The following is a 72,089-nucleotide window of genomic DNA, read 5'->3' as shown; positions in this document are numbered from 1 at the left end:
CAATATTGAATGTAAATTATAATTGAAAAATACAAAAAATGAAAAAGAATAATGCTGTGGCTTTCTAAGAAATCAGAGGTAGGGAGAAAGTCTCTCAGACACTATTTTCTTTTTTGCTAAGATGGTGCATTCAAACTGGCAGGAGATGTGACTTCCTCAATAAGTGTGCTCAAGTAGCCTTGAATCACTCCATTAAGAAGCATGGCAGGAAGAGATCCCACGGGCTCAGTTTTGTGCCTCTCTGACATCCGTTCAGAGACTTGAAATCTGTTGGTTTTCAGGGCAGTGGGTGATACTACCCACAGTCCCCTACAGATCTTCAATAGGTTGACATTTCACATCATTTGAATAAATCAAAGTGACAGAGGTGCATTAAGTTGCTGAGTTGGGAAGATGATAATAGAGAATTGAAAAAGACATTTTCACTTTCTTGCTGATAAGTGAGATAAGTAAATCTTGAAAAGGAAGTGGGATGCTTTGAGGGAGGAACCTTCTCAAAGAAAGAGCTGCAGTGGTACCTCTGTGTTGGCCAGTAACACACTGGTGAGGAAATGAACCCTAAAAACCCAATATGTAGAATCCAAAACAAGAGAGCCCTGACTTAGTAAGTCCTTACCCTGAAATAAAAACTCAGTGTTACATGGAAAATTGGATCCAGTTTCCTTTGAATGGAACTTAAGCCTTGGTTCACCATAGCTGTTGATCTTTGTTTTTTCCTATAAAAGGAAAAAGTACTTTTTCTACCACTGTTGAAAACACAAGCTTAGATAGGTGCTCTTCTATCTATTGTGTATATAAACAGCCTAACACTGCTTTCAAGCTACTTTGTTCAAAATGAGTTTCAAGAATTTTGTGGATAAAAACAAAAAGCAAGCAAGCAAAAAAACCAAAACCCTAAATTGTTTTGCAATTTGGGTCAGAAGTTGAAAAACACAATTGTGAGGCCTCATTCAGGAAGAAAGATCTTTTTCATGCTAATCAAGTACTAATTATAAAATCAGTGATAGATGGCACTGTGTGGAACTAAAAGAAGGGGGTGGGGTGGTGCTACTTCATAATTTAGTCACCCTTGATTGTAAAGTGGGCGTTTAGGATTTGGCACCAAACCCCAGCTACTCACTCTGTAGTATAGATTTCTCTCACTTTGGGTTTTCAGTTTGGACACAGAAAGAGCAAGCCAAAAGTTAAAGCCAGAAAGGATGATTTTTAAAAGGTCAAGCTGCAAAGAAGAGTGGGTTTCAGGCTCCTTTGTAACTTCTAAGATCCTGGGCATAAATGGAAGTCCTGATTGGGGGAACTAAAGCCATTCTAAGACAAAGTCATAACATTGCCATTGTCAACTGCCCAGAACCAAGTAGGGGAAAGTATATTTGGTGTTTAGGAAGTAAACGTAAAGCAAGTGGTCTCAATTTTGCCTGCATATTAGAATTATGTAAAGAACTTTAAAAACTCTTAATGTCCAGGCTGCACCCCAAATGGATGAAATCAGAATCTCTAGGAATGAGACCTAGGAATCAGTATTTGAAAATTAAAACCACAGTGAGATACCACTTCACAGAAGCCAGAATGGCCATCATAATCAACAAACAACAAGCGCTGAAGGGGTTGTGGAGAAAAGGGAACTCTAGTACACTATTGGTGGGAATGCAGACTGGTGCAGTCACTGTGGAAAACAGCATGGAATTTCTTCAGAAAAACTAAAAATGGAACTGCCTTTTTACCCAGAAATTCCACTGCTGGGATTATACCCTAAGAATCCCAAAACACCAATTCAAAAGAACCTATGCACCCCAATGTTCATAAAAGTGCAATTTACAATAGCCAAGTGCTAGAAGCAACCTAGGTGCCCATCAATAAATGAGTGGATCAAAAAACTGTGATGCATTTACACAATGGAATACTACACAGCAGAAAGAAAGAAGAGCTACTATCCTTCATGACAGCATGTCTGGAAATGGAGCACACTATTCTAAGCTAAATAAGCAAGGCAGAGAAAGACAAATACCATATGATCTCACCTATAAGTGGAACCTAATCAACAAAAGAAACAAGCAAGGGGAATATAAACAGCAACATTGAAAGACAAACAAATGGACAGTAACGAGAGGGGAGGAGGAAGTGGGTAACAGGGAAAAGAAGGGGGAGGGTCAAATCAAGGGACATGTATAAAGGACCCATGGACACAGCCAAAGTGGGGAAGGATTGAGAGTGGGAGACAGGGGTGGGTGGGGCAGGAAATTGGAGATAAATGTATTTGAACAATAAAAAATAATTAAAAAATAAAAGGCAAGAAGGATGTCAAAAAATAATAAAATAAAATTTATTTATTTAATTTAAGTAGCTTTTTGATTGATTGATTTACTTACTTACAGGTATCAGTATTTTTAAACAACCTAGGTGATTGCAATGTACAGCCAATTGGGTGAAAATCATGAATCAAACAGCAATAAAGCATTTCTAAAATACTAAAGTATTCTAATGGTTATATAATCTTATGTTTCTTTAAATGGTGCTTAAATGGTGCTTTCTTTTATAGCTGGCAGGCAATATGGACAATTAGTGTTGGTATGTTATTTAATTTAATTTATTTTTTATTATATGTTTCATGTGTACAAAATTATAATTTGACATCTTATACACTACAAAATGATCATCCCCAAAGCCTTGTTACTATCCATAACCATACAATTGACCCCTTTCACCCCTTTTGCCCACCTTCCCTCCTTCCCCACTGGTAACCACCAATCTGTTTTCTGTATCTATGAGTTTGTTTTTGTTTTATTTTGCTCATTAGTTTATTTTGTTAGCTTCCACATTTAAGTGAGACCATATGGTAGTTGACTTTCTCTGACTTATTTCAGTTAGCATTATGTCCTCACAGTCTATCCATGTTATCACAAATGGAAAGATTTTATTCTTTTTTCATGCTTGAGTAGTATTCCATTTTATATGACATTTCATTTTAGTATTGAAATATATTTAAAGTGAATACCTAATCAGGGGGCCAAATGGAGCCTGATATTGAGCAGACAGTAAACCAGCAAGGTTGATGCCCTTTTCAGAGAGATGAGCTCCTGAGAGCTTGTAGGCTTGGCACTTGGTATGGTTTGCCAATCATTTGCTATCAAGTAATTGAGGTGCAGCCAAAGTATGAGAGCCAGACGGGTCCATAGGAACCAGTCAGAGCAGGAAGGATGTATTTGGGAATGAAGTTTGAGACAGTGTGGAGAGGCATAAAACATAGAAGCCCCAGAGATGGGACAGACCATTGGAACATGCTCAGGTGGGAGGGTGCTTCAATCTTTACCACACTGCAGTCCTTTATTCAGGTGCAGGTAGTGGCCACCCTTATCTTTAGCAGGGTTTTTGGAGTTTTAGGAGAAGGATCTGCTAAGGAATCTTCATGCTAGGTTCTAGTTTGATTTATGTTCAGCACGTTCTAGTCAAGAGCCACCTATCTGATTGAGGACAAAGTTCTGAGGTGTCTAAGATTCTTCTGGCTAGGGAAGCTGTTTGTTGGTTTGGTTGGGCCAAGTGTATCAGGCCCTTTCTCCATGTTGGAAGTCCTTACTTACTCTGGTTCCATTGCTTTCAGGGTCTGATTGTTAATATGGCACACAGTAGTAGGACTGGAAGGCAAAGGACAGTTTTGAGAGATGCTTAGGATGTTAAATTGGCAAGACATGGATGATTGATTAGCTGCATGGACTAAGGCAAAGGGAGGAATCAAGAATGACTCCCAAAGAAATTAAACAATCATACATTGTTGGTAGGGTTGTAAAATGGTATATTCATTTTGGAAAATAGTTTGGCAGATCCTCAAAAGCTTAAGCATAGATTACCATATGACCTAGAAATTCTACTTCTAGAGAACTGAAAACATGTATCTGCATAAAAACTTATATCTGAATGTTCAAGGCAGCATAATTTATAAAATCCAAAACTGGAAACAACCCCAATATCCACCAACTGATAAATGGATAAGTAAAATGTGGTATATTTGTACAACGGAATATTATTCAGACATAAAACAAAGTGAAGTTCCTATATATGCTACAACGTGGGCATACCTTGCAAACATTATGCTAAGTGAAAAAACCCAGCCACAAATATGATCCCATTTATATGAAATATCCAGAACAGGCAAAATCCACAGGGAGAGAAAGTAAATTGGTTATTTCTAAGGGTGGGAGGAATGACTGCTAATGGATATGAGAGATCTTTTGGGGGGCAATAAAATGTTCTAAAACTAGATTGTGGAGCTGGTTGCACAACTCTGTGAATTTACTAAAAAGCAACAAATTGTACACTTTAAAAAAGTGAATATATGAATTATATCTCAATAAAAAAAGAACAACTCTGAAGCTTTTACTTTGGCTGGCTGAGTTAATGATAGTGTCATTTAAACAATATCAAGAAAATAGGTGGCAGAACACATTTAAGAGGGACTGGTGCCTGTGGGATATCTAGGTATCAATGTCCAACAGACAGGTGGGTGATGAGTCTCGAGCTTCTGGGAGAAGTCTTGGTGGTAAATGGAGATTTTGGAGTAATCATTTTGGCCATCAATGGTACTTGATGTTGTGGGAAAGGATGTAATCACTTAGGAAGGGAGTGTAGTATATAATAGCTATAGGCCAAAGAAAGATCCCTGGGAAACACAAACATTTAGAGGATGATGGAGAAAGAAGAGCTCATGAAGGAGCCAAAAAGGGAGACTTGGGGGAGGTTTGAGGAGGTGCGGCAGAGTGGGAAGAGAAATTATCATGGGATCCCAGAGCACTAAGACAGAGAGAAGATCTTTTTCAAATACTATGAAATAATTCTTTGTCCACATCCTCAGTGCCAGCCCACACTGACCCTGTTTTGCAGATACAGATAAGATGAACTTTGTCCAAAGATAAATTCTCTATAATTTAAAAATTCTTCTTAATGAGGTAATTTTTCAATAAAATCATTTTTAATTCTTTTGCTTCCCTTTTGCTGCAAAATTCACTTATTTCCAGCCAGATAACATTCTCCAACTGCATATATGGGTACATATTATAAGGTTCTTCTTTGATAAATGTCCTGTTAACAAGATCCACTTCTAATTATTAAAATATATACCAAACATATTTGTCTCTTAAAATAAAATTTAATTAAACTGCTAATGTATAAGCCACAAATCTCTGATCATTGACATGAGTGGTGTGTGATTCCTCACTGATGAGTCCAGAGCAATATTGACATAATCAACCTCAACGATGTTGTGTTTAATAAGAACATTTTAAAATTCTACTTTACAAGTATTTGTTCCTCTGACAATTTATCCCTTACCCCTGCACCTAGAAAGGCAGAGGACACCTCTCTGGGGTAGATTTTGTTCCTCCACTTTCTGTTGCCTGTTACTTCTAAGATACTCTTGGAGACAAGAGGAAAAGGAATGATGCCTAGAAGACAGAAAAATGAGCTGTCAGAAAGTTGACTGCCTCATGTGTTGACAATGATATTAAGAGCTAATGTTTATTAAGTGTTTACTATGTGACTGGCATAAGCATTTACTCATTTAGTCCTCAAAATAACCTTATAAGTTCAGTACTGTTATTCTTCCCATTTAAAAGATGGGAAACACAAAGCAAGGAGAACCAAAGTAATTTGCATGGCACTGTATATAGTTGGAAAGTGGCTGGGCCCTAGGAGCGCTTGGCCTCGACCACTACTTACCTCTCAGTAAGCAGCACAAAGCAGTGTGGTGCAACAGTTATGGAAATGGATTTGAAGTCAGACAGTTAAGTCCAAGCGTTGTAACCTAATAGCTAGCTGCATTACATACCATAATTCATGCAACCTATATTAGGTTCATTCCTAAGGTATATAATGAGGATATTAACATTTGTTCTGCATATCTCACAGGTTTGTTGTGATAACTAAATGAGATATGTAGTAAGTGAATGCTTAGAATGATCAAGCTCTGTGCAAATGAAAATAGGTGGCATTATTGTCTTCCCAGAACCTGACTAGGAAGCTGACACAGAGTAGGAGCTCAGTGCTGCTGACTGAGGGAACACACATATCCTGCTCCATGCTTTCTTGTGAAACTAACTGCACTTCATTGTAATTCTCTGTTTGGAAAACTGATTTCCCCATTACACTGAGTTTGTCAAGAACACAGAACAGAATTTGTTGCCTCTGTCTCCACGTCACCTAGTTCAGTACCTGGCACTGAAAGGGCACTTGATACATGGTACTAGTTTGTGGTAGTAATAATGGTAGTAGCAATGCAAGGAGAACTCCCAGCAGCAGCACTTTGAATGAGTCACTTTTTTGGCTACTCTAGCACCAACCTGCGGCCAGGAGAGAACAGAAGAGAGACCACCTCCTTCTCTGCCCCCAACCCCAGCAAGCACAGCCCTGTCTCCATGCAAGCCTCTGTAACTGGGCCAGGTCTCCTTTCATCTCTAACCTTGCACAGCATTTGGCCTCTCTCCAAAGGGGTGGAAATCACACTCAGTTTGACTAAAATGTTTCCCCGAACCTAAGCAGTTTGCAAATTTTGGCCTGAAACTAGGGCAACAGGAGCAGTTTTAGTCACCAAGGCTATTTCCAATGTTAACTAAGCTGCAGCATCCATGAGGTCTGAAACTCCCCAAGGAAGGACAGCACTTACCCCTTCCATCACACAGAACTCAATGCATTTAACAAAATGCCCTATTGAATTTGGAAAGAATTCCTGGCTTTAGAAGACTGAGAACTGGAGACTTCTGTTTTGTTTTGTTTTTTTTTTTTAACTAGTGTTTTCAAAGGTCCTTTAGAGAGAACTGCCTATCTACATATTATTTTGATCTTCAACAGTTAAGTAGAGAACCATGTGAAAGCCCCACAAGTCCAGGTGAGGAGTCGTTAAGTGATTAAATGGATAGCAATTATTTTAGCTAGGAACCGGAGGGAGGGCCCAGCGTATTGGTGGAGTAGCCTGCCTGCTTGTAATAACTGATGGGCCAACATTATTTTTTCCATTTGACACCAAAGGCAGCTGAAACTAATGGCTTTTCAAGAGGAGGAAAAATCTTTCTCTTTATTTATATGGTTTTAAAAAGATTTCATTTTAATAACCTTAATTACTCTACAGAAGTTGAGCATAGGAGTTAAGAGTATGGTCTTTGGAGTCAGATGGAACCAGACTTGAATCTCACAGTTCTACAACTTACTAGATGCAGGGGCTGGGCCACTTACTTCATTGCTCCAAGCTTTAATTTCCTTATCTGTAAAATAGCAACACTAATTCTTGCTTTGAAGGGTTATTGTGAAGATTCAATGAGATGATGCATCTAAAGCACTTAGCCCAGAGCATGCTATGGGATAAGAGCTCAGTAAATCATAGCCCTTATAACTCAAATATTGTAAGAATTCTAAACATATAAGCAATTATGAATTCACCTTGAGGATAGTCAGTAGTAATGATAAGATGCTCAAAACAAGCCCTGTTCAAGAAATGAGGCTTCAGAGGTGAGGTAATTGCCCAAAGTTAGTCAGAAAATACTAAAGATGTACCTTATGCCCTATCTGAAGATGTATCTTATGCCGTATCTGAAGCCAGAAGCCATACTCCTGATTGCAAGAACTAAGCCTCCCTGGTCAACTTTATTCTTGAAAGGCAATCTACTCTTCCCTCCAGTCTTAGATCTCTCAGAGTACTAGTATAAGACTGTTCCCTCCTCAAGGTCTGTCAATTAGCCCACTGCTCTAACTGAGGATGGCTCACAGGAAGCCAAGTGATTTGTGTAAGCTCACAGAGTTAGCTGAACAAGGGATCCTGGAGAAGAGTGGTAAATCTATTATTCCATAGCCTTGTACTTCTTGAACATAGAGTATAATTAATATTCCATATATTCAATCATTCATAAACATGGCACTAGGATTCAGTGATGATCAGGGCAGATGTAGCTCACAGTCTAGTAGAGAAGACAGGTAAGGAAATAGCCAACTAGGATCAATATGTGTGATTAGTACTGTAATAGAGAAGCCCAGGAAGCCATGGGAGCTCAGAGGAAGGCAGCTGATCTGGTCTTGGGTAAAGATCCAGGAAAGATCTGTAAAGTTTATTTGTTCTATTTGTTGGGCAAGAGTAATATAAATTGGTCAGTGGCACAAGATTATTCATTTACTTATTAAAAATTTACTGAATGACATCCCTGTGCCAGGCACTAAGGTAGGCAGAGATGACTCAGACATGGGTATTGCCCTTCCAAAAGTTCACTCTTTCCTTTAGGAAGTGGGTGGCAATGATGCTTTTTAGTTTATTTAGAATTATCAACTTCATCAGCTTCAGGTGACAGGTAGCATAACTAAGTCTGAGGAACTCACTGGTTCGGTTTTAGCCTGGTTAAAACATCCATTGATTGTTCTTTTTGTGTCACAAAATGTGTTGATTAATGAGCAGGAAAGTGTACCTGAATTTCAGAAACCTCCTGTCATGGTTATATATTACGGTATTAGTTGATAGAGACTTGAAGACTTACCTTCAGCTTTTGAGGAAGAAATTCAATTCAGTGTCTGCGATATGAGCAGACATGTCAACACTGAGATTTACCTCACCTACCATGGTGCAGAGGATGTATTAAATTACTTTGATTGACAGTTGAAACAAAATCCTACATGTGCTTCTTGGAAATGTTCAAATGGTGTGTTTATTGTTGATCCCAGAATGTCCCTCCATGATACCTCTTAAGAATAGGTTTCTACGCTCTTGCATTAGTTTGGAAATCATTGCTACTTCTTCCTGATATGTCCTCTCTTTACTTGTTTTCATGTACTTCTTTTGCTATTTCTGCCCAGATGGCTTCTGAAAGTTCAGTCCTGGAGCTTCCAACCTTGCATTTCCTCCTGAGACTTTGAACCTATAATAGGATCCAGGCCTTATGAACTTTAAAGATCAGAAAACAGTCATGATTCTGATTTTCCAATGCAATACAGCAGTGCTCCCTCCTAGGCCTTTCTGGGTCATTTGGGAAAAATAACAATAATTAGTTCAAACTGCGACTGTGATTCTGCATTTCTACTCTTGGTCTGACCATCCTGCTTGGTAGGTTATTTAGAAAATGTTGTCAGAGAAAATTCTTTCAGCCTTCTTGGAATTTTGTCCTTTGCTAATGAATTTAATAGGTCCTAGGGATTAGCTCTTCTGCCCCAGGAGAACTCTGCAAAGCTTATCCCCTTTGGAAGACTTTAATGGACACCTTGCATGGAACCATAGTTTTCAGCTCTGGGCCAAGAAAATTATCTTAATTACCACTTCCCCCAATTGTCTTGAAATCCCTCTGTTGTTCTCTGGGCAAGTTAAAGAGTATAGCTTCTAAAAGCAGGATTTCAGTAATTAAATCCCGATTGACTGAGGTCACCTGTCTCTTTCAGCTGTCTACAGCTGCAGTGGGTTAGAAAGAATGTTTAGTTTGGAGTCAGTCCAACCAGGACTAGAGTCCAGACTTCACTATTTCCTAGCTGTGTGTCCTGAGACGACTAACTTAACCCCTCTGAGCCTACATTTTATCATTAGTAAAATGAAAGTACTAATAGAACCTCCCTGATAGGGTTACTGTGAACGTTAATGAGATAATGCATGAAAAGTAACTAAGGGTGACCAATTGTCCTGGTTTGCCTGGGAATGAGGTGTTTCTTGGGACACCGGACTTTCAGTGCTAAAACCAGGGCAGTCCTGGGCAAACCTATGTTTAGTCACCCCAGATGAGTATGAGTAGGGTGTTTCCTTTCTTTGTTGTTATCGCTAAATAGCCACCATTTCCAGGTCAGGAGATTCTCTTTCCCCATGAATTTCTCATCCACATCCCCTGTCTGATCCAGGCCAGCTTCTCCAAGTACATCAAAGTCAGGGATTAAGACCCTCAAACTGTAAATTGCTGTAAGTGTTTAAATTATTACTCATATTATGTATATATAATGTCATATTCTAATAATTACAGGTTCAATAGTAGGATATCCAAAGCCAATAAAAAATATTCAACATTTACTGAGTGACTATTCTTTGAAAATACTATGCTAAACATTAGAGAAGAATAATGTACTAGAGAAAATTGAATAATAAAATTATAACTTCTCTTTTTTGATAAACTTTTAAAATGAGTTTGATGTTTTTTTTTTTATTTTTCCAGTTTTGTTGAAGTATAATTGACAAATAAAAATATATTTAGAGACTTCTGGCCAAGATGGAGGCGTAGGTAGATACACTTTGCCTCCTCGCACAACCAAAAGGACTACAACAAATTCGAAAACAAAAACAACCAGAAATGCCTGAAAATTGAACTGTATGGAAGTCCAACAACCAAAGAGAAACATTCATCCAGATGAGTAAGAAGGGTGGTGAAGGACAGCCAGAGTGGACAGGATGCATGTGGCAAGACAGTGGCTGGAGGACCTGCAGGTGAGGTGGTGGCTGGCAGACCAGGTGGTTCCATATTTACATGTGAATAAACCAGGAGGCACATCTGGGGAGTAAGACAGACCATGCAACCCAGAGTTCCAATGGAGGAAAAGAAAGCCTCAAAACCTCTTGCTATAAAAACCTGTAGGAGATGCGGCAGTGGTAGAAACTCCCAGCCTCACAGGAGAGTTTGTTGGAGAGACCCACAGGGTCCTAGAACGTACATAATCCCACCCTAGTAGGAATCAGCACTAGAATTGCCCAATTTGCTTGTGGGTAGTGGGGGGAGTGACTGAAAGTTGGCCAAGAGCCGAAAAAGCTACATTGTTCCCTCTCTGACCCCTCCCTCACATACAGCACCACCATGCAGCTAAGTGTGTTGCCCACCCTGGCAAATTCCTAAGGCTCTGCCCCTTCCAATTTGACAGGCACACTGAGAAAAAGAAATGTGGCCTAAATGAAAGAACAGATCAAAGCTCCAAAAATAGAACTAAGTGAGACGAAGAGATAGCTAACCTATCAGATGCACAGTTCAAAACACTAGTAAACAGGATGTTCACAGAAATGGTTGAGTTTGGTCACAAAATGGAGGAAAAAGTGAAGGCTATGCAAAGTGAAATAAAGAAAAATATACAGGGAACCAACAGTAAAGGGAAGGAAACCAGGACTCAGATCAATGATTGGGAGCAGAAAGGAGAGAAAAACATTCAACCAGAACAGAATGAAGAAACAAGAATTCAAAAAAAAAAAAATTAGGAGAGGCTTGGGAACCTCTGGGACAACTTTGAACTTTCCAACATCCGAATCATAGGGGTACCAGAAGGATAAGAGGAAGAGCAAGAAATTGAAAACTTATCTGAAAAAATAATGAAGGAGAACTTCCCCAATCTGGCCAAGGAAATAGACTCCCAGGAGATCCAGGAAGCTCAGAGAGTTTCAAAGAAGTTGGAGCCTAGGAAGCACAAACAAAACCACATCATAATTAAATTACCCATGATTCAAGGTAAGGAGAGAATCTTAAAAGCATCAAGGAAAAAGAAGACAGTTACCTACAAAGGACTTCCCATGAGACTATCAGCTGATTTCTCAAAAGAAACTTTGCAGGCTAGAAGGTACTGGCAAGAAGTATTCAAAGTCATGAAAGGCAAGGACCTACATCCAAGATGACTGTACCCAGAAAAGCTATCATTTAGAATGGCAAATAAAGTGCTTCCCAGATAAGGTCAAGTTAAAGGAGTTCATCATCACCAAGCCCTTATTATAGGAAAGGTTAAAGGGACAATCTAAGGAAAAGAAGAAGATCAAAAACTATGAACAGTAAAATGACAACAAACACAACTATCAACAGTGGAGCCTAAAAAAAAAAAAAGCACACGAACTAAGCAAACAACTAGAACAGGAACAGGATCACAGAAATGGAGATCATAGGGGAGGGGGGTATAATGGGGGAAAAGGTACAGGGAATAAACAGCATAAATAGCAGGTACAATATAGACAGTGGGAAGTTAAGAATAATATAGAAAACAGAGGAGCCAAAGAACTTATATGTACGACCCATGGGCATGAACAAAGCGGGTGGGGAATGCTGGTGGGAGGGGTGTGCAGGGCAGAGGGGAATAAAGGGGAGAAAAAAAATGGGACAACAGTAATAGCATAATCAATTATATATATATAAATACATTTAGAATGTACAACATGATGATTTGACATATGCATACATTGCCAAATGTAATCACTATCAAGTTAATTAATACATCCATCACCACTTTTGTGTATGTGTGTGGTGAGGATACTTAAGATCTACTCATCAATTTCAAGTATATAATACTGTAGTGATAACTATAGTCACCAAGCTGTGTATTATATCCTCAAAATTTATTCACCTTATAACTGACCAACACTTCCCCATTCCCCAACTCCTTAATGCCTGACAACCACCATTATACTCTGATTCTGAGGGTTCAGTTTTTTTAGATTCCACTTAAAAGTGAGATCATACATTATCTATCTTACCGTGTCTGGCTTATTTCCTTTAGCATAATATCCACCAAGTTCATACACACTGTTGCAAATGGCAGGATTTTCCTCTTTTTACGGCTGAGTAATATTTCAGTGTGTGTGTGTGTGTGTGTGTGTGTGTGTGTGTGTGTGTATCACATCATTTTTATCCATTTGTCTACCAATACCAATGGACGCTTTGGTTGTTTCCATATTTTGAATATTGTGAATAATGCTGCAGTGAACATGGAGCTGCAGATATCTCTTCAAGATACTGATTTCATATCCTTTGGATATATACCCAGAAGTACGATTTCTGGATCATATGGTAATTCTATTTTTTAATTTAAAGGAACCTCCGTTGTGTTTTCCTTAGTGACTGTAACAATTTACAGTCACTAATAGTGACTGTGCAAATTCTCACCAAGAGTGCAAAAGTGTTCCCTTGTCTCCATATCCTAACCAACACTTGTTATCTCTTGGCCTTTTGATGATGGACTTTCTAACAGGTGTGAGGTGATATTTAATTGTGGTTTTAATTTACATTTCCTTTTTTATTTATTTATTTTTTTAATTTTAATTTTTTTTAATTTATTTACTTTTAAAATACATTTGTCTCTGCCTCCCCCCCACCTCTTTCCCTTGCCCCCTCCCACCTTCCCTCCCTCAGCTCTTCCCCTTTGGTTTTGTCCATGAGTCCTTGCTATATGTCCCTTGACTTTCCCCTTCCCTTCCCTTTCCCTGTCCTGATTATTACTGATGTTGAGCATCTTTTCATATACTTATTGGTCATTTGTACATCTTCTTTGGAGAAACATCTATCCAAGTCCTTTGCCCATTTTTTAATCTGGTTATCTGGGTTTTTTATTATTATTATTTTTTATTGTTCCAATACACTTGTCTCCAATTACCCGCCACCACCTCCCGGTGTCCCACCTACCCCCAACTCCCCCCTTCAATCCTTCCCCACCTTAGCTTCATCTATGCATCCTTCACACCTGTTCCTTGATCTGACCCTTCCGCTTCCCTTACGCACTATCCCCCTCCCTCTGTCCCTCATGTCCATGTAGGTTTCTTCTTTCTTTCAATGTTGCTGGTCATATTTTCCTTACCTGCTTGCTTTCCTGATTAGGTTCCACTTATAGGTGAGATCATATGGTGTTTGTCTTTCACCATCTGGCTTATTTCACTTAGCATAATTCTCTCCAATTCCTTCCATGCTGTAGCAAAGGGTAGTAGCTCTTTCTTTCTTTCTGCTGTGTAGTATTCCACTGTGTAAATGTACCATAGTTTTTTGATCCACTTATTTGCTGATGGGCACTTAGGCTGCTTCCAGCATTTGGTTATTGTAAATTGTGCTGCTATGAACATTGGGGTGCATAGGTTCTTTTGAATTGGTGTTTTGGGATTCTTAGGGTATAATCCCAGCAGTGGAATCACTGGGTCAAAAGGCAGTTCCATTTTTAGCTTTTTGAGGAAATACCACAATGTTTTCCACAGTGACTGCACCAGTCTGCATTCCCACCAACAGTATACTAGGGTTTCCTCTCCTCCACAACCACACCGACACCTATTGTGTTTTGATTTATTTATGATGGCCATTCTGTCCAGTGTGAACTGGTACCTCATTGTGGTCTTAATTTGCATTTCTCTGATGGCTAGTGAAGCTGAAAATCCTTTCATATGTCTCTGGGCCCTGTAAATGTCCTCCTTGGAGAAGTGTCTCTTCAGGTCCTTTGTCCATTTTTTAATTGGATTGTTTGTCTTCCTGGAGTGGAGTTGTGTGAGTTCTTTATATATTTTGGAGATCAAACGACTGTGTGAGGTATCACTGGCAAATATATTTTCCCATACAGTTGGCTCCCTTTTCATTTTGCTGATGTTTTCTTTAGCCATGCAGAAGTTTCTTATTTTGATGAAGTCCCATTTGTTTATTCTTTCCTTTATGTCCCTTGCTATGGGGGACATATCAGTGAAAATATTGCTGTGTGGGATATCTGAGAGTTTCCTGCCTATGTTCTCCTCTAGGAGTTTTATGGTGTCACAACTTATATTTAAGTCTTTGATCCATCTTGAGTTTATTTTTGTGTATGGTGTCAGTTGGTGGTCAAATTTCTATTTTTAGCATGTAGCTGTCCAGCTCTCCCAACACCATTTGTTCATGAGGCTACTTTTACTCCATTTTATGCTTCTACACCCTTTTTCAAATATTAATTAACCATAGAGACATGGGTTTATTTCTGGGCTCTCTATTCTGTTCCGTTGATCTCTGTGTCTGTTCTTATGCCACTACCAGACTGTTTTGATTACAGTGGCCTTGTAATATTGTTTAATGTCTGGTATTGTGATCCCTCCTACTTTGTTTTTCTTTCTCAAATTTGCTGCAGCTATTTGGGGTTGTTTATGGTTCCATATAAATTTTTTAAACGTTTGTTCTATGTGAAATTCATTATTGGTCTTTGTGTTGAATGTATAAATTGCTTTGGTAGTACGAACATTTTGATGATGTTAATTATTTCAATCCATGAACACGGTATATGCTTCCATTTATTTGTGACTTCCTTCATTTCTTTCCTCGGTGTTGTATAGTTTTCTGCATACAGGTCTTTTATCTCCTTGGTTAAGTTTATTCCTAGGTACTTCATTTTTCTTGTTGCTATAGCAAAGGGGATCTTTTTCCTGAGTTCTGATTCTGATATTTCAGTTTGGGTATACAAAAATGCCTTCAATTTCTAAATATTGACTTTTTCATGCTGTTTTGCCAAATTCACTTATTAGGTAGAGTAGTTTTTTGGTGGAGTCTCTAGGGATTTCTATGTACACTATTATGTCATCTGCAAACAATGATAATTTTACTTCATCCTTTCCAATTTGGATGCCTTTTATTTCTTTTTCTTTTCTGATCACTGTGGCTAGAACTTCTAATACTATATTGAATAGAAGTGGTGAAAGTGGACATACTAGTCTTGTTCCCAATCTTAGTGGGAAAGCTTTTAGTTTTTGCCCGTTGAGTATGAGTTGGCTGTAGGTTTTTCATATACGGTCTTTATTATGTTGAAGTTTCACCCTTTATTCCCTCTCTGATGAGTGTTTTGATCATAAATAGCAGCTGTACCTTATCAAATGCTTTTCCCTCATCTGTTGATATGATCATGTGATTTTTGCTTTTCCTGTTGTTTATGTGATGTATTACATTTATTGATTTGTGAATACTGAACCATCCTTGCATCCCTGGGATGAATCCCACTTGATCATAGTGGATGATGTTTTTAATGTATTGCTGGATACGGTTTGCCAATATTTTGTTGAGGATTTTAGTGTCTCTATTCATCAGCAATATTAGCCTGTAGTTTTCTTTCCTGGTTGAATCTTTATCTGGTTTTGGGATTAGAATGATGCTGACCTCATACAAAGAGTTTGAGAGTCTTCCCTCTTCTTGGATTTTTTGGTATAGTCTGAGAAGGACCATGGTTAGTTCTTCCTTAAATGTTCTGTAAAATTCTACTGTGAAACTGTCCAGTCCAGGGTTTTCATGTGCTGGAAGTTTTTTGATTACTGCTTTGATTTCCCCAGCTGTTAGTCTGTTCAGGCTTTCTGCTTCTTCTTAATTCAGTGTTGGAAGGTTATATTTTTTCTAGAAATTTGTCCATTTCATCGAGATTTTCCAATTTCTTGGCATATAATTGTTCATAGTAATTTCTAACAATCCTTTGTATTTCTGAGTTAACAGTTGTAGTTTCTCCTCTATCATTTCTGATATTATTTATTTTTGTCCTCTCCTTTTTTTTTTTAATGAGTCTGCTTAAAATCCTGTTGATTTTGTTTATCTTTTCAAAGAACAAGCTACTGAATTGGTTGATCCTTTGAATTGTTCTAGTCTCTATGCCATTCAGTTCTGCTCTGATCTTGATTATTTCCTTCCTTTAACTTGCTCTGGGCTTTCTTTGTTGCTGTTTCTCCAGTTCTTGAAGCTGGAGGATTAGGTCATTTTTTGAAATGTTTCTATCATTTTGTTAAATTTTACTATATTTTTTATTTTTATTCTTATTTTTTTAACTTATAAATCACATTTATTCTATTACAGTTGTCTCAGTTTTAACCCATTTACTCCCCTCCACCCATCACACCCCACCCCACCCCCCACTTCGACAGGCTATTCCCACTCTGCTATCCATGTCCATGGGTCATTAATACATGTTCTTTGTCTAGTCCATTCCTCTTATTTCCACCATTGTCCTCTTTTCCAGTCTCCTCTGGTCCCTTTCAGTCTGCTCCATGTTTCCATGCCTGTGGTTTATTTTGTTCATTAGTGTATTTTGTTGACTAGGGTCCACTTATAGGTGAGATCATATGACATTTCTCTTTAATCAACTGGCTTATTTCACATAGCTTAATATACTCCACTTCCATCCATGTTGTCACAAAAAGTAGGAGTTCCATCTCTCTCCCTCTTTCTTTCTTAAATGCAGATTGATTTTTATTTACTTTTTAGATGTCAAAGTTACTTATGAAATATTTTAAGAACTTAAAACCATTATAAAATCTCAGCAATTAAACAAACATGACATCAGCAAAGAAAAAAATCAAGTAGATCAATGAAATATAGTGATCATTCTAGAGACAAATGTATATATCTGTCCAATATGATGAAATTGGTATTTCAAATCAATGGGGAAAATAAGGATTATTCAACAAATAAGGTGCATGGACCACTATTACTAGAAATAAAACAAATATAAAGCCTATTTCACACATTATACAAGAAATATTCAGGTGAGTTAAAAATCAATATGTAGAATCTAAGGAGTCTTAGAAGAAACTAGAACTAATATTTTTCATGACCTGAAGTAAAATATTCAACCCCAGAAGCCATAAAGTAAATATTGACAATATGACTATATTGAATATTTAACTATATAGCAATATACATATAAAAAAAGTTAAAAGACACAGAATAGAATAGAAAAGTATTTGCAACATATCTAAAACATGGTTAAAAGGTTGTTTTTTTTTTCTTTTTAGGGAAAAAAGTTCTACAAACCTTTAATCCATAAATGGATAAAGAATATGAAAAAGTCATGTAAAGATTTTTTTTAAATAATAGAAATAGGCAAGAAATATACTAAAACAGGTTTAGTTTCAACAAATAATAAAGGAACAATTAAAATGACATCAATGTCACAATCAGATTAATGAGTATTAAAAATATTGGTAATAACAAGTATTGGCAACTTTGAAAGGAACTGGATATTCATAGAAACATTTTCTTCATCTTAAAGCAGTCCCTTTAGCATATTTGGCAGTGCTGGTTTGGTGGAGGTGTATTCTTTTAGCCTTCTCTTCTCTGGGAAATTCCTTATTTCGCCTTCCATTTTAATTGAGAGCCTTGCTAGGTAGAGCAGTCACGGATGCAGGCCTTTGGTTTTCATGACTTGGACTATTTCTTACCATTCCCTTCTGGCTTGCAGGGTTTCTGTTGAGAAGTCAGATGCTAGACGTATTGGGGCTCCCTTATATGTTACTACCTCTTTCTCCCTTGCTTGCTTTAGGATTCTCTGTTTGTCTTTGATATTTGCCATTTTAATGATGATGTGTCTTGGAGTGGGCCTCATTAGGTTCCTCTAGAATAGGACCCTCTGTGCTTCCTGGACCTGTGTGACTTTTTCTCTCCTCCAATGAGGGAAGTTTTCCATCATTATTTTTTCAAATAGGTTCTCTATCCCTTGCTCCTCTTGTTCATCTTCTGGTATCCCTATAATACAGATATTATTACGTTTCAGGTTTTCCTGCATTTCTCTAAATGCCTCTTCATTCTTTTTGAGTCTTTTTTCATTTTCTTGCTCTTTCTGGGAGCTTTTTCCTACCTTGTCCTCCAGCTCACTGATTTGGTCCTCAGCTTCATCTAGTCTTCTTTGGATTCCTTCTACTGTGTTCTTCAATTCAGAAATTGTATTCTTCATTTCCTCTTGTCTCTTAGTGATAGTTTCTATGTCCTTTTTCATGCTGATATAGTTTGCAGTAAGTTCCTCCTAGTTTCCCTGTAGTTTTTGGTAATTCTCTCTGAGCTCACTGAGCTCATTGAGCTTCCTTAGAACCTTTCTTTTGAACTCAAAATCTGATACTTTACTTTCCACTATTTCATTTAGTTCTCTGTGGGGATTCCTCCTTTCCCTTAGAGTGGGGCATATTTCTTTGTCTTCCCATTATTTGTGATTCCCCTCTTTTGCTTCTGCTTCTTAAGTTGATCTGTCTTGATTTCCTGACTCTGCGGTGTGAACTTCTATGGTTGGAGACCGCTGTTTTTACTTTCTGGATCTGTCTCTGATGATGTCAGATGCCGTCCCTGTCTGACCTTAGGCAGTCTGTTTGAGACTTCCAGGAATCTGCTATCTGTGGCTGTCTCCTTCAGCTGTTAATCTATTCACTCTGCACTTAGCAGGCCACCTTAGACAGCCCAGGGCGGGGTGGAAACCCTCCTGGGGCTGGGGTTATTGGGTACTCTCTAGCTGCAGCCATGTGGGGGAGGAGTCAGCCCTGGGATCCCACCAGCTACTCTCTCCATTCTCTCCTCGAAACCTCTGTCTCCAGTCTCTCCTCCAGTGTCTCGAGACCTCTGTGTGCTCTCTTTAGCCAGGGATGTACTAGCTATGGCTGCCATTCTGCACTCAGGAGGCAGCTTAGGCAGCACAAGGCAGGGTGGAATCCCACCTTGGGGTGGGGTTATTGGGTCCTTTGATGGTGGTGCTGCTCCAGGGCAGTGGTCTCTGTCTGAGCAATATGGCTGCTGCCGCATGGGGCATGAGTCAGCACTGACATCCCGCTGTCTACTCTCTCAGTTCTCTCCCCAAAGCCTCCTTCCCCAGTCTCTCCTCAGGCATCTCTAGCCCACTCTGCCCTTGACTTTGCCGGAGACCAGAGTAAGTGGCTGCAAATAAAAATATATGTGTTGGCCCTTTAAATAGTTCTTTGTGTCTCCAGCTGCCTGTCTGTGGCAGAGAGCAACCCTGTCACTTTTAGCATCTGGGTGTTTTCTGTGTACCTTTTGGGCTCTGGTGCTGTGGGCGAGAGATCCCCGCTTTTGGTTTAGACCCCGCTCTCGTCAGGGGGATCCAACTGGCTGTTTCAGTATCCTTCTGGTCTTGCCACCCTTGGGCTCTCTGCCCACTTTCTCAGTTCTCTACCGCACTCTTTACCAGTTAGATTGAGCTAAAGCCGATTCTTCTGACTCCAGGGTTACAAGGCTCCTCTCTCACTGTCCAGTTGTTTGTTCCAGGTGATTTCTCCACAATTCAGTTGTAATTCCAGGTTGGTCCTTGGAGGAGGTCAGTGTGATTCCACTCACTCCTCCGCAATCTTGATTTTCCCAAATGTTTCTCTTTTTTAGGTAGGCCTGTATTGCTATGAACTTCCCTCTCAGGACTGCCTTCGCTGTGTCCCATAAGTTTTGGACTGCTGTGTGTTCATTTTCATTTGTTTCCAGAAACTTTTTGATTTCTTCCTTGATTTCATTGTTAACCCATTCATTGTTTAATAACATGTTGTTCTGTCTCCATGAGTTTGAATGTTTTTGAGATTTTTTCTTTAGGTTGGTTTCTAGTTTCAAGCCTTTGTGTTCTGAGAAAATGCTTGTTATGATTTTGATTTTCCTGAATTTGTTGAGGCTTGTTTTGTGTCCTACCATGTGTTCTATCTTGGAAAATGTTCCGTGTGGATTTGAAAAGACTGTGTGGTTTGCTTCTTTGGGATGAAAGAATATATATATATATATATATATATATAGTCAGTTAAGTCCATTTGATCTATTGTGTCATTGAGTTCCACAATATCCTTTTTGATGTTTTATTTGGAAGATCTATCCATTTTGACAGTGGGGTATTAAAATCCCCTACTATCAGTTTGTTGCTGTCTTTATCTTTCTTGAAGTCCTCCAAGATTTTCCTTTAGATTGGGGTGCTTCTGTGTTGGGTGCCTATAGCTTTTCAATGTTTATGTCTTCCTGATGGATTCTTCCTTTGAGTATTATAATTTGTCCCTCTGGGTCTCTTTTTATGGCCTTTGTTTGAAATCTATTTTGTCTGATATAAGTATTGCTACCCCTGCTTTTTTTTCCCTGTCCATTTGTGTGGAATATTTTTTTTTTCCATCCCTTTACTTTAAACTGTGTAGGTCCTTTATTCTGAGGTGGGTCTCTTATAGGCAGCATATGTATGGGCCATGTTTTCTTATCCATTCAGCTATCCTTTGCCTTTTTGGGGGGACATTTAATCCTTTTACATTTAAAGTTATTATTGGTAGGCACTTATGCCTTTTTTCTCTTTGGACCTGTGGTTCTCTCTTTCTCACTTTTTTCTTCATCTTCTTAAAGAAGTTCCTTTAGCATATATTGTAGTGCTGGTTTGGTGGAGGTGTATTCCTTTACCCTTCTTTTATGTGGGAAACTCCTTACTTTGCCTTCCATTTTAATTGAGAGCCTTGCTTGGTAGTGCAGTCTTGGCTGCAGGTCCTTACTTTTCATTACTTGGAATATTTCTTGCCATTCCCTTCTGGCTTGCAAGGTTTCTTTTGAGAAGTCAGCTGCTAGACGTATCAGGGCTCCCTTATATGTTACTATCTCTTTCTCCTTTGCTTGCTTTAGGGTTCTCTGTTTGTCTTTGATATTTGCCATTTTAATGATGATGCGTCTTGGAGTGGGCCTCATTGGGTTCCTCTTGAATGGGACCCTCTGTGCTTCCTGGACCTGTGTGACTTTTTCTCTCCTCCAATGAGGGAAGTTTTCCATCATCACTTTTTCAAACAGGTTCTCTATCCCTTGCTCCTCTTGTTCTTCTTCTGGTATCCCTATAATACAGGTATTATTACGTTTCAGGTTGTCCTGCATTTCCCTTAATGCCTCTTCATTCTTTTTGAGTCTTTTTTCATTTTCTTGCTCGCTCTGGTAACTTTTTTCTACCTTGTCCTCCAGCTCACTCATTCGATTCTCTGTTTCATAGAGCCTGTGTTTAATTCTTTCTACTGTGTTCTTAATTCAGAAAGTGTATTCTTCATTTCCTCTTGTCTCTTCGTGATAGTTTCCATGTCCTTTTTCATGCTGATATAGTTTGCAGTAAGTTTTTCATAGTTTCCCTGTAGTTTTTTGTAATTCTCTTTGAGCTCACTGAGCTTCCTTAAATCCATTATTTTGAACTCAATATTTGATAGTGTAGTTGTCTCTCTTTCTTTTAGTTCTCTGTGTTGGGATTCCTCCTTTCCCTTCAATTGGGGGGTGTTTCTTTTTCTTCCCATTATTGGTGAGACTCTTCTTTTTAGCTTCTGATTCTTAAATTGATCTGCCTTGATTTCCTGACTTTATGGTGTGAACTTCTATGGTAAGAGACTACTGGTTGTTTTTTTTTTTTTCTGGATCTACTTCTGATGATGTCTGCTGTTGACTCCGTCTGACCTTTGGCAGTCTGTTCAAGACTTCCAGGAATCTACTGTCTGTTTCTGTCTCTTCCAGTTGTTAATCATGTCTCTCTGCCCTCAGAAGTCAGGGTGGGGCAGAGTCTTTCCTTTGGACAGGGCTATTGCGTCCTTTCACGGTGCTGCCACTCAGGAGCATAGTCTGTCTGAGCAAGATGTCTGCTGCCATATGGGTGAGGAGTCGGCACTGGGATACCCCCGGCTACTCCCTCAGTTCTCTCTCCAATGCCTCTGTCGCCAGACTTTCCTCAAATGTCTCTAGACCACACTGCATTCCTTTTAGCTAGGGATCTACACTCCGTGACTTCCACTCTGTACTCAGCACTGGGCCTGCACAACATCAGACCAGGGCAAAACCTACTGGGAGCATGGCTATTGTGTCCTTTCACACTGCTGCTGCTTGGGGGAGTGGTCTGCCTGAGCAAGATGGTAGCTGCAGAATGGAGGTGAGTCAGCACCAGGACCCTGCCATCCACTTTCTCAGTTATTTCCCCCAATAACTCTCCTCAGGAAGCTCCAGCCCACTGTGCCCCACATCCGTCATAGCCCAGGGTACGTGGCTGCCACTACAAATTTTTGTGTTGGTCCTTTAAATGGCTCTTTGAGTCTCCTGTCACATGTCTCTGGCAGAAAGCACACTGCTGCTTTTCACAGCTGGCTGTTATATGTGCTTTTTGGGCTCTGGTTCTGTAGGCTGGAGATCCCCGCTTATGGTTTAGACCCTGCTCATCTCAGGGGCATCCAACTGGCCATTGCAATATCGCTCTGGTGCTGCCACCCATGGGTGCCTAGCTAACCCTCTTGAGCCTCTACTGCACTCCTTACCAGTTAGGTTGTGCTAAACCTGATTCCTCTGTCTGTCCTAGGTTTTAAGGCTCCTCTCTCACTCTTGTTCAGTTGTTTGTTCCAGGTGATTTCTCCACAATTTAGTTGTCATTCCAGATTGGTCCTTGGAGGAGGTCAGTGTGACTTCCACTGACTCCTGTGCCATCTTGAATTTCCTCAGATTTTTTGTTGTTTGTTTTGCTGTTGAGTTGTATGAATTTCATAAATATTTTGATTATTTCTCTCTAATCAGATAGAAACAACTTTTTATTGTGCTTTGCTTTATTGTGTTTCACATATATTGCGGTTTTGTACAGATTGACTGCTTGTGTCAATCAAGTCTATCAGCCCCATTTTCCAATTGCATTTACTCACTTCATGTCTCTGTGTCATATTTTGGTAATTATAGCAATATTTCAAACTTTTTTCATTATTGTTACATTTGTTACAGTGATCTGTGATCATGATCTTTGATGTTACTATTGCAACTGTTTTGGGGTGCTATGAAACTCATTCATAAAAGACAGTGAAGTTAATCTATAAATGTTGTGTATGTTCTGATTGCTCCACCAACCTGTCATTCCCCCATATATTTCCCTCCTTGGATTTCCTTATTCTGTGAGACACAATAGGCCAGTTAATAATCCCACCATGACCTCTAAGTATTTAAGTGAAGGGAATAGTTGCACATCTCTCACTTAAAATCAAAAGCTAGAAATAATTTATCTTAGTGAGGAAGGCATGTAAAAAGCTGAGAAAGATGAAAAGCTAGGCCTCTTGTGCCAAACAATTAGCCAAGTTGTGAATGAAAAGGAAAAGTTCTTGAAGGAAATTAAAAGTGCTACTCCAGAGAACACATGAGTGATAAGAAAACAAAACAGACATTGCTAATATGGAGGGTAAAATGCTACCAAACAGCATCACATGCTGCAGAGAAACAGTTTGTGAAAGGAAGAGTCAATAGATGTGCAGATTTCATTGTGGTCTTATTTTAAGAAATTGTCACAACAACCCGAACCTTCAGCAACTACCACCCTGATCAATCAGCAGCCATCAACGTTGAGGCAAGACCCTCCACCAGCAAAAATATTATGACTTGCTGAAGGCTCAGATGATTAGCAATTTTTTTAGTAATAAAGTATTTTTAATTAAGGTATATAAATTTTTTAGATATAATGCTATTGCACACTTAATAGACTATAGTATAGTGTAAACATAACTTATAGGCAGTGAGGAACCAAAAAAATTGTCACTCTCTTTATTGCGATATTCACTTTAATGTGGTGGTCTAGAATCAAACCTGCAATATCTCCAAGGTATGCCTCTATAAGGTTTGAAAATATTTTCTGTCATACCATTGGTTGCCTTTTCATTTTATTGAATGTTTCCTTTGCTGTGCAGAAGCTTTTTAGTTTGGATAGTCCCAATTGTTTAATTTTACTTTTGTTGGCTGTACTTTTTTGTCATATCAAAAAAATCATTGCCAAGGCCAAAGTCAAGGAGCTTTTTCCCTATGTTTTCTTTTTAAAAAAAATGAAATGAAGTTTAGCACACATACAGGAAAGGGTACAGATGTAAAGTGGCCTGCTCAATGAATTGTCAAAAAATGAAAACACATGTCCTAGCTGGTGTGGCTCAGTGGATTGAGTGTCGGCCCGTGAACCAAAAGGTCGCTAGTTCAATTCCCCTTCAGGGCACATGACTGGGTTGCCGTCAGGGTCTCCAGTTTGGAGTGTGTGAGTGGCAACCAATTGATGTCTCTTCTGCACCTCTATGTTTCTCTCCCTCTCTTTCTCCCTCCCTTCTCCTCTCTCTAAAAAATAAATAAAATCTTTTTTTAATTGAAAACACATGAATAAGCAGCACCCAGATGAAGCTATAGATTAAGAACATTACCAGTATTCCCAAGGTAGCCCTCCCCTATGCCCCTTTTCAGCCATTTACCTGCCCCACTCTGGGACATCCTGACTTTTGTTTTTATCTTTATAATGTTCTTCCTTGTACTCTCTTTTGGTTTACCTTGTTTTTTAAGTTTTTTTAATTGAAAAAATATTTTATTTTTATTGATGTAGATTTTGGGAACTATGAATTTTCCTCTGGCCACTGTTTTAAATGTCTCCCATAGATTCTGATATGTAGTGTTTTCATTACCATTATTTTTCAAAAAATATGTATAATTTCTAATTCTTTCCCCTTAGTTAGTTCTTTTCCCTATTAACCAAGTTGTCTAATAGAGGTTTGTTTGTTTGTTTGTTTGTTTTAATTTCCATATGGAAAGGTCTTTTTGTTTTGTTTTGGTTGGTTTCATTTTTAAATTCTAGTTTTATTCCATTTAGAACCTAGATATTTTACACCATAGATTTGTTCTGCTTATTTTTATAAATTTTAAATAAACGGAATCCTGCTATTTCCCTTTTTGGAACTCAAAAGCATTTCTCTTTTCAGAAAAAAAAAAGACAATATACTCCCAAGGTACCAAATTCTTCTGACCTAGAACTGGAAATACTTGTACCATAATTACAATAATTCTACTAGATATTGAGGTTAAGCCACTTAGAGTGGACAAGCCACTATTCTAATTAGGTTTTGGTACTCAAAACCCCAGCCAAAGTGTTAAAAAATTTTGAAAATGTGTCCCAATTGTCTTCCCAAAAGCACTTTTTCTGCCATTAGCAAGCTGGAAGCAAACTAACAGAAAATGAGAATGGAATGCTATTTTGTCCAGATGTTATTTCAATGTATTTCACTTTCCAACTTCACAAAGAATGCACTCAGAGTATTTCAAATTAAATACTCTGTCATTGCCTTCACAACATGAGCAAATCATTACCAGAAAACTAGGTTTTTGTACCATCTAGTGGTGTGTCCAAATATAGCTGAAACATAAATCTTTTTTTTGAATATATATTTTATTGATCATGCTATTACAGTTTTCCCATTTTTTTCCTCCCCCTTATTTCCCACCACACTGCACCGCCCATTATCCCTGAATCCCCCCACTTACTTCATGTCCATGGATCGTACAAATAGTTCTTTGGCTTCTCCATTTCTTATACTACTCTTAACCTCTCCCTGGCTATTGTTTTTATTTTTTATTTTTATTTTTTTTCTTTCTTTCTTTCTTTATTTTTAAATACATTTGTCTCTGCCTCCCCCACACCACTTTCCCTTGCCCGCTCCCTCCTTCTCTCCCTCAGCTCTTCCCCTTTGGTTTTGTCCATGAGTTCTTGCTATATGTTCCTTGACTTTCCCCTTCCCTTCCCTTTCCCTGCCCGCCCCTCCCTCCTTCCCTCTTGTCTCTGTTGATTTCTTTTCCTTTCAGTGTTGCTGGTCATATTTTCCTTATACCTTTGTATTGTTGCTTAGGTTCCGCTTATAGGTGAGATCATATGGTATTTGTCTTTCGCCCCCTGGCTTATTTCGCTTAGCATAATGCTCTCCAGTTGATCCATGCTGTCGCGAAGTTTAGTAGTTCTTTTTTCCTTTCCATTGTGTAGTATTCCATTGTGTATATGTACCATGACTTTTTGATCCAATCATCTACTGATGGGCATTTAGGTTGCTTCCAACACTTGGCTATTGTCAATTGTGCTGCTATGAACATTGGGGTGCATAGGTTCTTTTGTATTGGCATTTTGGTGTTCTTAGGGTATAGTCCCAGCAGGGGAATCCCTGGATCAAAAGGCAGTTCCATTTTCAGCTTTTTGAGGAAATTCCACACTGCTTTCCACAGTGGCTGCACCACTCTGCATTCCCACCAACAGGGGACTAGGGTTCCCTTTTCTCCACAGCCTCGCCAGCACCTGTTGTTTGTGGATCTGTTTATGATGGCCATTCTGACCGGTGTGAGGTGGTACCTCATGGTGGTTTAGATCTGCATTTCTCTGATGGCTAGTGATGCAGAGCATCCTTTCAAATGCCTCTGGGCCCTCTGTATCTCCTCCTTAGAAAAGCGTCTGCCCAGGTCCTTTGCCCATTTTTTGATTGGATCGTTTGTCTTCTTGGAGTGGAGTCGAGTGAGTTCTTTATATATCTTGGAGATCAAACCTCTATCTGATGTATCATTAGCAAATATATTTTCCCATAGGGTTGGCTCCCTTTTTATTTTGGTGATGTTTTCTTTCGCCATGCAGAAGCTTCTTATTGTGATGAGGTCCCACATGTTTACCCTTTCCTTTATGTCCCTTGCTTTAGGAGACATATCAGTGAAAAAATTGCTGTGTGGGATATCTGAGAGTTTCCTGCCAATGTTCTCCTCTAGGACTTTGATGGTGTTGTGACTTATATTTAAGTCTTTCATCCCTCTTGAGTTTATTTTTGTGTATGGTGTCAGCTGATGATCCAATTTCAATTTTTTGCATGGAGCCATCCAGCTCTCCCAAACCATTTCTTGAAGAGGCTATTATGGCTCCATTTTATACTTCTGCCCCCTTTGTCAAATATTAGATGCCCATAGATACCTGGGCTTATTTCTGGGCTTTCTATTCTGTTCCACTGGTCTATGGGTCTGTTCTTGTGCCAGTACCAGATTGTTTTGAGTATAGTGGCTTTGTAGTACAGTTTGATGTCCGGTATTGTGATCCCTCCTACTTTGTGTTTCTTTCTCAAAATTGCTGCAGCTATTTGGGGTCGTTTATGGTTCCATATAAATTTTTGAAATGTCTGTTCTACTTCTGTGAATCTATAAATTGCTTTGGGATGTATGGACATTTTGATGATATTAATTCTTCCAATCCATGAGCACAGTATATGCTTCCATTTATTTGTGTCTCCCTTAATTTCTTTTTTCAATGTTATATAGTTTTCTGCATACAGGTCTTTTATGTCTTTGGTTAAATTTATGCCTAGGTATTATTTTTCTTCTTGCTATATCGAATGGTATTTTTTCTCTGATTTCTTCTTCTTCTATTCCATTGCTGGTGTACAAAAATGCCTTTGATTTCTGAATGTTGACTTTGTATCCTGCTGTTTTGCCAAAATCACTTATAAGGTTGAGGAGTTTTTTGGTAGAGTCTACAGGGTTCTCTATGTACAATATCATGTCATCTGCAAACAATGATAGCTTTACTTCCTCCTTTCCTATTTGAATGCCTTTTATCTCTTTCTCTTGTCTGACCGCTGTGGCTACGACTTCCAATACGATGTTGAAAAGAAGTGGTGAAAGCGGACATCCTTGGCGTGTTTCCGATCTTAGTGGGAAAGCTTTCAGTTTTTGCCCGTTGAGTATGATATTGGCTGTAGGTTTTTCATATATGGCCTTTATTACATTAAGGAATGCCCCATTTATTCCCAATTTGCTAAGTGTTTTGATCATAAATGGGTGCTGTACCTTATCGAATGCTTTATCTGAATCTATCGAGATGATCATGTGGTTTTTCTCTTTTCTTTTATTTATGTGATGTATCACATTTATTGATTTACGTATATTGAACCATCCCTGCATCCCTGGGATGAATCCCACTTGTTCATGGTGGATAATCTTTTTAATGTATTGCTGGATGCGGTTTGCCAATATTTTGTTGAGGATTTTAGCATCTATATTCATCAGTGAAAATGGCCTGTAATTTTCTTTCTTTTTACTGTCTTTATCTGGTTTTGGGATCAGGGTGATGCTGGCCTCTTAGAAAGACTCTGGGAGTCTTCCCTCCTCTTGGATTTTTTGGAATAGTCTGAGAAGGAGAGGGGTTAGCTCTTCCTTAAATGTTTTGTAAAATTCTCCTGGGAAACCATCCAGCCCTGGGCTTTTGTGTACCGGGAGTTTCTTGATGACTGCTTCAATTTCCCCAGCAATTATCGGTCTGCTCAAGCTTTCTGTTTCTTCCTCCTTTAGTGTTGGAAGATTATACTTTTCTAAAAATTTGTCCATTTCATCAAGATTTTCAAATTTCTTGGCATATAGTTTTTCATAGTAGTTTCTGACAATCCTTTGTATTTCTGTGGTATCAGTTGTTATTTCTCCTCTTTCATTTCTGATATTATTAATTTGGGTCCTCTCCCTTTTTTTCTTGATGAGTCTGCTTAAAGCCTTGTCAATTTTATTTATCTTTTCAAAGAACCAGCTTCTGGATTGGTTGATCCTCTGAATTGTTCTTTTTGTCTCTATGTCATTCAGTTCTGCTCTTATCTTGAATATTTCCTTTCTTTTACTTGCTCTGGGATTTATTTGTTGTTGTTTCTCCAGTTCTTGAAGTTGTAGTGTTAGGTCTTTTACTTGAAATGTTTCTATCTTTTTTAGGTAAGCCTGAATTGCTATGAACTTCCCTCTCAGGACTGCCTTTGCTGTGTTCCATAGGTTTTGGACAGTTGTCTGTTCATTTTCATTTGTTTCCAGAAATTTTATTGATTTCTTCTCTTATCTCATTATTGACACATTCATTGTTTAATAGTGTACTGTTCAGTCTCCATGAGTTTGCAGGTTTTTGAAGTTTCTCTTTGAGGTTGATTTCCAGTTTCAAGGCCTTGTGGTCTGAGAAAAAGTTTGGTATTATTTCAATTTTCCTGAATTTGCTGAGGCTTGCTTTGTGTCCTATCATGTGGTCTATCTTTGAAAAACTGCCATGAGCGTTTGAAAAGAATGTGTATTTTTCTTCTTTGGGATGTAAGGTTCTATATATGTCAGTTAAGTCTCTTTGATTCAGTGTGTCATTCAGAGCCATAGTATGTTTATTAAGGTTTTGTTTGGAAGATCTGTCCATTTTTTGACAGTGGGGTGTTGAAATCTCCTACTATCAGTGTGTTGCTGTCTATATCTTTTTTGAAGTCATCCAACAATTTCCTTATAAACTTGGGAGCTCCTATATTGGGAGCATACACGTTTACAATGTTCATGTCTTCTTGAAAGATTCTTCCTTTAAGTATGATAAAGTGCCCCTCTGGGCCTCTCTTTATGGCCTTTGTTTTAAAATCTACTTTGTCTGATACAAGTATGGCAACACCGGCCTTTTTCTCTTGCCCATTTGCTTGGAATACTTTCTTCCATCCCTTTACTTTCAATCTGTGTCGGTCTCTTGCTCTGAGGTGGTCTCTTGTAGGCAGCGTATGTGTGGGTCATGTTTTCTTATCCATTCAGCTACCCTGTGACTTTTGATTGGAGCATGTAGTCCTTTCACATTGAGAGATATTACTGTTAGAAACTTACTCATCTTTTCTCTTTGTACCTGTGTTCCTCCCTCTCTCATTCTTTTCCTTCATCTGCTTAAACCAGTCCCCTTAGCATATCTTGGAGTTCTGGTTTCGTAGAGATGTATTGTTCTTGTCTTCTTTTGTCTGGGAAACTGTGTATTTCTCCTTCTATTTTAATGGAGAGCCTAGCTGGGGAGAGCAGCCTTGGCTGTAGGCACTTGCTTTTCATGGCTTGGAATATTTGTTGCCATTCCCTTCTGGCTTGTAGTGTTTCTGTGGAGAAGTCAGCTCCTAGGCGTATCGGGGCCCCCTTGTATGTTACTTTCTCCTTCTCCCTTGCTGCCTTGAGGATTCTCTCTTTGTCTTTGACATTTGCCATTTTAATGATGATGTGTCTTGGAGTGGACCTCCTTGAGTCCCTCTTGAGTGGGGTCTTCTGTGCCTCCTGGATCCATGAGAGCCTTTCTCTCCTCAAATTAGGGAAATTTTCCATCATTACTTTTTCGAGGAGGTTCTCTATCCCTTACTCCTCTTCTTCTCCTTCTGGGATCCTTATTATATGGATATTATTGCGTTTCAGGTTGTCCTGCATTTCCCTAAATGCCTCTTTATTCTTTTTGAGTCTTTTTTCATTTTCTTGCTCTTTCTGGGAGCTTCTTTCTACCTTGTCCTCCATCTCACTGATTCGATCCTCGGCTTCATCCAGCCTGCTTTGGATTCCTTCTACTGTGTTCTTCAATTCAGAAATGGTATTCTTCATATCCTCTTGTGTCTTCTTGATCGTTTCTATGTCCTTTTTCAGGCTGACATAGTTTGCTGTAAGATCCCTATAGTTTCTCTGCAGTTTCTCATAGTTCTCTTTGAGCTGGCTGAGCTCATTGAGCTTCCTTAGAACCATTGTTTTGAATTCAGTATCTGATAGTTCCCTTGCCTCTATTTCATTTAGCTCTGTCTGTGGGGAGTCCCCTTTTCCAATCCTTTGGGGGGAACCTCTTTTTCTTCCCATTTTTGTGAGAGTCTGTTAAGTATTTTTGTCCTTTTCTTTCTGGGCCTGCCTCTGATGATGTCAGTTGTTGACCCTATAGGACCTTAGGTTGTTTGTTTGAGCCTTCTAGGAGTCTAATGCCTGTGTCTGACTCCTGCTTGGAACATCTCTGTGACCCCTTCGGTCAGAGCTGGGCTATTTTTTGGGATCTCTCTGCACTCTCATGCAGGCTCCTTGAGCGTGCGCCCAGCGCGGCAGGATCCCCCGCCTGCCAGGGCTGGCATGTGCTTGCCCCAGACCAGGGGGCTTATTCTCGACCTCGCGTACTCATCTGGCCCCCTGGCTGGTGAGCTCCAGGGCACTGGTCAGTTTAGGGTCTTCTATTGTGTATTTTCCCCACTTTTGGCTCTTTGGGTGCGTTGCTTCCCTTCGCCAAATGGGGACTACGGAAATGGGAGGAAGTCAGCTCTAGGACTCTCTGGTTAATCCTGTTTCTGGTCTCTCCTCCAGGGACTCTGGGCAGCTCTACTAATTTTGTGAGCCGCTCCGCAGTAGCGGGCAGGCGGGTCAATTTATGCCAGCCCTTGCCGCTCTGTGCCCTCCCTCGCAGGCCGTATGGGTGCCAGTCTGTGGGAGGCCTTGCTGGCTGGTGCAAGCATTTGCCAGCCCGCGCGGGTTACACACACGCTCGCCAACCCTCGCGGGTCACTTGGTGCAAGTGTGCGTGTCTGCACTGGGTGTTTTGGGGGTGTCTATGTGTGCTTTTCGGCTTTTGGCTCTTTGGGGGTGTGGCTTCTTCCCGCGCAATGGAGACTATGGCAAGGAGAAGGAGTCGGGACTCCCCGCTTCCTCCTCCCTTTCTTTCCCCAATGCCTCAGTTACTAGTCTCTCCTCAGGGGTCTCTGGGCACTTCTGTGACCCATTCGGCCAAGAATCAACCACCTGTATGGGCTGCATTTCAATCGCAGACAGTCTGGTTCCTGCGCGCCCCGCTTCTGCCTCTTTGGGGACACACCTTTCCAGCCCACAATGGAGACTACGGAAAGGGGGAGGGAGTCGGGGCTTCCCGGGTCCTCCTCCCGTTCTTTCCCCAATGCCTCTGTCTCCACTCTCTCCTCAAGGCTCTCCCAGCCAGTCTGCACTCAGCCCCCCAGCTCACACATGCGTACAAGCTGTGTGCGGAGCACACAAAAGGCAGGTTAATTGATTCCCTTATGCCTGAGCGAGATGGAAGCTGCAGAGTGGGAGTTGCGCCATCACCGGGGCTCCACCGGCCGCTGTGTCAGTTCTCTTCACAAACTTTTCCTCACCAGTCTTTTCCCAGGCACCAGCCCACCCTGCTGCCACCTCTACCCAGAGATCAGGGAGGGTGGCTGCCACTGCAATTTTTGCATTGGCCCTTTAAATGTGTCTTTGCATCCCCAGCCACCTGTCTCTGGCAGAGAGCGCCCCTAAGCTTTTCGGGGTTGCGTTTTTTCTGTATTTTCTTGGCTTTAGCTGCTGTAGTTTAGGGGTTCCTGTTTATGATTCAGACCCCGTTCTCGGGGGGAGCTAACTGGCCGTTTCAATGTCCCTCTGGTGCCAGTGTCTGTGGGCACCCAGCCCACCCTCACGAGCCTCCACCGCACTTCTCACCCGTTGGGATGTGTGAGAGTAGAATCCACTGTCCGCGGCACCAAGGCTCCTCTCCCACTATCGCTCCCTGAAACATAAATATTTTTTTAAGTTAATGATTATTTAAGTGCCTCTTTAAGGGCTTAGGTTAATGTGGATTGTTCCATATGTAGATTATAGGTGCAAGGAAATGTTAAGCTCCCTCACTCTGCTATTATTATGAGTTCTGTGCCTTGATTCATCACTTTGTCATGAGTACTATAGATTCAGGTCTGCAGTCTGAAGATTCTAGGTCTGCATTGACTACAAGGGAAGGGTAGGGGCAAACAATAAATTTACAGTTAGATCAAAGAATATAACATGTTCATCACCTCTCTCCTACTCTCTCTCTTTAAAATTTCTTGGACATTGTTTAAAAGTCCCCAGAAATTTCTAAGACTTGTTTTATTTATTCCAAATGTGGTAAAAAGCACATAACATGAAATTTATCATCTTAACCATATTAAGCGTACAGTTCAGTAATGTTGAGCACAATGTTGAGCACATTGTTGTGCAGCAAATCTCTACAGGATAGGGAGGAGAGGGAGATGCAGGTGGTGTTTCTTATCCTCAAAAACTCAGATTCAGTAAATCTAGGACAGAACTGAGGAGTATTCATTTTCACTAAGCTCCCCAGGCGACAATGATGCATCCAGTGGGCCTTTTGGGAATCGCTGATTTAGATAGACCACATAAGTATGCAGAAGTAACCATCTTCTGTGCTGGCCTGGTAAGTGATTTAAGACGTGCCTGGGCCCCAGCCAGGTAGCTCAGTTGGTTAGAGCATTACCCCAATATGTCAATGCTGTGGATTTAATCCTTGGTCAGGGCATATACAAGAACCAACCAATGAATACATAAGTAAGTGGAACAACAGATCAATGTTTCTCTCTGTCTCAAATCAATAAATAAAAAATAAATAAAAAGATATGCCTGGGACTGACATGGGGCTCTGATCTGGCATCAACCTTAATTCTACTTCTGTGTGACAATATCAATCAACCTCACTATTCTGACCCTCCCAAATATACCTTTCCAGCTTGATTTTTAACTGTTTATCAACCTGAATGTTCCATTCCAGCTGGCCTAGTCTGATTAGCATCTATTCCATAAATCTTGAGATTTCTTTCTGTGTCTGCTCTTAAAATACTGCTATATGTTTGTCAACTGGGTCCTCCAGGAAGCAGACACTAAGAGTGAGGGATATGAGAAGTTTATGGGGGCTTGGTGTATAACACCTGTGAAAGATAAAATAAGGAGGAAGCAGAATTGCGTAGGAAAGAAATTCAGCCCATGATGCAAATCTGGCAAAGTCCCAAACAATTCAACAGGAAATCTGGATCAAATATTGTCCATTAGAGAAGTACCATGCTGAGCATAAATGGCCAGGCCCTAGTACACTCATAATGATCAGTCACTGGCTGGGGGCTCCCCACAAAAGTCATAGCCTAAGCAGATCCTAAGGTACTACCAATAGATGAAGGCACTCATCTAACGGCATTCTTTGCAATTAAATGGCAAATCCATGGCCACCACGGTTCTTCCTTCTGTTCTTCAGTTGTCCAGACCCTGTCCTCTTCTTTGAACCCCAGTATTGGCAACAGTTGAGAGGTCTTGTCATTACTACTACATTTGTTTCAAAATATAGGCTATTGGAATAGGAAATGACCTTAGAAATCATCTCATATTAAAGATAAAGAAGTTGAGACCCAGGGTGTGTGTGTGTGTGTATGCATGTGTGTGCATGAGAAGGGGTGGAGAAAGAGAACTTAATCAAGATGACACAGCTAGCTAGTCAAAGCCAGGACTGTAATCCAGGTATCCTCTCAGTTCAGGTTTGCAGTAGCATTAAAAAACTGCTTCCCATCCCCTGGCTCATGTGGCTCAGTGGCTTGAGCACTGGACTGTAAAGCAAAGGGTTGCCAGTTGATTCCCAGTCAGGACACATGCCTGGGTTGCGGGCCAGGTCCTCAGTTGGGTGGTGCATGAGAGACAACCACACATTGATGTTTCTTTCCCTCCCTTTCTCCCTCCCTTCCCCTCTCTCTAAAAATAAATAAATATTTTTTAAAAAATCGCTTCTCATTTTGAAAGATTAGTGGAGGGAGATTTTTTTCACCTAAAAAGTAACTGTAACTGCTGCAAATAGATTCAACTTGCTCCCAAGCATGCAAAATCATTAAAATGAAGAAAAAAATAACCAAACTTCTCTTTGAGATCTTTGAGGCTTAATTTAGTCTTAAATTTATAAAGAAATGGTGGTAAAATTGTAATGCTTTTCAAAATGCTTTAACACAGTTCATTTCTATAATGAGTACTAATCTACAAAAACTCAGTGACATTATTTTAAAATCTTACACATTAAAGGAATTGAAATGGGCCATAGCATTATTACTTCACATATTGAAAAAAAAATGGTTTACAAAATTATTTTCAAGTAATTATGTCAAGCTAGGGAAACAATAATGAAAACAACAGTGGTTATCATTTATATGGCAGTAAGATAACTGTTACATTCTACTTGGCATTTATTTGTAAAGGGGTGACTCTATTTTCAGTGTTACGTGTGACACTGATTTTTAGAAATGCTTAAACACAGGTCTCAATTGGATGTGCAAACATTCTTATTTTGAATTCTAAAAAGATAGTCTTTGCTACCAATAAAAGGAAATTGTCATTTTTTTTTCTTTTTCAGAACAGGAATTCTTCAAGTATGTGAATTAACAGCCCATATAAAGCAATTCTCATTCTTCCAGATTGTAAAATTCAGGAATGGGTATGTGTTGGCAGGGGTGGGAGTTGGGGGGAGGGAGTTAGGGGTGGGCAGCAGCTCATGAGTCAGTCTACAAAGCCACTTGCCAAGTTTCTGAAAACTGTAGAGGAAAATGTAAATGAGATTTATGGTCTCTAGCCCTATTGGGCCCCAATCTTTCCTGTTTCAAACCTTGATCAATCTGCTAATTCCACATGCCCCTTCAATTACAATCTCACAAGATTATCACTAGGTGTATAGATGAAGCCATGCAAACACACAGGGGCCAGCTATACCACCTATGTATATAAAGGGTGGCATACATCTTGTGTGCGCTTTTAATTGCAAGAGTAAAATGCCAAAGTGAGCCAAAAAAATGCTTTTCAAGTTAGTTTCTTAGACGTAAGGTAGGAAAGGGAAAAAAGGATAGACGTAGAAAGCATAAATTCAAGTCTAAGATTTTAAGTAGGGGTTGATCTGGGCAGGAATTTACCTATGTGTCAGAGCAGGAGTCTCTCTCAGAGACCAGAGATCTTCCCTATTTATCAAAGGGGAAAAATTGATTACTTCTTCCAGCATTATTCAAGAACATCCAGACTGAGGGATTTACAAGGAAATGTTATCAGATTACCCAGCCTACATAAGATGCTGGTTCTCTTGGAATCACTTCTTTCCCCAAAGTAGCATATAAAGAGCTCAATTCTGATGGTACATGTTAACCCAAGATAAGCACACACTTTTATAAATTATGTGTCACAAGTGCTAGAATCAGCCTTCACCCTGAATTTTCCCAACCAGACCATGGCATTTAAAGGTAAATAACTTTGAGAGAAAATGTACTAAGTAAAGTTTTCTTTTACTAATCTAGGAAACGTAACACACTGGAAAAACTGTTCTTGACACAAGAGAAATACTGCATTACTGCCAAAGTCACCAATTCACTTACATAAGAGCTCTGGTCTTTATTTACATAGCAGAAGGGGGAAAAAAATATCCGAGTCTCCCTGATGTTGATAAGTATTATGGTGGAGAGAAAAAGAGCTCTGAGGTCAGAGACATGGCTTCAGCATTGTCCCTGCCCCTGGCTATGTGATCTTGGTAGGCCATTTAACAACTCTGAGTCTTAGTATCCACATGTATTATGTGATGATAATAATGCCAATCCCAGGGTTATTAGAAACTTTGCACAAGGTCATGGATATAAATGAATTTAGAATTAAGTATAGCATAATCCAGAGAAGTGAAGTTTTATTATTCACCCTGTCAGCTGTTACACAGGAACAAGTAGGGTGTGAATGGGGGAATATTGACAGCAGGGGTTTCCAAGGTTGTCATGTGGTAAGTACCAAGCTCACAGTGGGCACAAAGCTGTCTGCTAGATTGGAGTGATGAACAAGTTTGGAGAAATATGTCATTTTATCTGGAAAATGCTGCGATATCTTGGACCAAGCCATGCCTTTCCTTCCTAGCTTTCCTTTGCAAGTTAGTAAGTTGCAGTAGAGCTAATTGAGTGCAATTCCACATGCACTTTTGAGATTGCCTGTCTGATATTAGAGAACCAGATAGATGACACCATAAAAGTGGCTTCTAAAAATCTACTAGATTCTGCTTTGGGTGTGAACAGTGGTCTGGTGCTTGGCAATTGTTCAGTCTGAATTTCTTGAATGATTAAGTGCATGAATGGGAGCATATTTCCTCATCTGCAAGAAGAGAGTTTTTGTATCTACTTTGGAGGATTATTGTTAAGACCAGAGAAAATGCATACCAACTGCTTTATGCATGAACCACCTCTAGTTCATTTAAGATACTGTGGGTTATCTACATGGGTGGCCCAAATGGTTCTGTGCTGAAAAGAAAGTTAATTTTCCTAGATGTCACTAACAGTGAAAGAGTTAAAGTTAAGGTCATGTTGTTTATGGAAGAGAGGTTGCCCCTGTGGAAGGCTGCAAGGTGCTGCTAAGGTCCAGATGAACACCAATGGGGTATAAGGCAACAGAGTCCCCATCCTCAAAATGAGGGCAGACAGGAACACATGGAACTGCAGCTAAGAAATGCTATGGTTACAGAACTTACTCTAGGCCGAACCTGGATTGAGGCAGTTTGCTAACTAACTAACTTCCAATAAGTTGGTCTTCAAATTTCTCAGCAATTCTGGTTGGAGCCATTTTTTTAGAATTGAAGAATCAAATTTTCCAAGTGAAAGTATTTTCATTCATCAGGGCTAGCCTGAAACTTTTGCAATTTCCTTCCAGACTTTGAGAATGCAGAGAATGTCCAGCCTCAACCTATTCTCAATGGATCTTACCTATCCATTTTCATTTTGGTAAAGGCAGGAGTAAAGTTGGTCACAATCTCGTTATGTTTGGAAAGCTTCAGGCTGGTCCTGGTATCTCTATTCAATTGGAAAAGTAGGACAACCTCATAGGATACCTCACAGTCAGTCTTGGTTTGAAAGACCCGACTCGTGGAGAGTAAGGGGACTATGATTTCTAAGTAGGAGAGCAGTGGGTGCAGTGGCAGGATGGGACTAACAAGCAGGTGGGCTTCCATGCTCCCCATCTCTGAACAGCTTTTCTAATGATTTTATATGTTGGAGATTCATTTAACAAGTATGAAAACCCCTGCCATAAAACATAGGTGCCAACAAAGAGAAGTGTTCAATTTTAGGGAGGACAGAAACTTGCTCCAGTCTTGGTGCTCTTTACTGATGAAAAGAGAAAAGGATGGTGATATTTTTAGACTCTAGATTCACAGTAGAAAATCATGAGCAGGTTTGGGAAAAGGAATTCTCTCCTTCAAACTGAAGTTCAGTAAAAGAACAGATCTTTTCTTCTCTCTGACGACTTGCTTTCTGAAAAACAAGATAAGCATAATGAGGAAGAAGCTGGCTTTGGGAGGTCAAAGGAGCCCAGGTTTGAACTCTTACTTCATCACTGTTTAGCTGAATGACCTTGGGCAAGTTACCTAACCTATCTGAGTCCCACTTTTTCCATATGTTAAATGGGGATACTAATGATAGCTGCCTTATTTTCTCATCTGAGAACAGAATAAAAATAGCACCTGCATTGTAAGCAGGTATTGGTTCTCATTTTGCTTCACTTCTGTAATCTTGTTATTCTCATCTCTAATGACCTATTACTTAACTCTGCCTGAGTCACACATTCCCATAGTCACATGCTAGCGTTTGTAATCACCTACCCAGGTGACACCCTTGTCATCTCAATATCAAACATCTACTGTTCATCCACCACCTCCCTTGTCATTGACTTAAGTACTCTTATTTCTGCATTTTAATATAACCTAATCCTCCATTCATTCCATCAATCTCCAATACCCATTACCCTCCATCTGTCTCTGTTTCCTTCTTGGTGCAGCTTAGATACCATGGTCCTTTGTGATAATCACTCACTTGCAAATACCTTCAACTCCTTTTCCTCTTTCCCCATTTATCATGCTCACTTGCCAAAACCTCAACCCTGGCTGGGCCTTACCATTGGCCTTCTCTGTGAATTACAGTACCCCAACAATACTGATGAAAATCACACAACCCAGCTGATTATTTCCACTTGAAACTCATGATCTCAGACTTGAGATCAGCATTCAGAAATCCTGCTCATATTTGTCTATGAGCAGGCTTGTGTTCCCAATGCCCAAGAAGATTTTTTCATACTTTTCCACGTTCTTCAACATCACACATTCTCACTGTCAGCTGATGATCTTGCCCCATAGTCCATTGAGAAAGTAGAAGTTATTTGATTAGTACTCTATTGACTCCCCCAAACAACCTTATTTGCACCTGTATCCTTATTTTTCTTTTGTATAATTGCAACTGTAGAATGTCGTCTCTTTCTAGCAAATGTCAACACTTCCATATGTCCCTTCAATATTCTCATTGACTTCACCCATGAAGCTATACTCATCCACCTTCATCTTTTTAAAAAGATGTTATTTATTTATTTTAGAGAGAAGGAAAGTGATAGAGAAAGAGAGAGAGAGAAACATTCATGTGAAAGAGAAACATTGATCTGCTGCCTCTCGCATGTGCCCCAACCAGGGACTGGGCCTGCAACCCAAGCGTGTGCCCTGACTGGAAATGGAACCAGCAGCCTTTAACTTCGCTGAATCATGTCCAGCCCACTAAGTTACACCAGTCAGGGCAGAACTCTTCATCTTTGTTGGAGCTTTCCCATTACCATACAAATCAGTACTAATATTTGCCTTTAAAAAAGCCCTCCCTCCAGAGGAGTGGGTGGGGGAAAAGGAAGGGAAGGGGCAAGTCAAGGAACATATAGCAAGGAATCATGGACAAAGCCAAAGTGGGGAAAGACTGAGGGAGGGAGAGGGGGCAGGGGGCAGGGGAAAGGGGTGGGGGGAAGGCAGAGACAAATGTATTAAAAAAATAATATTTTAAAAAATCTATCAAAAAAAGCCCTCCCTCCAAAAATAGTTGTTTAATTGGGTTATGTTAGCATCATTTATATGTACTTTTCAGCAAAAATGAAAAGGATTGGTCAATTTGCATTTTTTTAAAAATAGCAGCAAAAATCTGCCTACAAGGGACTCACCTCAGAACAAAAGAGCTACACAGACTGAAAGTGAAGGGTTGGGAAAAACATATTCCAAGCAAATGGACAGAAAAAAAAAGCCAGAGTAGCAATACTTATGTCAGACAAAATTACATTTCAAAACAAAGGCCATAAAAAGAGACACAGAAGGTCACTTCATAACGCTGAAGGGAAGAATCCACCAAGAACATACAAACATTGAATATATATATATAAAACATAGGAGCACCCAAATATATAAGGAAAATCTTGGATGACTTCAAGAAAGATATAGACAGCAACACACTTATATTAGGGGATTTTAACACCGCACTGTCAAGAGTGGATAGATCTTCCAAACAAAGCATCAACAAGGATATTGTGGCATTGAACGACACCCCATATCAAATGGATTTAATTGATATATACAGAACTTTTCACCACAAAGAGGGAAAATACATATTCTTTTCATATGAACATGGAACATTTTCAAAAATAAACCACATGATAGGACACAAAACAGCCTCAACAAATTCAGGAAAATTGAAATCATATCAAGCATTTTCTAGGACCACAAGGGCTTGAAACTAGAAACCTACCTCAAAGAAAAAACTCAAAAAGAGTAAAATTCATGGACACTGAATAACATGTTATTAAACAATGAATGGGTTAACAGTGAGATCAAGGAAGAAATCAAAAAGTTTCTGGAAACACATGAAAATGAACACACAACAGCCCAAAACCTATGGGCTATGGCAAAGGCAGTCCTGAGAGGGAAGTTCATTGCAATACAAGACTACCTAAAAAGGAAAGAAAATTTTCAAATGAACAATCTAACCCTACATCTACAAGAACTGGAGGAACAACAACAAAGCCCAGTGCAAGTAGAAGGAAGGAAATAATTAAGATCAAAGCAGAATTAAATGACATAGAGACTAAAAGAACAGTTCAGAGGATCAATAAATCCAGGAGCGGGTTCTTTGAAAAGATAAACAAAATCAACAAGCCTTTAAGCAGACTCATCAAGAAAAAAAGGGAGAGGACCCAAATTAATAATATCAGAAATAGGAGAAATTACAACTGATACGACAGAAATACAAAGGATTGTAAGAAATTACTGTAAAAAACTATATGCCAATAAATTTGACAACATGGGTGAAATGGACAAATTTCTAGAACAATATAGTCTTCAAAAACTGAATGAAGGAGCAGCAGAAAACCTGAACAGACCGATAACAGTTTGTGACATTGAAGCGGTGATCAAAAAACTCCTGGCATTAAAGCCCTGAACTAGACAGTTTCACAGGAGAATTTTACAAAACACTTAAGGAAGACCTAATCCCTATCCTTCTCAAACTATTCAAAAAATCCAAAAGGAGAAAAGACTTCCAAACTCTCTTTATGAGGCCAACATCATCCTAATCCCAAAACCAAATAAAGACACAACAAAGGAAGAAAACTACAGGCCAATATCGCTGATGAACATAGACACTAAAATCCTCAAAAAAAAAAAATATTGACAAACTGCATCCAGCAATACATTAAAAAGATCATCCATCATGATCAAGTGGGATTCATCCCAGGGATGCAAGGATGGTACAATATATGCAAATCAATGAACATAATATATCAGATAAAAAAAGGGAAAAACAAAAAATACATAATCATATCAATAGATGCTGAAAAAGCATTTGATATGGTACAGTATCCATTTATGATAAAAAAAAAAAAACACTTAGGAAAGTAGACGTTGAGGAAGCATACCTGAACATAATAAAGGCCATATACAAGAAATCTACAGCCAACATCATACTCAATGGGCAAAAACTAAAAGCTTTTCCCCTAAGACCAGGAACAAGAAAAGGATGTCTGCTTTCACCGCTTCTATTCAACATAGTGCTGGAAGTCCTAGCCACAGTGATCAGACAATTAGACAAAGAAAAGAAATAAAAGGCACCCAAATTGGAAAGGAGGAAGCAAAACTGTCATTGTTTGCAGATGACATGATAGAGTACATGGAAAATCCCCTAGACTCCACCAAAAAACTACTCAACCTAATAAGTGAATTTGGCAAAACAGCAGGATACAAAGTCAATATTCAGAAATCGAAGACATTTTTGTACACCAACAATGCAATAACAGAAACAGAAATCAGGGGAGGAAAAACCCTTTGCTATAGCAACAAGAAAAATATAGTACCTAGGAAAAAATTTAACCAAGGAGGTAAAAGACTGGTGCATAGAAAACTATACAACACTGAAGAAAGAAATTAAGGAAGACACAAATAAATGGAAGCATATACCGTGTTCACAGACTGGAAGAATTAACATCAAAATGTCCATATTGCCTGCCCTGGCTGGCGTGGCTCCGTGGACTGAGTGCTGGCCTCTGAACCAAAGGGTCACTGGTTCGATTCCCTATCAGGACACATGTCTGGGTTACGGGCCAGGTCCCCAGTAGGGAGCAAGTGAGAGGCAACCAGACATTGATGTTACTCTCCCTCTCTTTCTCCCCTAATTCCTCTCTGTCTAAAAATAAATAATTAATTAATTAAAAGCAATTTTTAAAATGTGCATACTACTCAAAGCAATTTATAGATTCAATGCAATCCCTATTAAAATATCCAATGACCTATTTCACAGATATAGGACAAATACTTCAAAAATTTGTATGGAAACATAAATGACCCTGAATAGCCTCAACAATTTTGAGAAAAAAGAACAGTAGGAGGGATCAAAACCTGATATCAAATTATATTATAAGGCCACTGTAATCAAAACAGTATGGTACTGGCATAAGAATAGACACATAGATCAATGGAACAGAATAGAGAGACCAGATATAAACCCCTGTCTCTATGGTCAATTAATATTTGACAAATGGGGCAGAATCATAAAATGGAGTAAAAATAATCTCTTTGACAAATGGTGTTGGGAGAGCTGGACAGCTACATGCAAAATAATGAAAGTTGACCACCAACTTACACCATACACAAAAATAAACGACATGAATAAAGGACTTAAATATAAGTTGCGACACCTTGAAAGTCCTAGAGGAGAACATAGGCAGGAAAATCTCAGATGTTACACGCAGCAATATTTTCACCAATATGTCCCCTAGATCAAGGGATATAAAGGAAAAAATAAACAAACAGGACTACATCAAATTAAAAAGCTTCTGCATGACTAAAGAAAACATCAGCAAAATGAAAAGGGAACCAACCATATGAGAAAATGTATTTGCCAATGATACCTCGGACAAAGGTTTGATCTCCATAATATATAAGGAACTCACACAACTCCACTCCAGAAAGACAAACAATCCAATTAAAAATGGACAAAGGACCTGAACAGATACTTCTCCAAGGAGGAGATACAGAGGGCCCAGAGACATAGGAAAGGATGATCAGCATCACTACCCATCAGAGAGACACAAACTAAAACCACAATGAGGTACCACTTCACATCAGTCAGAATGGCCATCATAAATAAATCAACCAAAGAAGTGCTGTCAAGGGTGCAGAGAAAAGGGAACCTCAGTGAACTGTTGGTGGGAATGCAGACTGGTGCAGCCACTGTGGAAAACAGTATGGAATTTCCTCAAAAAGCTGAAAATGGAACTGCCTTTTGACCCAGCAATCCCACTGCTGAGATTATACCCTAAGAATCCTGAAACACCAATACAAAAGAACCTATGCACCCCAGTGTTCATAGCAGCACAATTTACAATAGCCAAGTGCTGGAAGCAACCTAAGTGCCCATCAGTAAATGAGTGGATCAAAAAACGGTGGTACATTTACACAATGGAATACTATGTAGCAAAAAGAAAGAAGGAACTCCTACTGTTCACAATGGCATGGATGTAACTGGAGGGTATTATGCTAAGTGAAATAAGCCAGGCAGTGAAAGACAAACACCATAACCTCTCACCTATAATTGGAACCTAATCAACAAAATAAACAAGCAAGGAAAATAGAGCCAGAGACATGGAAATAAGGAACGAACTGACGATAACTAGAGGAGAGGAGAGGAGAGAGGAGGATAACAGGGGAAAGAAGGGAAGGGTCAAGTCAAGGGACAAGTATAAATGACCAATGGGGAAGGACAACGGGGTCGGGGAGGATTGAATGTGGGAGGGAGTTGGGCAGGACAGGGGAAAGTAATGGGCGAAAAATAGAGACAAGTGTAATTGAAAAACAATACAAAAATTTTTTAAATAAATAAAAGAGCAGCTAAAATCATTCACTACCCTATTATTTCACTTACGTGTGGAATCTGAAAAAGAAAATAAACAAAATAGGAAGAGGCTCATAGATACAAAGAGCAAATCAATGGTTGCCAGATGAGAAGAGTTTGGGAGGACTGGGTGAAAAAGGGGAAGGTGTTAAGAAGTACAAATGTAGTTACAAAATAGTCACAGGTATGTAAAGTAAATAATAGTTTGTAAAGTATTAAATAATATTGTAATAATTATGTATGGTGCCAGGTGGGTACTAAACTTATCAGGGGGATCACTTTATAAGTTACAAAAATGTCTAACCATTATGCTGTACACCTGAAACTAATATAATATGGAATGCCAACTGTAATTGAATAAAATTGTTATTTATATTCAGCGAAAAATTTTTAAAAGACCTCCCTACCCCACCAGTCTCTTTAGCTACTACCTCATTTCTATGTACCCCCTCAATGCTGTATTTCTCCAAGAAGGTGTTGGCACTTACTGTCTCCCCTTTCTCATCATCCTCCATTTACTCTTGAAACCACTCCAATCCGGTTTCTGTACATATCACATAACAAAAATTGCCCTTAACAAGGTTATCAAAATCTCTAACACCATATCCAATAGACATTCTTCTGTCCTTATTTGGTCTCTCAGAGGCCTTTGACACACTTGATCACTCCCTGTTTTGAATTCTCCTCTGAGTTTCTGTAACACCACACTCTCCTGGTTCTCTTTCTACCACACTGACAGCTCCTTTTCATGTCGTTTTTTGTTCCTCCTATCTCCAGCCTCTAAATATTGGCACTTTCCAGGACTCACACCCTCTGCATAGGTGATCATTCAATGGTTTTAAATGTGATTTATATACCAATAAATCTCAAAAGTTTACCCAGATTTCCCTTCCAAAATCCACAATTATGTATACAAGTGTTTAAAAGGGTGCATATCCACTTGGATGTCTTATAAGCACCTCAAATTTAACATGGTCACAACAGAGTTGTGTCTCCCACAGTCTTCCTCATTTTTATACTGTAAGACACATTTTGTACCACTGTCTACCCAGTATCTCATGCAGGAAACAAACCAAAGAGCTAATCTGGATTCTTCCTTTTAACTCACCACTCCCACCCAGAGTATTAGGCTAAATCTCTCAAATAGATCTTAAATACATACACTTCTATCTCCACTGATGCTACCTAGTCCAGGCTATTATCTTTACATGCTTCTTGCCTCTGAACTGATCTCTTTGTTTTCATTCTTTCTTTTCTCCAATATATCTACAGCAGTTTATGTGACCTTATTAAATCTACATTGAACTTACTAAGAAACTTCCAGGGTTCACCAAGTCACTTAGAATATAAAATTCAAACTCCCAACATGATCCAAAAGACCCTCTGTCACCTGGCTCTTGTCTACCTCTCCAGCCTAATCTTATGCCACTCTCCCTTTCCCACTACCCTCTGGCCACAGTGACCTTTCTCCCATTCTTCACACACTTCTGGGTCTTTGCAGGGGGCAGCTTTCTCCACCTCCCTTTAGCCCTACCCTAACTCTTCCTAAATCTGGCTCCCTCACTTCTTTTGGGTCCCTGCTTACATGTCACTTCCTCCAAGAAACCTCCTTTGACCACCTTATTCAAAGTTGGCCCCAATCTTTCCCTGTTGCAACACTTTGTATATTTCCTTCCCAGCACTTAATTATAACTTGTAAAAATTTTGCTTTTCCCCTTTTTCTTGGGGAGAGAGGTTTTTTCCTTCCCCACTAAACTATTAACTCTATGAGGGGAGGGACCAAGACAGTTTAATTCAGGTGTGTATGTGTGTGTGTGTGTATGTGTGTATTTTCACAAATAAATATATATATTTTACATATGAATACACAAATACATACAAATATATATGAATAAATATATAATGTATAGTATATATACATATATTACATATATATTCTGGAAAATAGCAATATCAATGTTATTATATGCAATCTTATTATCTGCAGGCATTGAAGCAATATACAGTCAGTGTCTAGTTCTACAAATGAAAAAAAATGAAATTTACTAAAAATTTTGGTGCCAAACTTTTTGGGAATCACCTCAAGAAAATCTGAGTGCTGTGATCTTAAGGCAAGTCTTTTCACCTATTTGAAACTTTCATTTTTCTGAATCACCTCGGTTATCTCAGTTAAATACAGCTCAGATTAAAAAAACTAAATAAAGTAGATTCTATGTCGAAATTAAAAATGGTCAAGAATTTTATAAGATACCAAGTGCATGGGCTATTTGAAATTAAGATGAAACAAATTCTAACTATGAAAATACTAAATAATAGAAATGAGGGTCTTTTCAGTTGTTAGAGATCATGGTATTTACATTAAAAGCTTCTCCTCAAGTTTGTTCTCAAGATATAGAGACACCAGTCAAAAGCAGAACCATATACTTACTTCCACGTGCAAGGCTGGCACTGGCAGGTCCATGAGCTGGGAGAAAATATTTCTTACCTAGAAAATAAAAATATGATTGAAAATGAAATCTCTAGGACTGGGTTAGAAAGTGCCCAGTTTTACTCCAGGTCCCCCAAATCACCTGCCCCTCAATTTATGAGCACCTGGCATAGTTCTTCTTAGATACTACAAAAACACATAACTTCGTTTTTAAGCCACCTGGGCCTTTTCCCCACCTTCTAGGCAGTGTTTCTGATTAAAGGTTGCTAACTTCCTCAACAGATCAGGAACCATCAGTCACCAAATAATTCAGCTAACATCAACATTAGTAGAAAAGTGTGAAAAGTTTGCAGCAGTAAAGACTCTGGTGATACACATTTGAGAATGTGTCTAGAGGTTAGGGCACTAGAACAATGCCTGCATTATAGTTTTGCCATGATGTGCCTGGCATATAGTAGATATTCACTAAGTTTTTGATGAATTGGACTTAAACTGTATAGAGTTATGTTTGGGAGGCAATAATCTGGACCATCTGCATTCTAACCAACTGTTGAAACAGAGCTCTGCTGTGTGTATGCACAGGCATATACACAAACACAGTTGGCCAAATTTTCCCTCTAAATAGAGTAGGAACAGATTTTTGACAGAGTACAGGGTGGGGATTTTCATAGGTTTCCCAAGCATGACATTTTAATAATTCACTCTTTTTAAGTACCTTCCTAATCAAACTCTGCAAATGATAGACTGTTATTTTAATCGAATTTTTTTCAACATTAGGATGGAACACAGTGCTTGACTTATGGAGGCTATGCTGAACAGGCCCTTTGTATACAATATACTTAGTTCAGAGTAAAGGTAGCTTCTAGCAATTTCTCTCAGGCATGGGACACTAGACCCCCAGCTATGTATCAACTAGGGAGCTATAAAAGAAAGTTTACTCAAAGTGCAGAATGCCAGAGGATGCAGACTTGGCCCCATGAAACTATAAAATATATATAATTACCAGTATTTCTTGTGAAAGGCAAATCTTGTAGTAGAGTGGGTTACTTTTTTGGTGAAACTATACCTCAGAACAAATCTTCCCCTATCTTTTTACAAAGAAGGGAGTCCTGTTTTTTTTATGGGTATTTTGCATCTAGTAGGCACCAATTAAATATTTGTTGAGTGAATGAGTAAATGAAGAAGTGTTTTAGTTCAGTGGGAGGAGTAATGATCACGGAACAGGAACCCAAGGAAAACCAAGCAGGAGGAGCCCAGTGCACAGGCGCGAGCCACATACAGTCAGGCACTGTGACAGTCTCCATGCAGCAATGGGGTTGCCTCTACAGTTGCTTTGAATTTTAATTAGTGGAGGAGATGGCTATATAGATTGCCCTTGTTTTTGCCCAGGAGCCTGGCATCATTGCAAGTTGCCAACCTGTTTGGAGGATAGAGTTTGAGCTTGTAAGTATGCCCCAGAGTTGTTTTATAAATGGATTAGTTGGTGGCTCACAGTGAGGTGAATGCAGACCCTACAATTTTAGGCAGCAGCTCATCATTTTTCTAGGATAAGACCAAGTCAACAACTGTGTGAATATTCTCAACCAAGTTCACCTGGCTGGCTCTCTGTGTAACCCTTGATTCATCAAACCATGAATATCAGTGAAGCCTAGTGAAGATACAAACAGATTTAAGCAGAACATCCTGTCCCTCAGAAGCCCCATGTCCAGACTGGCAGCAATTAGTCTTCACACCCCACCTTATGCCAACTCACTCTCAACCCCAATCAATTAGAGGCATGCCTCCAGGGGTCTGGAGGCATTTACTTACTGTGGGCTGAGTTGGAAGGCTGGTTGAAGGGATATCCTCTGCTTCCGGCTGCATGGGCAGAGTTGCAATTCTCCCACATGGCAGATTGCTGAGGTTGGGCTGTATATCTCTCTTGATGGAGAAGATTTAGGAGAGACTCATGTTTCTCATTACGCTGGGCCTCTGGAACTAGGTACTCAGAGGAGAAGGCACAAGGGTATTCAGGCTCCGGGGAGTTAGCACTGGCTGGGGAAGAAAAATGCCACAGCTCACCAGTCTGAGCAGAGGGACTCCCAGGCAGGGGCACTGGGTACTGAGTCATAGCCATGGGCCCAAACTCATTCATGCTGCAGTCGGTGGCACCATTTGCAAAAGATGCTTCTGGCTGTGGCTTTGTCCATGGAGAAGAGAAACGCCAAGGATTTGGAGGCATGTCAGTATCTGGGAAGAAAAGATTTAGAACATGTGTTAGGTGCTTATTTATTATTACCAAAGTGGAAGTAACTTATTTTTTTTCTGGTTAATACATACTATATTTTTTAATTTGAAAAAATGTAGCCCTGGCTGGTGTGGCTCAGTGAATTAAGTGCTGGCCTGCAAACTGAAAGGAACCAAAAGTTTGCTGGTTCGATTCCCAGTCATGGCACATGCCTGGGTAGCGGGCCAGGTCCCCAGTTGGAGGCATGTGAGAGGCAACCAATTGATATATCTCTTGCATGTTGCTGTTTCTCTTCCTCTCTTTCTCCCTTCATTCTCCTCTCTCTAAAAGTAAAATAAATAAAATCTTTAAAGAAGAAAAATGTAGAAAAGGTTTTTAAAAAATCGCTCATCATAACATCCAGAGAGGAAAAAAAAGCCCTAACTTACATGACACAGGTCTCTGTCCAACATTTAACATCATTTACAATGAGCAACAGGTAATGGCTGGCCTCTTTTAATGAAATCAAGGGCAAGGAAACATATATTAAGATTTGTTCCTGGGGATGAATGCTATTTTTGAAAATTGATATCTGCAGACCAGTAGCAATTCAGGGCACTGCATAGCACAAATAGAGTGATTAAGCTGACTAAGTAGAACCATTGTCTGTGTTTCATATTCAGTAAGGGTACTACATGTCCTCAGCACAAATTAGAAACAATGTGTAGCCTCTGACAATTGGGCAGTTTCCATCTGAACTGGCCTTACAGATCTCCTACATATGACCTAGGCACTGAATACAGGGTCCCAATGTGTTTTCAGTATTTCTTTGAACTGCTTCCCTTTCAGAAATGTTAAGGGGAGTGTGTGGTGTGCCACTGACCAAGGTCCCATTTTGTCACTGAGTGCACCAGAGCAGTTTGGATGGGAGCCTGAGGGGAGAGACACAGTGTCCCAATCCCAAATTCACAGCAACTGAATAGTGGGCCTTGGGTGGTCTGGCAAAAGCCACCTTTCCACACCATGCTTGAGTTTTGGCATCCCGTGGAGTGGAGACCCTGAACTGTGGTGAGCCACTCTTTCTCAGGATTCTTAGGCCAACTGCTCCAGCAACCACACTCATCCACTCTGTGAACTGATGAAGGTATCCTAAACGACAGCCTGGACTGGCCCAAGGTTGCTGCTGCTACTAGAAGTGGCCCTGATAACACTTTCTTATCCAAGTTTCTCCTCTTAGTTACCTCTGGAGATGAGAGAGGGGGCCCCAGAAAAGACTGCTGCCTTCTCAAACCTCAAACTACATTAATGAATGGAGAACAGGTAAGGAACACTTTAGTTCTTGGATACTTGGGGCAGGCTGAATTTTCCTTTCAGTAGGAATACAAGATTCCATTCCATATACTCCAACTCTGAGCATGAAGACCCTGCCTCTTAGTCCAATCCATGCCTCTAGAATTCCTGAGGTCTCTGGTATTAAGACAAGGTCCTGTTCAGAAAGTGCTAGTCTCCATTTTGTACTCTCCCTTTTTAGGGTGAAACTGGCAAGCTATTATCCTGACTCCTAAGCAAACCCAGAGACACTTCCCACACCTTCCTACATATACTTCTGAGAGTCCCAGAACACTCTAGAAAGCATCTCTAGATACTGAAGACTTTGTTTCCACCCAAGAGGACTCTAGTCTTGCATGGTAGCCCTGCTCCCCTATTCCAGACTAGTTTTCGGACACAAACTTAAACGTTGCCCCCTCAGAAAGGATCTCCCTGAACCTCCAATCTAAAGCTTGTTATCCTGCTGCTGTCTGTGACTATGCTTTGTTTATTTCCTCCACTACGATAATCCTAATCTGTAATTTCTTCCTGTATTCATTCACTCACTCATTTGTTCACTTGTTCATTCATTATTGGCCTTCCCCAGTAGCCAGTAAAATTTGAGAGAACTGAGATCATTTTTCTTTTGTTCACTACCATATCTTCAGGCACTTACACAGTGTCTGGCCCATCGTAGGCCCTGACTAAATATTATTATAATGAATGCACACATGCATGCATGCACTGAACTGTGCATACATGTTTATACATACATGTACACATGCATGCACAAACATGTACCCATTCTGAAACACATGCATACACATACTTCCTCAATAAATCTACACTGAGGAGAGCAGCATGCAAAGCGTGGTTAAGAGCACAGACTTTGATGTCAGGCGACTTGGAGTCTAATCCCAGCTCTGCTTCTTCCTAGCTGTGTGACACTGAGCACACCCCCTGCCACTTCTGAACCTTTCAGGATTGTTGTAAAATTAAATGAGACAACCAATATAAAGGACTTGGTATAGCACCTGGCACATAATAGGCACTCAATAACTGATAACTGTTGCTGTTATTTTTATTAATCATTGTTTTGGCTTATAAACCCAGTCTGAGCTCACATGCATAGGTTTCTTTCCTAGTCTGCAACACTCCATGTAATTTACCCAGGAAAAAGCAAAATGGTAATGTATGAGGCCTGGGGCCCTCCATGTCTTCAGTCAGCCAGTGCCAAGAAGGGAGGGGAAGAAACGACTGAGCAGAAAAGCCCACAGCAGCAGCACTTCAGGGCTGACATGGATGATCAAGTAGATACTTCCTCTAAAAGATATTTCATGAAGGGATTAGTCCAGGAACATATATTAAGGCCCCATGGACATGGACAATGGGGTGGGGATTAACTATAGAAGTAAGCGGCAGGCTGGGCAAAGGGTGGCTAAGGGGGGAAAATTGGGACAACTATAAAACATAAAGAAATTTAAAAATTCAAATAAAAGAAATAAAAAAGCAAACTATTAAAAAAGAGATTTCAGAAGCCTGTGCTCAGTATGTGTCCATTCCCAGGGAAGAATACATCAGAGATGGGAAGGAACGAATATAAATCTAGAACAGCTTTAGTTTATTGAGAACTTACTTTGGAGCAGACTCTTTGCTTAACACTCTGCATACATGGTCTTATTTGATCCTCACATGAACCCAGAGAGAAAAATACAGATTCAGACAAGTTAAAGTAATTTGCATAAGGCCACAGAGTTACCAAGTGGTAAAACTGTCTGATTCCAAACTTCATGCACTTACTGGATATGCTTCCCCAACATCGCAAAGAGTACACTGAGCTAGGCAGTTTCCCACACTGCTAGGGTTGGAGGGGTGGCAGATGGGCATAACATTTCTGGGGAGCAATTTGTCAGTACATGCCAAAACCCTAATATTTGTGCATACACTTTGACCTAGTCATTGCACTGATAGCAGATTGTTTTAAGAATATTATAAATGATGCATGTAAAAATTTAGCTATAAATTCAAAGTGGCATTTATAATACAGCAAAAGATTGGCAATAATCTGAATATCTAAAAATTTTAATAGATTTGGTATATCTAACAGAAAGACACTCTTGACTATTAATGTCAAGATTCTTGATGTTGTAGTAGATGTAATAGCATGGAGAGATATATACAACTATTATTGATTATTAAAGTTAAGGAGAATTAAGATGGCGGAGAAGTCAGTGGAAGTCACAATGACCTCCTCCGAGGACCAAATTGGAATTACAACTAAATTGGGGAGAAATGACCTGGAACAAACAACTGAACAATAGTGAGAGAGGAGCCTTGTAACCTCGGAGACAGAAGAATCGGCTTTAGCACAACATAACTGGTAAGGAGTACGGTAGAGACCTGAGAAGGTGGGCGGGGCGTCCATGGGTGGCAGCACCAGGAGGATATTGAAACGGCTGGTTGGATACCCCCTGAGAAGAGCGGGGTCTAAATCAAAAGCAGGGATCTCTAGACCACAGCACCAGAGCCCAAAAGTACACAGAAAACACCCAGCCGCGAAAAGCGGCACAGTTGCTCTCTGCCACAGACAGGCAGCTGGAGATGCAAAGAACAGTTTTAAGGGCCAATGCATAAATTTTTATTTGCAGGCACTTACCCTGGTCTCTGGCAAAGTCAGGGACAGAGTGGGCTAGAGATACCTGAGGAGAGATTGGGGAAGGAGGCTTTGGGGAGAGAACTGAGAGAGTAGCCAGCGGGAATCTCAGTGTTGACTCATCCCCCATGTGGCAGCAGCCATCTTGGTCTGACAGAGACCGCTCTCCCTGAGCAGCACCAGCATCAAAGGACCCAATAGCCCCACTCCCAGGAGGGATTCCACTCCACCCTCTGCTGTCTAAGCTGCCTGCTGAGTGCAGAGTGGCAGCCAAAGATAGTAGATCCCCCACTAAAGGGGGCGCACAGAGGTCTGGTGACACTTGAGGAGAGACTGGAGATGGAGGCTCTGGGGAGATAATGGAGAGAGTAGCTGGCAGGATCCCAGTGCGGAGTCCTCCCCCATACAGCTGCAGCTAGAGAGGACCCAATAACCCCGCCCCCAGGAGGGACTCCACCCCGCCCTGAGCTGTCTAAGGTGGCCTGCTGAGTGCAGAGTGAATAGAGTAACAGGTGAAGGAGACAGCCACAGATAGCAGATTCCTGGAAGTCTCAAACAGACTGCCTAAGGTCAGACAGGGATGACATCTGATATCATCAGAGGCAGATCCAGAAAGTAAAAACAGCAGTCTCCAACCATAGAAGTTCACGCCGCAAAGTCAGGAAATCAAGACAGATCAACTTAAGAAGCAGAAGCAAAAGAGAAAAGTCTCACAAATAATGGGAAGAAAAAGAAATATGCCCCACTCTAAGGGAAAGGAGGAATCCCCACGGAGAGAACTAAATGAAATAGAGACAAGTAAACTGTCAGATACTGAGTTCAAAACAACAGTTCTAAGGAAGCTCAATGAGCTCAGTGAGCTCAGGGAGAATTACCAAAAACTACAGGGAAACTACGACGAACTTACTGCAAACTATATCAGCATGAAAAAAGACATAGAAACTATCACTAAGAGACAAGAAGAAATGAAGAATACACTTTCTGAATTGAAGAACACAGTAGAAGGAATCAAAAGCAGGCTAGATGAAGCTGAGGAACAAATCTGTGAGCTGGAGGACAAGGTAGGAAAAAGCTCCCAGAAAGAGCAAGAAAATGAAAAAAGACTCAAAAAGAATGAACAGGCATTTAAGGAAATGCAGGACAACCTGAAACGTAATAATATCCACATAATAAGGATACCAGAAGGAGAAGAGGAGGAGGAAGGCATAGAGAACCTGTTTGAAGAAGTAATCATGGAAAATGTCTGTCATTGGAGGAGAGAAAAAGTCACACAGGTCCAGGAAGCACAGAGGGTCCCATTTAAGAGGAACCCCATGAGGCCCACTCCAAGATGAATCATCATTAAAATAGCATATATCAAAGACAAACAGAATCCTAAAGCAAGCAAGAGAGAAAGAGGTAGTAACATATAAGGGAGCCCCGATATGGCTAGCATCTGACTTCTCAACAGAAACACTGCAAGCCAAAAGGCAATGGCAAGAAATAGTCCAAGTCATGAAAAGCAAAGGCCTGCATCCAAGACTGCTCTACCCAGCAAGGCTCTCAATTTAAATGGAAAGTGAAATAAGAAGCTTCTCTGACAAAAGAAGGATAAAAGAATATACATCCACCAAATCAGCACTGCAAAATATGCTAAAGGGACTGCTTTAAGATGAAGAAAAAGTTTCTAAGAATACCCAGTTCCTTTCAGAGTTGCCAATACTTGATATTAATAAAATCAATATTTTATTAATATTTAATATATTTTCCACTATGGTGGAAATAAGGGGAAGGGACTAGATAAGGAACATGTATGAATGACCCATGGACATGGGCCACAGAGTGGTAATTGACTGTGGGAGCAGGGGTTTGGGGGTGGGATGGGTGGAGGGGGTAAAGGGGGAAAAATCGAGACAACTGTAGTGGAATAAACATGATTTATAAATAAAAAATAAAAAATTAGTAAAGAGTTACAAGCCATTTTGTACAAAATAATGTTATATTGTGAAACTTAGTCCTTATTCTTTACCTGTGTTTACTAAAATCTTCCAAATTAACATGTTATTTTCACGGTTATAAAGTTCTTTTAAAGTAAAACTTAAGAAACCTCTTTTTAATTTTTATTTATTGATTTTAGAGAGAGATAGGAAGGGAGAAAGAGAAGAGAGAAACATCAAGGGTCAAACTTGCAACCTTGGTATATCAGGATGATACTCCAGCCAACTGAGCTGCCCATCCAGGATGAGAAACCTCTGGACTCAGTGAACCTGAGTCATGGTTGTGAAAAGACAAATGCATAAATACCTTTTTTCCTTCCATCCATCCTTTATTCTCTCCTTACTTATCCTGTGTCTCTATCTCTGCCTTTAATATAAATTCTGCTTTATGATGAAGTTGAAACCGAGAGCCCACAGAACACACACCCACATCTTGAACCATGAAAGTCCAAACTTTGGCCTGCCCAGTCTGCACACATTGACTCTTGCTTCTCTGCCTTCTTTGTACTATATTGTTTGTATTAGCTGAGATCAAAATAACACTGGAGATAGAGGGACAGCTTATAGGAAATAGTTCTGTTCTAGAGCACTTGGTGGAGTGGGGATGCTGCTCAGTCCTACTCCATCCTTCACAATCACCTACCTCCCTGAGATACCTAGTCTTTTGATGATTATCCAAATTCCTTTTTCCAACTCAAAATGGAGATGAAATACAGAACATGTGCTAGTACTTGAGGCTGAGAGCTCAAGATCTGGAATCAAACTGATTTGGTTGTGAATAGCCACCCCTTACTAGCTGTGGGATCCTGGACAAGTTACTGGACTCTTTGAGCCTCGGTTTCCTTACAATGAAAATTAACACAGTGAGAGTTAATATGTTGGTATGAGGATTTAATGAGATAATTCATGTGACACCTCATAGCAATGGGCCTGACTCACAGGAAATATGTGCTCAATAAGTATTAGCCATTGTAAACAGTATTAGCTATAGTCCTCATGGGACTTATTAACCCTCTTGCTGAGGTGTTGTCAGAGTCTACAAAGGCAGGACAGTGAAGTAATCAAGATGCTTCCTCTGGAGTCTGACTGACCTGGGTTTCAATTTCTATCACTCACTTGCTGCATGACATACCTTGTCACTTACCCTTTCTGGGCTGTAGTTTCCTAATCTGAGGGTGTGGATATCCACTGTAAAACGATTTTGTAAAGTACAACACACATGCAGGAAAATACACAAATATAAATTGTACAGCTGGGGAGTTTTCATGAACTGGGTAATGAGGACCCAGCTCAAAAAACTGAACATGACCACCACCCCAGAAGTGCCCCCATGCCCACATGCAATCACTAACCACCCCCTCCCCAAAGATAACCACTCTCCTGTCTTCTAACAACATATATTTGATTTGCCTCTCTTTGACCTTTATAAACCAGTGAAGTAGGTGCAGTAATTATAGCCCAGTGCCTGGCATCCAGTAGGAGCTCAATATATGTTGGCACAGTTTCCTCTCCCTGGCACCAAGTTATCAGTGTTCATAGGGCCATAAAAAACTAACATAACTCTATCTCATACAGCTATTCATACTAAAAAAGAAATCCGGTGTTCATTCCTCACCCTCACAAGATTATGGATGAGGGGAGGAATGTACAAGCAATGTTACCAGGCCTAGAGCGGGATTTGGGGCTGCAAGAGAAAGAACATGGGATGGGATGTGCACCAGGACTGTGCCCACCCCTAATGGTAAATACTGAAGCTTCTGGAGTTATATACTCAGAAATCACCAATATCCTTAAAAAAAGGTGGGCACAGTATAAATTGTACAGCCAGTATAAATTGCACATACATAATTTTTTTAATTACTTTGATTTGGGAAAAGCAGCCATCAAATTCAATGGAATTTCCTAGCCACACAGGTCTATGTTTAGGATTTGCATGTTTAGCTTGACAGAGTGTCCTTAGAAGATAGGCCAGTCAGCACAGGGAGTCCATGAATGGGAGCCTGTTCTAGGTATTGCTCAGGGACTTAGAGGATGATAATGGTCAGTAAGGAATGGCCACTTTATGGATTTCCCACCATTTTTGAAGCTGCAAGTATCTCATATAATGCCTCCAGTGAGAACCACGGGGCCCTCTCTTGAGACAGCAGAGCTTATGAGAAACTTGACTCCTAACTGCAATAAGAGAGGCCTTAAGGAAGACAGGCCTTCTCCTTCCTTTGAGCAACTAAGCAGACAAACATTTGCCTAGGCCACACCACACTCTGTGAAGGAGACATCTTTACAGTGAAAAGGTCTGAGATTCACTTCAGGGAAAATGCAACAATGAAGAAGTTAGGTAGAGATGAAAGCTGCCTTTCTGTTTGGCTTGGAAAAGCTGGCTTGGGCAATGAACAGCCAAGTGCAAGTCCTTTTAGTGATCCAGGGCTTTACAAAATAGAGTGAAGTCAGAATACATGGGAAATGGTATGGCAGAAGTCTCTGGAAAACTTGGAGGCTTTGAAGAGGGGCCTGTTGCTCTGTGTTTCTAATGTTTTCAAAGCAGGCACTCATATCCACTCTAGCCAATCAAAAGCACATGTCAAGCATTGGTACCACCACCACAAAAATAACTAACACCTACATGGCACTTGCTACATGCCACTTGACATGCATTCTTATTGAATCCTATAGTTAAATAATAATCAGTTTTAGAGATAAGGAAACTGAGGCACAGAGAGATGAAGTGATATAACTGAGATAACATTGTTAATAATGTTGGAGCTGGCTTGACCCCAGACTTCCTGGACCTAAAGCTGTACACCATGTAATACTCCCTCTCTATAGTATCTCCAACTTTGGCCAATATAAATATCCTATGATCCAAATCACAATCTCATTCATGCAAGCAATATTTATTGAGCACCTTCCATGCATCAGGCATTGGACTAGGTACTTGGAAAGCAGCAGTTAACAGGCTGAGTCCCTGCTACCATGAAATTGAGAGTCCAGGGCTTGGGAGGAGACTAGAAACACATAAATATATGATATTCCCAGTAGTAACAAATGCTAAAAAGATATAAAACAGAGTAAGACACACAGTGATGGGTTGGGGTTTCTATTTTTTTAGTAGAGTGTTCAGAGAAGGGCTGCATGAAGAGAGGACATTTGTATAGAGACTTGAATTAAGAAAGGGAAAGTCATGTAGTTATCTGGGGAAGGAGCATTTCAAGAAGAGGGGAGAGAACATGCAAAGGGCTTGAGGCAGAATTATACTTGGCATCTTCTACAAATAGCAAGGAGGCTAGACTGGAGTGAGTAAGATGGGAAATGGCAGGATATGCAATCAGAAAGATAATGGGCCCAGATGAGGTAGAGCCCTATTAAGAACTTTTGATTTGCTTCCAAGTGAGATGGGAAGCTATTTGAGGGTTTTGAACAGGAGAGGGCTATGATATGATTTCTATTTTAATGGCATATTCTGACTGCTATCTTGTGAATAGACTGAAGAGGAGCAAGGGCAGAAGCAGAGAGACCAACTAGGAGGCTACTGCAAAAATCTAGAGGAGAGATGATGGTTTATCAGACCAAGACAATAGCAGCGGAGGTGGGAACATGTGATCAGATCTTGGAGATATTTTGAAAGCAGAACTCACAGAATTTTTCAAAGGATTGAACATGGAGTATGAGATAAAGAAAGGAGTCAACCTAACTCTAATTAATTAGAAGGATACAGCTGCCATTTACTGAGATGGGGAGATGGACAGAACAGATTGAGAAGAAGACTAAGAGTTCAGTTTGGGACTTGTTTTTTTAGAGATTACTATTAAATGCATGAAGTGAAGGTGTCAGGTAGACACCTGGATAGACAGGTCGGAAATCTAGCCTTGACTGGAGGTACGCATTTGGAATTGATCAACATATAGATGGTATTTAAGACCAAGAGACTGGAAGAGATCCCCTCAGAATATAGATAGAGAAATTGACTGAGACCTGAATCTGGGAGCCTTCAAACATTTAGAAGTTGAAGGAAAAAAAACATCCGGCAAAGGAGACTAAGAAGTAGTAATGAGGGAGGTAAGAGGAAAACCAAGAGTGTGATGTTATAGTATCCAAGTGAAGGAGGTATTTCTAAGAGGAGAGAGCAAGCAACTATAGCAAATGTTGTTGAGAGGTCAAGTAAGATGAGAACAGAGAATACCACTGGATTTGGAAAGCGAAAGTCACTCACTCAGTTTGCTAAAAAGTGGCTTCAAGTAGTAATGAGGATGAAACAGGAGTGGAGTGGACTCGAGAGAGCTGGAGAGGAGAGGAAGAGGACAGAATGTGCATGGATGACACTTTTGAGTCTTGCTGTAAAATTAAGCACAGAAGTGGGTCAATGGGTCGAGAGTTGGTTTTATCTCAGGCTGGGTTTTACCAAGCAAGCAGGATAAAGGAAGTGAGAGGCTATGGATAGATGGTACTCACAAGGGAGTGACTGTAATGAATCTGAGCCAATGTAATTAGTTCCAAATCAAAGAGTCAGAGAACCAAAGTTAGCAGACTTGTCTGTGCTTGAAGATTCTGGCGTTTTGTCCTTTCTTAGGAGCCAGATAGATCCCCTGAATCCCACTTTCCACATATCAATTCCCTAAATGACTCAAGATCAATCATTCCCTCTCCTGCTGTGAAATACTCAGCATACTCTTTTTCTCCTTTTTTAAGTTTCTTTTTTATTGTTCAAATACACTTGACTCCATTTACCCATCACCACTTTTCCCTGCCCCACCCACCCCCACTTCCCCCATTCAAACCTTCCCCACTTGGCTTCATCCATGCGTCCTTCACACCTGTTCTTTGATCTGACCTGTCCCCTTCCCCTCCCCACTTCCCCCCTCCCTCCGGCCCTCCCATCTATCCCTGTCAGTTTCTTATTTCTTTCAATGTTGCTGGTCATATTTCCCTTGCCTGCTTGTTTGCTGATTAGATTCCACTTATAGGTCAGCACACTCTTGAACATCACCTCCCCACCTCTCCACCTACCTCCTTATTGCCATTTTGACAACAAGATCTTCTATAGCATTTCTTTTATTACATGCTGCTGTCATACCCCCTTCCACATGTTTACTTAGCTCACAAGATTTTCTAAGAAAATCGTGTCACCTGACCTGGAAAAGGAATCTTTTGGAAAGAAGTAAATTCTGCAAAGGTGAGTACATCAGATATATATCAACTTCTTGTCCAAAGTCAAAGAGTAAAGCCAGAGCGATGACATCTGAAAACAGGTAAGCTCTTACCCTACAGGCCAAGGCCCTAGCTGGCCACTTTGCACAAAGTGTCCCACTTGGAAGCATATACATCCTCCAGTGAGAGCAAGGCATTCAACATGTGTGCTCAGCAACTTCAATCAAGACCTCTTAAAATCAATGAGACCCTGGTCTATTTGCATATTTCAAAAAGGTGATGAAGAGCCCTATCAATTCACATCCAGCTGGCAGGGTGACTTCTCCATTAGGCACAGCAGGCATGGTGCCCTAGGGCCCATGAATACTCTTAGGAGCCCATGACAATGTTTTAACTGCTTTTAAAATCGAGCCCTGGCTGGTGTGGCTTAGTGGATTGAGCTCCGGACTGTGAACCAAAGTGTTGCTGGTTCCATTCCCAGTCAGGGCACACACCTGCATTGTGGGCCAGGTCCCCAGTCGGGGGCGTGTGAGAGGCAATCACACTTTGGTGTTTCCTTTACTTTCTTCCTTCTTCCCCCTTTCTAAATTAATTAATTAATTAAATAAAATTGAAAGAAAAATGAATATAGCAATGATAATGAATGTATAAGATGAATGCAGCCTGGATTATATTTATTTTTATGCCAATGCAGTCACAAAATGTTCTTTTTCATTTCTTTTTTTAAAAGATTTTATTTGTTTACTTTTAGACAGAGGGGAAGGGAGGGAGAAAGAGAGGAGAGAAATATCAAGGCGTGGTTGCCTCTCACGTACCCCCTACTGGGGACTTGGCCCACAATCCAGTCTTTCTCCTGATTGGGAATCAAACTGGTGACCCTTTGGTTCACAGGCTGGCACTCAATCCACTGAGCCACACTAACCAGAGGCTTTTTCATTTCTTTATGAGGAATGGGCCTATGAAGGCAAAGTGTCTAGGGTCCATTAAAGTCACACAGCAGCCCTTGCCAGGTTAATTTTTGTGGCTTTCTCCAAATCTAGATATTTTGATGAGCACATTTTTACATAGTTATTGAAATAATTGTTTTGAGATGTAAAAATACATATTTAAAAAAATTGCCAAATAGTGAATGCAATACACACCCCTGATACTGTTAAGGGTGGGAAGAGGGATGTGGTAAGTTTCTACCTACATATCTCTGGTCCCACCCCTGACCACCAGATCATCCACTATTAGTGGAGAGGAGGCTGGGTATACCTACATGGGGCATGCTTTTTTTATATCACAAATCCTTTGGTGTCCCTGCTCCTGTGAGGCCAGCGGTAGTAGTAATAGTGATCACAATTATAAAAGTAATATTGATAATGGCAAATAGTTATGGTGTTATTATGTACTGAGCAGTGAACCCAGCATTTTACACAACTGAGGAAACAATGAGATAGGTAAACTACTTTGATTAAACAGTGTCCATTTTCACATTAAACTTCTAAGAAATGGGTGGCAGCTTCTCTCTAGACAAAGTAACTTACCTTCAGCAAATATATACATGTCTATATGCATTAAGAGAAATCAGGGAACTGTCTTTCAGTGATAGCCTTGATAGGGAAGTCCAGCCTCCTCCCTCCCAACATGCTTACCCTTCCTCAGGACCACATCTTCACTCTGGCTCAAGGGGCTCAATTCCTGGGGGTTCTTGACATTGCTCAGAGCTCTGGAGAAGTGTTCATCTACTACACTGTTGATGTCCCCTTGAAAATAGGTGAAAATGACACACTGGGGACTCCACTCAGTCTTTATAGGTTTCTGTTTCTGGACAGTGTTCCTCCTCGTATCTTCCATGGTGACACAGGTGATAGCTGCAAATCAAATGTGACATATTAGTAGCACTATTTTTCCAATTGGCTTGGCTATAGATTGGATGAGCAGCATTCTTGAAGGCAAGCAGTTAGATCCTACCAAGCACAGGCTCAAAAACCATGCTGTACTGATATGAGGACAAGCTGAGGAGAGCGGTCTAATCAGTGCTCAGGAAACAAGACAGAGCTCTGTGAAGCACTGAAGGGACCCTTCTCATAAATGAGAAAAGTTTTCTAGCAACATGGCTAGAAAAGCATCAGTAAACAAAAGAAAAAATAACAACGAGCCCTGACTGGTGTGGCTCTGTGAGTTGGGAGTCCTCCCACTGAAGGGTCATGGGTTTAATTCCTTTTTTTAATTAACTAATTAATTTTTTCAAATACATTTGTCTCTGCCTACCCCCCACCACTTTCCCTTGCCCCCTCCCTCCCTCCCTCCCTCAATTCTTCCCCTTTGGTTTTGTCTATGAGTCCTTGCTATCAGTTCCTTGACTTTCCCCTTCCCTTTCCTTTTCCCCCGCCCCCCTCCCTCCTTCCCTCTTGTCTCTGTTGGTTTCTTTTCCTTTCAGTGTTGCTGGTCTTATTTTCCTTGCATCTTTGTATTGTTGGTTAGGTTCCACTTATAGGTGATCAGGGCACATGCCTAGGTGGTGGGCCAGGTTCCCGGTTGGGGGCATGCAAAAGGCGACTGATTACATGTTTCTCTCACACAGCACTAATGTTTCTCTCTCTCTTTCTTCTTCCTTCCCCTCTCTATAAATAAATAACTAAATAACTAACCAACTAAATAAATAAATAAATCTTTTCAAAAAATTTATTTACTTTTCAAATACATTTGTCTCTGCCTTCCCCCCATCACTTTCCCTTGCCCCTTCCCTCCCCCCCCCCTCCCTGAACCCTTCCCCTTTGGTTTTGTCCATGAATTCTTGCTATATGTTCCTTGAATTTCCCCTTCCCTTCCCTCTCCCTGCCCCCCCCTTCCCTCTTGTCTCTGTTGATTTCTTTTCCTTTCAGTGTTGCTGGTCTTATTTTCCTTGCATCTTTGCATTGTTGGTTAGGTTCCACTTATAGGTGAGATCATATGGTATTTGTTTTTCGCCCCCTGGTTTATTTCGCTTAGCATGATGCTCTCCAGTTCCATCCATGCTGTTGCGAAGTTTAGTAGTTCTTTTTTTCTTTCTGCTGCATAGTATTCCATTGTGTATATGTACCATGATGTTTTGATCCAATCATCTACTGATGGGCATTTAGGTTGCTTCCACACTTGGCTATTATATATTGTGCTGCTATAGACATTGGGGTGCATAGGTTCTTTTGTATTGGCGTTTTGGTGTTCTTAGGGTATAGTCCGAGCAGGGGAATCACTGGATCAAAAGGCAGTTCCATTTTCAGCTTTTTGAGGAAATTCCACACTGCTTTCCACAGTGGCTGCACCAGTCTGCATTCCCACCAACAGGGAACTAGGGTTCCCTTTTCTCCACAGCCTCGCCAGCACCTGTTGTTTGTGGATCTGTTTATGATGGCCCTTCTGACCGGTGTGAGGTTGTACCTCATAGTGGTTTAGATCTGCATTTCTCTGATGGCTAGTGATGCTGAGCATCCTTTCAAATGCCTCTGGGCCCTCTGTATCTCCTCCTTAGAAAAGCGTCTGCCCAGGTCCTTTGCCCATTTTTTGATTGGATCGTTTGTCTTCTTGGAGTGGAGTCGAGTGAGTTCTTTATATATCTTGGAGATCAAACCTCTATCTGATGTATCATTAGCGAATATATTTTCCCATAGAGTTGGCTCCCTTTTCATTTTGCTGATGTTTTCTTTCGCCGTGCAGACGCTTCTTATTTTGATGAGGTCCCACTTGTTTATTCTTTCCTTTATGTCCCTTGCTTTAGGAGACATATCAGTGAAAAAATTGCTGCCTGGGATATCTGAGAGTTTCCTGCCCATGTTCTCCTCGAGGACTTTGATGGTGTTGCAACTTATATTTAAGTCTTTTATCCATTTTGTGTATGGTGTCAGCTGATGATCTAATTTCAATTTTTTGCATGGAGCCATCCAGCTCTCCCAACACCATTTGTTGAAGAGGCTATTATTGCTCCATTTTATCCTTCTGCTCCCTTTGTCAAATATTAGATGCCCATAGAGACCTGGGCTTATTTCTGGGCTTTCTATTCTGTTCCACTGCTCTATGGGTCTGTTCTTGTGCCAGTACCAGATTGTTTTGAGTATGGTGGCTTTGTAGTACAGTTTAATGTCCGGTATTGTGATCCCTCCTACTTTGTGTTCCATTCTCAAAATTGCTGCGGCTATTCGGGGTCGTTTATGGTTCCATATAAATTTTTGAAATGTCTGTTCTATTTCTGTGAAATACGTCATTGGTATCTTAATAGGGATTGCGTTGAATCTATAAATTGCTTTGGGTAGTATGGACATTTTGAGGATATTAATTCTTCCAATCCATGAGCACGGTGTATGCTTCCATTTATTTGTGTCTTCCTTAATTTCTTTTTTCAATCTTGTATAGTTTTCTGCATACAGGTCTTTTGTGTCTTTGGTTAAATTTATGCCTAGGTACTTTATTTTTTTTCTTGCTATGTCGAATGGTATTTTTTTTCTGATTTCTTCTTCTTCTATTGCATTGCTGGTGTACAAAAATGCCTTTGATTTCTGAATGTTGACTTTGTATCCTGCTGTTTTGCCAAATTCACTTATTAGGTTGAGGAGTTTTTGGGTAGAGTCTACAGGGTTCTCTATGTACACTATCATGTCATCTGCAAACAATGATAGTTTTACTTCCTCCTTTCCTATTTGGATGCCTTTTATCTCTTTCTCTTGTCTGACCGCTGTGGCTAGGACTTCCAATACGATGTTGAAAAGAAGCGGTGAGAGCGGACATCCTTGTCGTGTTCCCGATCTTAGTGGGAAAGCTTTCAGTTTTTGCCTGTTGAGTATGATATTGGCTGGAGGTTTTACATATATGGCCTTTATTACATTCAGGAATGCCCCACTTATTCCCATTTTGCTGAGTGTTTTGATCATAAATGGGTGCTGTACCTTATAGAATGCTTTTTCTGCATATATAGAAATGATCATGTGGTTTTTGTCTTTTCTTTTATTTATGTGATGTATCACGTTTACTGATTTGAGTATATTGAACCATCCCTGCATCCCTGGGATGAATCCCACTTGTTCATGGTGGAGAATCTTTTTAATGTATTGCTGGATGCGGTTAGCCAATATTTTGTTGAGGATTTTAGCATGCATGTTCATCAGCGAAATTGGCCTGTAGTTTTCTTTCTTTGCAGGGTCTTTATCTGGTTTTGGGATCAGGGTGATGTTGGCCTCATAGAAAGAGTCTGGGAGTCTTCCCTCCTCTTGGATTTTTTGGAATAGTCTGAGAAGGACAGGGGTTAGCTCTTCCTTAAATGTTTTGTAAAATTCTCCTGGGAAACCGTCCGGCCCTGGGCTTTTGTGTGCCAGGAGTTTCTTGATTACTGCTGCAATTTCCCCAGCTGTTATCGGTCTGTTCAAGCTTTCTGTTTCTTTCCCCTTCAGAGTTGGAAGATTATACTTTTCTAAAAATGTGTCCATTTCATCATGATTTTCAAATTTCTTGGCATATAGTTGTTCATAGTAGTTTCTGACAATCCTTTGTATTTCTGTGGTATCAGTTGTTATTTCTCCTCTTTCATTTCTGGTATTATTAATTTGGGTCCTCTCCCTTTTTTTCTTGATGAGTCTGCTTAAAGGCTTGTCAATTTTATTTATCTTTTCAAAGGATCAGCTTCTGGATTGGTTGATCCTCTGAATTGTTCTTTTTGTCTCTATGTCATTCAGTTCTGCTCTAATCTTGACTATTTCCTTCCTTCTCCTTGCTCTGGGGATTATTTGTTGTTGTTTCTCCAGTTCTTGAAGTTGTAGTGTTAGGTCTTTTATTTGAAAATTTCTATCTTTTTTAGGTAAGCCTGTATTGCTATGAACTTCCCTCTCAGGACTGCCTTTGCTGTGTTCCATAGGTTTTGGACAGTTGTCTGTTCATTTTCATTTGTTTCCAGAAATTTTTTGATTTCTTCTCTTGTCTCATTACTGACGCATTCATTGTTTAATACTGTACTGTTCAGTCTCCATGAGTTTGCAGGTTTTTGAAGTTTCTCTTCGACCTTGATTTCGAGTTTCAAGGCCTTGTGGTCTGAGAAAAAGTTTGGTATTATTTCAATTTTCCTGAATTTGCTGAGGCTTGCTTTGTGTCCTATCATGTGGTCTATCTTTGAAAAACTGCCATGAGCATTTGAAAAGAATGTGTATTTTTCTTCTTTGGGATGTAAGGTTCTATATATGTCAGTGAAGTCTCTTTGATTCAGTGTGTCATTCAGTGCCACGATATGTTTATTAAGGTTTTGTTTGGAAGATCTGTCCATGTTTGACAGTGGGGTGTTGAAATCCCCTACTATCAGTGTGTTGCTGTCTATATCTTTTCTGAAGTCATCCAACAATTTCCTTATAAACTTGGGGGCTCCTATATTGGGAGCATATAAGTTTATAATGTTGATGTCTTCTTGATAGATTCTTCCTTTAAGTATTATAAAGTGCCCCTCTGGGTCTCTCTTCATGGCCTTTGTTTTGAAATCCACTTCGTCTGATACAAATATGGCAACCCCGGCCTTTTTCTCATGCCCATGTGCTTGGAATATTATTTTCCATCCCTTTACTTTCAATCTGTGTAGGTCTCTTGCTCTGAGGTGGGTCTCTTATAGGCAGCATATGTGTGGGTCATGTTTTCTTATCCATTCAGCTACCCTGTGACTTTTGATTGGGGCATTTAGTCCATTCACATTGAGAGATATTACTGTTAGAAACTTACTTATCTTTTCTCTTTGTACCTGTGTTCCTCTCTCTCTCATTGTTTTCCTTCATCTGCTTAAATCAGTCCCCTTAGCATATCTTGGAGTGCTGGTTTGGTAGAGATGTATTCTTTTAGCCTTCTTTTGTCTGGGAAACTGTGTATTTCTCCTTCTATTTTAATGGAGAGCCTAGCTGGGGAGAGCAGCCTTGGCTGTAGGCCCTTGCTTTTCATGGCTTGGAATATTTGTTGCCATTCCCTTCTGGCTTGTAGTGTTTCTGTTGAGAAGTCAGCTCCTAGGTGTATCCGGGCCCACTTGTATGTTACTTTCTCCTTCTCCCTTGCTGCCTTGAGGATTCTCTCTTTGTCTTTGTCATTTACCATTTTAATGATGATGTGTCTTGGAGTGGACCCCCTTGATTCCCTCTTGAGTGGGGTTCTCTGTGCCTCCTGGATCCATGAGAGCCTTTCTCTCCTAAAATTAGGGAAATTTTCCATCATTACTTTTCCGAGGAGGTTCTCTATTCCTTGCTCCTCTTCTTCTCCTTCTGGTATCCCTATTATACGGATATTATTGTGTTCCAGGTTGTCCTGCATTTCCCTAAATGCCTCTTCATTCTTTTTGAGCCGTTTTTCCATTTCTTGTTCTTTCTGGGAGCTTTTTTCTACCTTGTCCTCCATCTCACTGATTCGATCCTCAGCTTCATCCAGCCTGCTTTGGATTCCTTCTACTGTGTTCTTCAATTCAGAAATGGTATTCTTCATATCCTCTTGTGTCTTCTTGATCGTTTCTATGTCCTTTTCCAGGCTGATATAGTTTGCTGTAAGATCCTGATAGTTTCTCTGCAGTTTCTCATAGTTCTCTTTGAGCTGGCTGAGCTCATTGAGCTTCCTTAGAACCATTGTTTTGAATTCCATATCTGATAATTCCCTTGCCTCTACTTAATTTAGCTCTCTCTGTGGGGACTCCCCTTTTCCACTCCTTTGGGGGGAACTTCTTTTTCTTCCCATTTTTGTGAGAGTCTGTTAAGTATTTTTGTCCTTTACTTTTCTTTCTGGGCCTGCCTCTGATGATGTCAGTTGTTGACCCTATAAGGCCTTGGGTTGTTTGTTTGAGCCTTCCAGGAGTCTAATGCCTGTGTCTGACTCCTGCTTAGAGCAGCTCTGTGACCCCTTCAGTCAGGGCTGGGCTATTTTTTGGGATCTCTCTGCGCTCTCACGCGGGCTCCTGGAGCACGTTCCCAGCGCGGCAGGGTCCCCCACCTGCCTGGGCTCGCATGTGCTTGCCCCAGACCAGGGGGTTTATTCTCGACCTCACGTACTCATTTGGCCCCCCTGGCCGGCGAGCTCCACGGCACTTGTCAGTTTAGGGTCTTCTGTTGTGTATTTTCCCCGCTTTTGGCTCTTTGGGTGCGTTGCTTGCCCTCGCCAAATGGGGACTACGGAAATGGGAGGAAGTCAGCTCCAGGACTCTCTGGTTAATCCTGTTTCTTGTCTCTCCTCCAGGGACTCTGGGCAGCTCTACTAATCTTGTGGGCTGCTCCGCAATCGCGGGTGGGCGGGTCAATTTACACCTGCCCTTGCCCCTCTGTGCACTCCCTCGCAGGCCGTATGGGTGCCAGTCTGTGGGAGGCCTTGCTGGCCTGTGCAAGCGTTCGCCAGCCCCCGTGGGTCACACACACGCTCACCAACCCTCGCCGGTCACTCCGCGCAAGTGTGCGCGCCTGCTCTGGGTGTTTTGGGGGTGTCTATGTGTGCTTTTCGGCTTTTGGCTCTTTGGGGGTGTGGCCTCTTCCCGTGCAATGGAGACTATGGCAAGGAGAAGGAGTCGGGTCTCCCTGGTTCCTCCTCCCGTTCCTTCCCCAATGCCTCCGTTTCTAGTCTCCCCTCAGGGGCCTCTGGGCAATTCTGTGACCCCTTCAGCCAAGGATCCACCCCCTGTGCAGACTGCGTTTCAATCGCAGGCAGTCTGGTTCATGCGCGCCCCGCTTCTGCCTCTTTGGGGTCGCGCCTTTCCAGCCCACAATGGGGACTACAGGACGGGGAGGGAGTTGGGACTCCCAGGTTCCTCCTCCAGTTCTTCCCCCAACGCCTCCGTCTCCAGTCTCTCCTCAAGGCTCTCCCTGCCAGTCTGCACTCAGCTCCACAGCTCACAGGCGTACAAACTGTGTGGGGAGCGCACAAAAGGCAGGTTAATTGATTCCCTTATGCCTGAGCGAGATGGAAGCTGCAGAGTGGGAGGTGCTTTATCACCCGGGCTCCACCGGCTGCCATGTCAGTTCTCTTCACAAACTTTTCCTCACCAGTCTTTTCCCAGGCACCAGCCCACCCTGCTGCCGCTTCTACCCAGCGATCAAGGAGGGTGGCTGCCACTGCAACTTTTGCGTTTGCCCTTTAAATGTCTTTTTGCATCCCCTGCCACCTGTCTCTGGCAGAGAGTGCCCCTAAGCTTTTTGGGGTTGCGTTTTGTCTGTATTTTCTTGGCTTTAGCTGCTGTAGTTTAGGGGTTCCTGTTTATGATTCAGACCCCATTCTTCTCGGGGGAAGCTAACTGGCTGTTTCAATGTCCCTCTGGTGCCAGTGCCCATGGGCACCCAGCCCACCCTCTCGAGCCTCCACCGCACTTCTCACCCGTTGGGATGTGTGAGAGTAGAATCCACTGTCCGTGGCACCAAGGTTCCTCTCCCAGTATTGCTCCACTGCTTTCCAGGTGATTACTCCATTATTTAGTTGCAATTCCAGTTTGGTTTTGGGAGGAGGTCAGCGTGACTCCCAGTCACTCCTCCGTCATCTTCTCTCTCCAATAAATCTTTTAAAAAATAACAATGAGGCCAAACCACAGAGTAAGTAACTTGCCTTCTTGGGAATTGCCTTCATCCTCCCAGAACTACATGTAGATATCCCTGAATAAAGGGGTAGAGCTGACTAAGCAATCCAGTGGGTATTGACAATTTCCATTGTCATAGTAAGCATTGCTTTCCATCTTGCCCATTTCCATGCAAGAGAATAAAACAGATCAATTTCTCTCACTCCCTCTGATGCCAGAATCTATGCATGATTGTGGCCTGCACCTACCTCTGACCTCAGCTTAGAAAATAGCAATTACAAACCATACCAGTCCTGAGGCCTCAGGGGAGTTATATTCTGAACCAAATGCAGATCTCAGCGCATGCGCACACAAACACACACACACACTTTTTTTTTTTACATTAATATGTTGTGGCAACATTGGTAAAAAGTGCCTGAAACAGCCCTGGCTGGTGTGCTCAGTGGATTGACTGCTGGCCTGTGAACCAACGGGTCACTGGTTCGATTCCCAAACAGGGCACATGCCTGGGTTGCAGGCCAGGTCCCCAGTAGGGGGTGTGCGAGAGGCAACCACACATTGATGTTTCTCTCCATCTCTTTCTCTGTCCCTTCCCCTCTCTCTGAAAATAAATAAATAAAATCCTTTTTAAAAAAGTGCCTGACAGACACTTTTCCAAAGAGGAAATACAGAGGGCCCAGAGGCATTTGAAAATGCCTCACTAGCCATCAGCATCACTCAGCATCACTAGCCATCAGAGAAATGCAGATCAAAACCACCATGAGGTACCACCTCACACCAGTCAGAATGGCCATCATAAACAGATCCACAAACAACAGGTGCTGGCGAGGCTGTGGAGAAAAGGGAACTCTAGTCCACTGTTGGTGGGAATGCAGACTGGTGCAGCCACTGTGGAAAGCAGTGTGGAATTTCCTCAAAAAGCTGAAAATGGAACTGCCTTTTGATCCAGTGATTCCCCTGCTCGGACTATACCCTAAGAATCCCAAAACGCCAATACAAAAGAACCTATGCACCCCAATGTTCATAGCAGCACAATTGACAATAGCCAAGTGTTGGAAGCAACCTAAATGCCCATCAGTAGATGATTGGATCAAAACATCATGGTACATATACACAATGGAATACTATGCAGCAGAAACAAAAAAAGAACTACTAAACTTCGCGACAGCATGGATGGAACTGGAGAGCATTATGCTAAGTGAAATAAGCCAGGGGGTGAAAGACAAATACCATATGATCTCACCTATAAGCGGAACCTAACCAACAATACAAAGATGCAAGGAAAATAAGACCAGCAACACTGAAAGGAAAAGAAATCAACAGAGACAAGAGGGAAGGAGGGAGAGGGGGCGGGGACAAGGAAGGGAAGGGGAAAGTCAAGGAACATATAGCGAGGACTCATGGACAAAACCAACGGGGAAGAGCTGAGGGAGGGAGGGAGGGAGGGGGCAAGGGAAAGTGGTGGGGGGTAGGCAGAGACAAATGTATTTGAAAAAATAAATTAAAATAAAATTTTTTTAAAAATTGCCTGAAACATTGTCAGATGGTCAGCTCTACATACCACCATACCCTCTGCACCTAGAACAGAGACTGCAATATAGTAGATAGATGTTCAATAGCTGTTTCCTGAATTGCCTAAAATTTGGCCTCCATCATTGTATTCTACCTGTGAGCTTCTTGAGTGCACACAGCAGACACTCAAGGAGACATGCTCTGACTCCTTTAACTAGAGAAATAGCCCATCTGATTGCTTCTTTTCCTTTGGCCACCCATGTGCTCAAGCTAAAGACACCTTAAATCTATTCATTCTTGTGAATACAATGAAAATGAGGAGAGTTAAATAGCCTTGTCTGAGACATCTGTCAGGATGAGGCCATTTCTTACTCATTTCTTTATCCCTAGCACCTAGCATAATGTAGGTAGGTATTCAGTAAACAAGGGCTGAATGGCTGAATGCCATTTCATGCAGAGACAGCACAATGCAAGGAAATCATATCAATGAGAGAAGTTAAAGGATCTGGGGTTGAATTTTGGGAAACCACATGATCTCTCTGGGCTTCAAATTCCTCGGGTAAAATGAAGAGATTGGAGTATATGAATTCTGCAGCCTCTTCTTTTATGGTTCTGCTAGAAGTGTCAACAGACTGTGAAGGAAACATTAGGAAGGAATCTTGCAGTCAGCAGCAACCCTTTCTGAAGAGCTCTCCTTTCAGAATCATTTTAACCCCAGTCATAACCAGACTATATTGTCTACAGAAGCTTTTGACTGAGCGCTACCTGCAAAATCAATCCATTGTATCCTTATTTCAAAAAACATGTGAACAACCACTTTGGAAGACTGGCAGTTTTATTATAAAGTTAAACATAAGCATACCCCATGACCCAGCAATCCTACTTCTAGGTACATATAGCCAAGAGAAACACAAACATATGTCCACACAAAGACTTGTACGTGAATGTTCATAGCAGCTTTATATATAATAGTCCTAAAGTGAAAACAATGTCCATCGCTAGGAAAATAAATAAACTGGCTGTGACATTTTCATATAATGGAATGTTATTCAACAATAAAAAGAAAGAAAAATACCAATCCACAGAACTTCATCAAATAATCACAAAAATACGTTGAGTGAAAAAAGCCAGAAAGAAAACATTATATATGATTCCACTTACATAGAACAGGCACAAACAATATCTAGTGATAGAGATCAGAAAAGTGGTTGCCTGTAGGGTGGAGACTGGGAAGAAGCAGGAGGGAACTCTCAGGACTCTTGGGAATGTCCTACACCTTGAAGAGGGTGAAGATTATACATGGATGTATACATTTGTCAAAAGTCATCAAATTGGACACAAGATTTGCACACTTCGC

At 40.6% G+C, this 72,089-nt stretch overlaps 1 protein-coding gene across 1 annotated transcript; it reads right to left on the bottom strand.

Moving 5' to 3' along the window:
• Positions 1-44,012: 44,012 nt before the first annotated feature.
• VGLL1 (vestigial like family member 1) lies at positions 44,013-69,077 on the bottom strand. Its single transcript, XM_054579594.1, has 5 exons — positions 69,025-69,077; positions 61,341-61,559; positions 48,228-48,647; positions 46,419-46,475; positions 44,013-44,029 (listed from the first exon to the last, which is right to left on the bottom strand). Exons 2-5 carry the CDS (start codon positions 61,540-61,542, stop codon positions 44,013-44,015), a joined length of 696 nt encoding a protein of 231 aa, XP_054435569.1. The 5' UTR covers positions 61,543-61,559; positions 69,025-69,077.
• Between the last annotated feature and the right edge of the window lie 3,012 nt (positions 69,078-72,089).

Source organism: Pteronotus mesoamericanus, unplaced genomic scaffold, assembly GCF_021234165.1.
Source record: "Pteronotus mesoamericanus isolate MK-2021 breed Mesoamerican mustached bat unplaced genomic scaffold, CSHL_Meso_final contig_55, whole genome shotgun sequence".
Lineage (NCBI taxonomy): Eukaryota > Metazoa > Chordata > Mammalia > Chiroptera > Mormoopidae > Pteronotus > Pteronotus mesoamericanus.
The sequence above is the reverse complement of the archived record's forward strand: the minus strand, read 5'-3'. Positions and strand labels throughout refer to the sequence as shown.

Coding starts and splice junctions, on each gene's coding strand:
- VGLL1 (XM_054579594.1), bottom strand. CDS start 61,542: ATGGAAGATACGAGGAGGAACACTGTCCAGAAACAGAAACCTATAAAG. Junction 48,648..61,340: donor AGATGTGGTCCTGAGGAAGG/GTAAGCATGTTG, acceptor TTTTCTTCCCAG/ATACTGACATGCCTCCAAAT. Junction 46,476..48,227: donor GCCTTCCAACTCAGCCCACA/GTAAGTAAATGC, acceptor TTTATTTTCTAG/GTAAGAAATATTTTCTCCCA.